Source organism: Suricata suricatta, chromosome 9 (assembly GCF_006229205.1).
Source record: "Suricata suricatta isolate VVHF042 chromosome 9, meerkat_22Aug2017_6uvM2_HiC, whole genome shotgun sequence".
NCBI lineage: Eukaryota > Metazoa > Chordata > Mammalia > Carnivora > Herpestidae > Suricata > Suricata suricatta.
Genome location: NC_043708.1, coordinates 128352548 through 128424636, shown reverse-complemented (window position 1 = coordinate 128424636; position 72089 = coordinate 128352548). Strand labels below are relative to the sequence as shown.

At 40.3% G+C, this 72089-nt stretch overlaps 2 long non-coding RNA genes across 3 annotated transcripts in view; both read left to right on the top strand.

Annotated features, from left to right (window-relative positions):
- Positions 1-2560, top strand: part of LOC115300821 — a 6729-nt gene extending 4169 nt beyond the window's left edge. For both annotated transcript variants that reach the window (XR_003912869.1, XR_003912870.1), the window contains exons 2-3: positions 638-780; positions 2322-2560. This is a non-coding gene — a long non-coding RNA (uncharacterized LOC115300821). The remainder of the gene's footprint in view (positions 1-637; positions 781-2321) is intronic.
- A 33532-nt stretch (positions 2561-36092) lies between these two features.
- On the top strand, positions 36093-59007 carry LOC115302982. The gene is made up of 4 exons (XR_003913750.1): positions 36093-36164; positions 56343-56467; positions 58370-58445; positions 58801-59007. It is a non-coding gene; the product is annotated as an uncharacterized LOC115302982 (long non-coding RNA).
- Positions 59008-72089: the final 13082 nt, after the last annotated feature.

Genomic DNA, 72089 nt, shown 5'->3' with positions numbered 1-72089 from the left:
TTGAATGGAGTTCAGAAAACAGCATTCAGGATGCATCTTACATGTGCCCACAAGGTCCTGTCTTTTTTTTTTTAATGTTTATTTATTTTTGAGAGAGACAGAGTGCAAGTTGGGGAGGGGCAGAGAGAGAGGGAAACAGAATCTGAAGCAGGCTCCAGGCTCTGAACTGTCAGCAGAGCCCAACGTGGGGCTCAAACCCATGCACCGTGAGATCATGACCTGAGCCGAAGTTGGACACTCAACTGACTGAACCACCCAGGTGCCTCAGGTCCTGTCTTTTGTTTCCATCTCCTGCATGACCCAATTTGGTGATTAGACACTGGTTCCCAAAAATCCTATGGATTCACCTGCTGCGGGCCCTGTCCGCCTTTTGTTTTGCCCAGAAGCAGATGATCCTGTTTGTCATCTCAGGGTGTTTCTGGCCTTGGTCTCTCTGCATCTTGGCTTTGACATGTCATTGGACTCACAGGTGGTACCTAACAGGGCTATTTTTCTACAGCATTTCCTGTCCAAGTGGGTCTTGGTTGTTTCAAAGAAATGCTCCAAGTGTTTTGCTAAAGCTTAATTAACATTGTGCAGGGAAAATACATTATGGTTTAATAGAGAGCCTGTAACAAACTTAAGACTTTCCTTTCAGCTGTGAAGGCAAAAAAGAGAAAGGGAGTTGACAACAGCGTTCAGACTATTCTGCTTACCTACAGCTCCAACTATTCAAAAACAAAAGAACTATAAATTCGTCTTCTGCCCACACTCCTAACTGATATCTGTCTTCTCAATTGGGTAAGCCTTTTTCAACAAGAGGGCTCCTTTGCAATCAACTAATATTTGTTCTTCCTTTGTCTACTTGGAGGCACAAATGCCGTAGCGTAAACTAATTAGAAATTTGTTATTCGAGAAAAGTTTTAATAAGTTTGCCAACAAAGGCATTGCCCAGGCTCATTGCAGACATGTAAATGGCTATACATGTGTGAAATTAAGTCGATTGAACTGATTCCCGCCTGCTTACCTATTTTTATCTTACACAACATTCCTTATCATACAACCCATTAATAACTGCTATTAAGGGCTTACTGTAATATATAAGACCGTGGCAGTGTTCCTTTGATAGCTTTTCAAATGCTCTGTGATCCGGGATCAGAAAGTCAGATTTAATAGCCTGCAAAGTTTATCCGGAGCAAGTGAAAGCTGAGTGAAAAAAAATGTGTAATCTCATGGAGAATGGATGTGTTACTGATGGACTCAGATTTTGCTGGAAAAAGAGGCTTTACAGTATCACACTGGGAGCTGTTCCAGCATCCGCTACAGAAATACTTATCAATGTGCAGTATGTATGAGTGAAGAGTGATTCCAGATAGAAATAAAAGGTGAAAATGTGAAAACGTCAGTCCCTCAATCACCATCAAGAATCAGTTAATTGGAGAGCCCTTTCTAAGCTATCTTTTTCTGTTGTTCAAAAACAAGTAGATATTGCCTTGGTGGTGTTTGAATAGAGAAGAAAGGATTAAGTGGAGAAAAAAATACCTTAACGTCTCAGTTGCGGATGTGATGGACACCTATCTACATATTGAACTTGTCAGCACACAAATATTTATATTTATACTATCTTCCAGGTGCTGAAAATCCTATAGTTGAGATGGGTCTCAACTTTCAAGGAGTTTAGATTCTACCGAGACAGAAAAAAATAAAGAACTGAACGTAATAAATATGTAAGATAATTAATGCTAACTAAGTGATTGTTAACTAAAGAAACAAACACTATTTAACAGTAAGACCTTGGTCTGATAAAGAGTAAGTGAGGCCGGAGTAGGGAAAGAGTCACTAGAACACTAATAACGACATTGTATCTACAAAGTACACAGCTGCTCCCTAGGCTTCCTTTGTTCATTTCATGTGCATTATGGGAGCACCGAACATAACATGATAACAAATAAGGAGAAATTTTGTATTGATGCAGAGGCTTTGATCAGGGGCAGGAGCCTTCCTTTAACAAATATTTCCACTCTTTCATCGGGTAGGATTGAAAAATAGTTAGAAATTCCATTAACAAGAGGTCCACACAATAGGTTTTGCAGATCCAAGGGGCGCCTGGGTGGCTCAGTCCAGCTAATTAGCATCCATCTCCTGAATTCAGCTCAGGTCATGATCTCACAGGGTCATGAGTTCAAGCCCTGCATTGGGCTCTGTGCTGACAGCTCTGAGCTGGGAGCCTGGAACTTGCTTCAGATTCTCCGTCTCCCTCTCTCTCTCTTTGCCCATCCCCTACTTGTGCTCTCTCTCTCAAAATAAATAAAAAAGATTAAGCTTAAGAAATTCTTTTTCAGATCCAGGAAGAATATGATCTGGTCCCTGTCTCCTAGGAGTGGAGCCAGCTTTGCAAATGCATCAGTACAAAAATAACAAGTGAGCTGTACGCGGGAGATTCAGGAAGAATTGAACACTCTTAAAGATTACCACTCTGGAACCGGGTTTTATGTGAACATGTTGTCACAACCAAGGAAACAACCGTACCTTTTTGTATAATTATTATAAATGCTCATTGCACCCTGCTCATAATTAAATTGTGCACATTCATATGGAAAGCTCATTTGTCTTTCATAGCATATCAGAGATCTTTTATAGCTCACTATAATCAAGAGTTCTAAGAAGGGTTCATTCATTTCATCAGGACTGCGAAGATCGAATGGTCCATACTTGAGAACCCCGATCTTTCTCCACCAGAAGTTGGTGGAGCAGGATACCTGTGAATCAAGGTACTGTCTTCCCGAGGCATTTGGGGCAAGAGCATAAATGAAATCCCTCTATCCATATATCAAATTATTAAAAAGTTATATATTACACCAACAAATTTGACAAATATGCCTTCCCTGTGATAAAATATGCGTACAGGTATGTTTTCATTGGACTCAAACTCAACAAATGATCAAACAACTAGGTTCTTTTGAAGAGCCAGTGATGTTTATTGTTTTATTGTGCAAATGGTCCTCTGTTAACTTACACGGTTGTTGTGTGTATGGCATTAATTCATGAAAACCTCTGAAGTAAAGATTAAAACCAAAGAGAAGCAAGAAATGGGATGCTCAGTGTATGGGGAAAATATAATTTATTTCACAAGGGCCCCTTGTATTTCTGTCTGGGGAGACAGATGAGACAAATTATTTTGTCTTTTCTCTTACCCAAGGTTCTTGCTTGTCAAATCTTCTCTACACTTCAAAGTGTTCCATTTCTGACTTGAGAAGTGAGAGAATCCAAAAAGGCTACAGAATTTGAATGCAGTTCTTGTCTGGGCACAGGGCAGAGAGATGTGGCAAAGCATTTTCCTGGCCTCAAATGGTGCTAGGCATGTGAGCAAGTTAATTAGGGTTATGGGTCTCTCTTTGTAAATACTATGTACCAGATACAGAATGACAGAAGTGTCTGTGTATTTTTTTGATACATGTATGCCCGGTGTGTTTGTAACATGTGAATCCCTCTAAAGAAAGACCACCACAGGGGCACTTGGGTGGCTCGATCAGTTAAGCATCTGACTTCAGCTCAGGTCACAATCTTGCAATTTGTAAGTTCAAGCCCCACATTGGGCTCTGTGCTGACAGCTCAGAGCCTGGAGCCTGCTTCTAATTCTGTGTCTCCCCCTCTCTCTGCCCTTCCTATGCTCATGCTCTGTCTCTCAATAATAAATCAAAATGTTAAAAAAATAACTAAAAGAAAGACCACCACAGAACAAGGGACTCTCTTGCCTGATCTAAGGGGCTACTATCTGGTCTAGCCCTATTTTAGAATGCTATCATCATTAAGGAAATTGAAAAATATCAGGGTAACCAAAATTTGGTGTAAATTGTATATACATATACATAACCTGGTTATTAGGTAATGTATTTTTAGGAGTGTCCAATCCGTTCTTAATCATTCTGTATAAAGAATAGTCCAGTTTAGAAGAGGCAGTGATAGGGGAAGGTAGAATGGTTTCTTAGGGGACATGACCCTTGGACTGTGTTGTTGTTGTTGTTTTACATTTATTTATTATTGAGAGACAGAGAGAGACAGAGCATGAATGGGGGAAGGGCAGAGAGAGAGGGAGACACAGAATCTGAAGCAGGCTCCAGGCTCTGAGCTGTCAGCACAGAACCTGATGTGGGGCCCGAACCTGCAAACCACGAGATCATGACCTGAGCTGAAGTTAGTCGTTCAACTGACTAAGCCACCCAGGCGCCCCTGGACTGTGTTTTAAAGGAAGTGGAGAGGTTAGCCAGGTGGAGAGAATACAGGAAGACATTCCTGGCTGAGGGAAAACAATACACAAAGCCCCACAGAAGTATGTCCTGGCAAGTACAGGTCTTTCTGGGGGTGGTCGAATAGATAAGCGGGAAGAGGAAGATGAGGGCTAGTGTTATCATTCAGGTGAAAGATGATAAATCCTGAATTGAGGCAGACATGGGGCAAATGCCACAATAGTGGCAGATTGACAGATATCAGATACTTGGGCCGCCCAGAGAGGTGCCTGGGTGGCTCAGGTGATTAAGCATCCAACTTTGGCTCAGGTCATGATCTCATGGTTCCTGACTTAGAGCCCCGTGTTGGGCTTTGTGTGGACCACTAAGAGCCTGGAGCCTGCCTTGGATTCTGTGTCTCCCTCTCTCTCTGCCTCTCCCCTGCTCACACTCTGTCTCTCAAAAATAAATAAACATTGAAAAAACACAAGGGACACCCAGGTTCTGGCAGGGCAGGTCCAATAGTGCCCCAGGCACTGGCCCCTGGTGGAAGCCTGTATAGTTTTGGCAATACTGCAATTCGCAGATTTAGGTTCATACTAGTGTGACCTCACCTTAAGCCTTTGTCAGTAAAATTTGATGTGATTCCATGTGTTAATCTGGAGAATGGACAGTCCATTCACAGCATGGACCCAAGGCATGAAAGGAATTTTTCAAAGGGGTTTGAACTCCATACGAGGTAGCCTTCATGTGCTCATTATGGAATGAAAAATTAATAACCTCCTGGAACTGTTGATTAGAAGAGTTGAGAACAGAAATGATGATTAAATCTCCAAGTGATGGACTTGCTGATTTCTCTGATTCAGAATGATTAAGATCAGCTGGTCAAGGGCATGAGAAGGACTCCTCCCCTCCCAGAGGGGAAGTGCCTGCCGGTCTGCTTGGCTGAGGATGTCCTTAGGGAGATTTGGAGCCAGAGATCAAAGTGTAGGCAGGATTAGTTTCTCCTGAGGCCTTGCTGCTGGCTTCTAGGTGGCCATCTTATCTCTACGTCCTCACACGGTCTTGCCTCCATATCTATCTGTATCTAAATACCCTCTTCCTATAAAGACACTAGTGCTATTGGATGAGGGCACACCCTAATGGCTTCCTTTTAATTTAATCACCTCTTTAAAGGACTTACCTCCAAATACAGTCACATTCTGAGGAACTGGGACTTAGGACTTCAGCATATGAATTTTGAGGGGACTTTTATTTCCTCCATTTTTCCCAAGCATCTGTTGACAGAAACATTGAAGTTGGTCCCTTGGGAGAATTTCTCAGACTTCACTTTATCAATGAATATCAGCAAATCACTTCATTCTAGGTCAGCAGGCTCCCTGCAACTGAGTTTTTACCTTGTGGATATTGTCTGGGATGGAAGTTTCTCCTCTGACATGCTAACCCTTTGGACAGGTCTCTGGTGCCCAATTAAGGTTCACCATTACTTTTTCTGGGTTTTCCCTATATTCCTAGCCTCTTGGGGTCCCAGACTTCCCATGGCCAAGTCTTCCCAAATAGCAGATACTATCTAATACCCCCACACTGGTGGTCTTGGTTTCCTGGGACTTCTATTAAGATCACTCATCTAACTGAACCCCCACGGCCAAGTCATTGTGTAAAGGGCGGATGCTCTAGATCTACAGATGTCTTCTTTAGAGATTAGCATCTGTGGAAGGGCAAATTCCCCCTACTCTCCAGCTTCTTCCCATGTGCCACAGAGCAGATACTGACACATTATTTGGCTGCCCGGAGCCTAGGTCTAACGCATAGGCTAAGAGCTCAGAAAACGTGTGTGTGAGTGTGTATACACGTGTGCACATGTGTGTATGTGTGAGAAGATGGACACATTTCAATAGGCACTTGTCCTTTGTTTTCCTGCTGTCCTTTGTGACTCTCCCATGCATTACCCAGTCAGTGAAGAAGGAGACATGCATGGCTTCCCACCAGTGATGGTCCCACATCCTAGAGCACTCTGGCAATTTGAAGGATAGAAAATAACACAGAAAAGGTTACATGGAGTAGTCCAGTTCACTTCATCTTGGAGGTCTTCAGTCTCCTCATCTGTAGCTAGAATCAGTAATGCTCGCCTTCCCCAAGTGTTCTAAACACTGTGAGTGAAAATCTCTGCAAGCCATAAAGGACTGTAATAGTTCAGAGTTTTAAAAAATGTATATTTGTGGTTAAAACAACCATCACCATATGGTGTGGGAGGAAAGAAAGGGCTAAAAGGGAAACACTGAATTATGATCCCCAGAAATTTTCAGCTCTGCAAGAAACACGCGTTAGGAATTACAAAAGCAGACAGATTTAATCAGGAGTCCCTACAAAAGCAATCAAGATCAAATGAACTGTAATTACAGTAATCAGTTCGTGAACTTTAATGCCACGTTCCTAATTTCAAATATTATGAAGTCCTGTATAGTGAATCAATCTGTCATTGCAAAGATAATAAAATTTTCATGTCTGATGGGATATATTCTGTTTGACTGAAAATTTGTCATTCTTTTCATCAGAAGCCTCATTAGGGTCACTATTTAATAATTTTAATTAAAGTGAATGAATCCTATGAATATATCTATCATCTCTCTCTCTGCCTCCCTCTCTCCCTCCATCTCTTTATTTATTCATATATGCTTAAAATAATAGATTTAATATAAATGGTTATACAACTCCCCTTAGAATTTCTCCTTATTGGTTATTTTCTCCAAGAAGCCTTCCCTGGACCCCAATTAAATCAGGTTTTCTGGCTATAAAACCCACAGTGAGCCAAAGTCTTTCTTGGCAGCTTGTCCCAATCTGTAGTTCTATTTTTACTTTTGTGACTATGTGTTTAGTGTTTGCACCTCACAGTTCAGACTGGAAGACTCAGGAGGGCAGAGAGAGTGGCTGTGTCATCCGTATGGCCCAGGACACGACCTTTAGAGTTCAATCAACCTCTCTCCCCGTGGACATGAGGTGCTTTGTGTGTTGCTATCTGATTTCGATGCCATCCTTGTCTTGTTTTTCAAAATCTCCAGCATGTTTCTACTTCTGGCCTGTTACACTTGATGTTTTCTCTGCCTGGAACTCTCTTCCTCCAGATTTTGCCTGGCTGTCTTCCATGCAAAATGTCATCCAAATGTCACTGCCTTCGCAAGGCTTTCTCCGATCTAACATATCAAAACTGGAGATGTGCTCCTCCACATGCACCCCTAATCTTATTTCCTCCTTTTCTTTTCTTTCATACACTTGTTGCTGTATGAATTATCTTTCCTGTGTACATATCTATGTTCATACGTGTATTTTAGTGAATTTATTACCTGTGTTCCTTCCAAGATCTCTGAATGCAAAGCTTGATCTATTTGATTTGTTTACATCTGAATCACCAGGGACTAAAATGATGCTTGATCCTAGTAAGCATACAAATATCTGTTGTATGAGTGAATAAATACACTATCAGCAGGCATTTGAAGGAATAGTCTGGATGGCTGAAATTGATCAATCGACAAATGAATTTTACAATAGCAAGTTTGTTCAGATAAGATTTTCTTGGTTTTAATTTACAACTCATGTTTTGGCATGACATTAAAAGTAGGGTTCTGTTAGAAACTGATTTTCCTCTGGACATTAACTCATAAAAGCAAATGAGACTTCTCAAATAGACATGAAATCCATTCAAAAGTAGGTTAAAGGTGTTGATGCCACTGGGCCCAGGTGTTCTTCAACTCTTTTTGGTTCCTGGCCATGCATGAGGCTGATGAGGCTCCTAACTTCCTAACTGGAATCTGTCTTCAGAGTTCTGTCCTTGAGAAGCATCATTGCTGAACCTCGAGCCATAGGATTCTCCTCACATAGCTTATTTGTGAGGATAAATGAGGATTAAAACCAATGAAAACCAGTGTCTTTGGGGCCAGATAATTGTTCCAAATGGATTCGTGGTGAATGTAGGTTTCATGTTGACTCTGAACAATGTCCTTTGCATTGTTTTTTCTCGGAGTATCTGGGGGTGACTTCCTCAGGTGAAGAGATGGTCCTGTCTGGACCCTGGAACAAATCCTCTGTCACGAGTGGAGATGTCAACTGCTTTAGCTCATCAGCCTGGACCCCAGAACTAAGTTATATTTTCCACTCTATTTCTTGACTTTGAGGTCTAGTCTAGTTATAGCATTTTCGAGGATGCCATTACTTTGCTGTGTTTATTTTTGACAATTCACCACTTGACCCCATGGAAACTTCCTGAAGCCAGTGTTTTGCTAGTAGCCTCTCTTGATATTCTTCCTGAAGTGCAGACATCTCTTGATCCACAGTTGTCTTTGTTTATTTCCACAACGGCACTTCCACAGTAATTTTTTTATTGTCAGTGGTTTAAAAGTTCTTTTATTTGGGAATTATTTTAATAGCAGTAATATATATTACCCTTCTAAAGAATCCTTCTAAAATTATTTAATGTGACTTAAATTTCTGTATCTATTTTATAGGCTGTATTTGTCATGGATTGGAGTTCAATGTTTTCTTTATTTTATTTATTTTCTTAAAAATTTTAATGTTTATTTATTTTTGAGAGAAAGACAGACAGAGAGAGAGAGAGAGAGAGAGAGAGAGAGCAAGGAAGGGGCAGAAAGAGAGGGAGACAGAGTCCAAATCAGGCTCCAGGCTCTGAGCTGTCAGCACAGAACCCAATGTGGGGCTGGAACTCACAAACCTTGAGATCATGACCTGAGTCAGACACTTAACTGGTTGAGCCACCCAGGAACCCCCAATGTTCTCTTTCTCTCTCTTTTTAAAATTTTTTAAACTATTTTTTTAACATTTATTCACTTTTGAGAGACAGAGAGAGACAGAGTGCAAGCAGGTGACGAGCAGTGAAAGAGGGAAACACAGAATTGGAAGCAGGCACCAGTTTGAGCCATTCACACAGAGCCTGATGCAGATCGAATGCACAAACCATGAGATCGTGACCTGAGTCGAAGTTGGACGCTTAACTGGCTGAGCCACCCAGGAGCCTTGTCTCTCTGTTTTTAAATAATATCAAGATACAATTCTGTGTAGTAAGAAATTTGGCCTTTCCTAAAGAGTATTCTGAGTTTTATCCTGGGAGGCCTGGCAGGTAATTTCTAATCCCTTTTAATTTCCTAAGGGACAAGAATATCTGTTATTCAATGTGGGTCATTTGGATTTGTGCTAAGGGGTGGAGAAGTTATGCCAAGGAGATGACACTGGGTCATGCCAGAACGACCAACCAAGTGATGAGAGGTGGGGCTTTGCACTCCTGGATGTCATCAGCCCCCCTTTGGCAAGGAAGAAGGCCTAGAAATGGACTTCAACCACGTGGGCCATGATTCTGTCAATCATACCGACAAAGGCTCAACAAAGGTCTAGACACTAAAGCAAGGGTGAGTTTCTCTGACTGGTGGTACTCCGGCACCACATCCCCAAGGACCCCAGAAATTTCACCTTTAGAAATCTTGCAGACTTCCTTTCTTTTTCTTTTTTCTTTCTTTCTCCCTTCTTTCTTTCTCTCTCTCTCTCTCTTTCTTTCATTCTTCCTTTTCTTTCTTTCTTCCTTCCTCCCTTCCTTCCTTCCTTCCTTCCTTCCTTCCTCTCTCTCTCTCTCTCTCTCTCTCTCTCTCTCTCTCTCTCTTTCTTTTCCAGATTGCTTCTTATATGGCTCTGCCTTTGGCTGGTTTTCATTTGTATCCTTTCATTACAATAAAACTGTACCTGAACGTCCAGTGCTTTCCTGAGTTCTATGAGTCATTCTTATGAATTCTCAACCTGAGAAGGGTCATAGGACATCCTGTCCTTTGTTGCCAGTTGGCCTGAGTGAAGGTGGCCCTGGGGACCTCCAAATTTGCATCTGGTGTCTGAAATAAGGGCAGACTTCTGGGGACTATTTCCTTGGAATGTGTAGGTTGTCTAAATTACTTAGCAAAGTCATGTAAGTTCACCCTTTTAAAGTGTATTAGTCAGTGGTTTTTAGTATATGCACAAAATTGTGGACAAATCACTGCTAATCCCAGACCATGTTAATCACCCCCAAAAGCTTTGTACTCTTATCCAGTCATTCTTCATTCCCTCTTTCCTCCCATGATCAGCCTCTGGTGACCATTAATGTATTTTTTAGCTGCATTGAACTGCCCATTGTAGACATTCCATTTAAATGGAATGATACTGAGGTGCCTGGGTGTTTCAGTTAGTTAAATATCCTACTTAGGCTCAGGTCATGATCTTGTAGTTCATGAGTCTGAACCCCACATCGGGCTCTGTGCTGACAACTTGGAGCCTGGAGCCTGCTTTGGATTCTGTGTCTCCCTCTCTCTCTGCCCTTCCCTTGCTCACACTCTGTCTGTCTGTCTCTGTCTCAAAAATAAATAAACATTAAAAAAAATTTAAATGCTTTGCCTCACTCCCTCTCCCTAACCCCCTGTGCTAAGTCATGAGAGACTCTTGAATACTGAAAACAAACTGAGGACTGAAGAAGGAAGGGGGAAAGGCAAAGGGTGATGGTCATGGAGGGAGGCACTTGTGGGGAAGAACAATGGGTGATATATAGAAACCAACTTGGCAATAAACTATTAAAAATTTTAAATGCAATGATACAATATGCAGTTCTTGTGACTGGCTTCTTCCACTTACCATAATACTTCAAAAATTCATCTGTGGGGTAGCACATATCAGAGCTTCATTCCTTTTTTGTGGCTAAATAATAGTCTGTCATGTGGATATACAACATTTTGTTAATCCATTGATCCGCTGATGAATGTTTAAACTGTTTCTACTTTTTATCTACTATGAATAGTTGCATCTGTGAACATTCATGTATAAGGCTTTGAGTAGACATACATTTTCCATTCTCTCGAGAATATACCAGTAGTGGGTCATACAGCAATTTTTATGTTTAACTTTCTGAGTTGGAAAATGGTTTTTTAAAAGGTGGTTGTTGGGTGGCTCATTCAATTAAGTGTCTGACTCTTGGTTTCAGCTCAGGTCATGATCCTGGGGTTGTGGGATTGAGTCCCACGTCGAGCTCTTCATTAAGCCTGGAGCCTGCTTAAGATTTGCTCACTCCCTCACCCTCCGCCCCTCTTCTGCTCATACTCTGTCTCACTGTCTCTTTATCTCAAAGAAAAATATGGTTGCCTTATTTTACATTTTTACAAGCAATGTATGAGAGTTCAAATTTCTCCTTAGTATGGTCAATCCTTATTATCTTTTTGATTTAGCCATCCTAATGAGTATGAAATGGTGTCTTATTGCAGTTTGTATTTGTTTTTCTATGGGGTGTGAGTTAGGTGTTCAACACCATTCTTTTGCATGTAGATATCTAACTGTCTTAGCACCATTTGTGAAAAGACTGTTCTTGACCTCATTACATTGCTGAACTGGCCAAAAAGAAATGGACTTTTTATTTCTGGACTCTCAATTCGGTTGCTTTGATCTCTCTGTCTACCTTTTGCCAGGACCAGACTTGCTTGATTCCTGTGGCTTTGTAGCAACTTCTGAAATCAGGAAGTGTGAGTTTTCCAATGTTGTTTGTCTTTTTTAAGATTGTTTTGGCCATTTTGTATACTTTACACATCCAGGTGAGTTTTAGGATGATTTTTCAATTTTTGCAAAGAAGCCATTTGTGATATGGATTAGGGCAACTCTGAAGATACATCTGAGTAGTATTGCCATCTTGATAATATTAAGTCATTTGATTCATGAGCAAGGGGCATCTTTCCATTTATTTGGATCTTTAACTTCTTCCAACAACATTTTACAATTTTCGGAGTATGGATCTTACACTGCTTTGGATAAATTTACTCCCAAGTATTTTATCATTTTTTATAATATTGTAAATAGAATTTTTCTTTATTTTATTTTTAGATTATTTATTGGTAGCATTTGGAAATATAGCTGATTTTTGCATTTTGCTCTTGTAATTATACTGAATTCTAATGCCATATTTTATAGTTTGGAAACCCCATATAGACCATAAACTCTTTGAAAGCAGAAAATCTTCCTTGTTTGAGATATACATTTTTGCCAGGTATAGCAATTGGCAGATAGCTAGCACTATAAAAAAGTGGTAAGAAAAAAAAGTGGTAATTATTGAATGAATAAAACTTTATTGAATCGCTCTGATCTTTATAGCATACTATGAGAGACTGAGGGAAACATCAAGAAGTATAAAAGTATAACTTCTCTCTTAAAGGTCTTAAAACTTATTTGTAGTTATGTTTTGCATGGGACAAACAGTGACTAAAATTATAAAGCCTATCCAACTCCTTTTTATGAATCATTGCTGTTCTAATTTCCCCTTCTGGATTGCATCTGCTGTCTCTTTCCTGAGGCAATACTCACTTCATGTCACTTAGATTTTCTGGATCTGGGTATTCATTGATTGATATGATGTACTTTTCTTGATTTGCTACCAGTCTTGATATCATCTGCATTTTTAAAAAAAGTTTTTTTAATGTTTATTTATTTTTGAGAGACAGAGAGACAGAACATGAGCAGGAGAAGGGCAGAGAGAGAAGGAGACACAATCAGAAGCAGGCTCCAGGCTCCAAGCTGTGAGCACAGAGCCCAATGCGGGGTTCAAACTCATGAACCATGAGATCATGACCTGAGTTGAAGTCAGCTGCTCAACTGACTAAGCCACCCAGGCACCCCTCATCTGCACTTTGGAACTGGAAAGCCTATAACAGGCAATGCTTAACTCAAAAAAGTTGAATGTGGAGTAGACCCCTAAGATACCTTCAACTGTAATCTTTCACAAACATTAAAAGAATGGAATCACAGGTACGGTTGTACTTCAGCCAAGGGTATATGGGGTTTCAGGGAGGCTATCTGTCAATTTTGGAACCACGCAGTGTAATTAACCATCTGTTTTACTTATGAATATAAATTGTGTTGACCCTACTTGTCCTTGGTGTAACTGTCTTTCCAAACATACCCAGAGCCCATGCAGTGGAGGATTATATTGACCTACTCTCAGTATCACATTGAAAGCTTCTCCCTAGAAGCAGATTTTTCTCTCTACATATGTGTTTTAATTTAAATTTTTTATTTTAATTTTTTTGTTCTTTTTTCTTGTTCTTTGCTTTAAAATTTTTTTAATGTTTTATTTATTTTTGATAAAGAGAGAGACAGAGCATGAGAGGGGGAGGGGCATAGAGAGAGGGAGACACAGAATTGGAAATAGGCTCCAGGCTCTGTCTGAGCTGTCATCACAGAGCGCGGCGTGGGGGTCGAACTCACGGACTATGAGATCATGACCTGAGCTGAAGTCAGAGGCTTAACTGACTGAGGCACCCAGGCACCCTTGCTTTTTTGTTTTTATTTTATTTTTAGTTTGAGAGAGAGAGAGAGAGAGAGAGAGAGAGAGAGAGAGAGAGAGAGAAAGAGCAAGCAAGCATGAGTGGGGCAGTGGAGCAAAGAGAAAGAGAGAGAGGGGGAGAGAGAGAGAGAATCTTAAGCAGTCTCCATGCTCAGCACAGAGTCTGACATGGGGCTTGATCTCAAGACCCTGGGATCATGACCTGAACTGAAATCAAGAGCTAGATGTTCAACCAACTGAGCCCCCAAGTTCCCCTGGTTTTTTAAAAGTGCTTATAGATGTATGAATGACAAATATATCTGCTGAAACATTTGATAAATTTGTTCTATACTCCATGAAAATGAATTAGCATTTGAATAAAAGACTTGAAAAGTAAAGCCATCTTTAATTATTATTATTATTATTGTTGTTAAGTAAAAGGCTGGTGATTGGTTTGATTAGATCTTTCATACTGCCTAGAATTAATGAGACTAACTTACAATTTTCCTTTTCCAGTTTGAGTACCAAAACTTTACACCAATGCAACATGATTTGCCATAGAAAATAAAGTCACTGCATACTGAAGGAGACAGTGTTTTATTTCCCGGGGGTCACAAAGAGGTATTCCCGGGACTGAATAACTGTGAGAATGCAAGAGGGTCTGAAAATTACACTTGCACAAGTCTGCATGTGCTAAGTGAGATGCCATCTAGTCCTGTGAGTGCATATGTGCTGTAAAGATGCAGGAACATCTAAAACTGTAATCAAGGCTCTCAGAAAGTCATGGAGTGTGGAATGGAGGCAAATGCAGCTTCACCGTCTGAAATCTCATGACTTGTGCTTCCTCTGCTTGGAGAAAGCTCATGGGAAACAGACGGTGCAGTCACAAAAGCAGACTATAAGAAGAGTACCAGGTGGTGGGCAGCGTTGTGTGTCGGCAGCGACAAATAGCCAGTCTTGGCCAAGTAGATATCTGCATTATGCTCCTTTCAGCCACATTATTCCTACGAAATGTGGAGATTCCTCTGACTTGAGAGGCAGTTGTTGAGATAAGCTGATATTCCTTCCTTGAGTTTCCTGTTTACCAAGTAACAATGATTTTCCATTTCATGGTTTCTCCTTGTAATAAGGGAATGGGGGTGTGAGTCTTATCTGAGAATGGCAGTTTTTCCATCTTAAATTAAGATGTTGGAATTCTGTTTCCATATGACGTTGTTCCTGAGAGACAGACTCACTCTTGGGGTTCCAACAAAGTCTCCGTGATAATGAGATTTTAGAGTGTGGTGAGTCTACTCTTCATGTTCTTTCAGAGCTGCTCTCTGGCCTTCAGTAGGTGACCCGTGATCTCACTTAATTCACCTGAGATCCACATCAAAGCACGGGACGCTGCTAGATGGAATTGCGCAGTGAGGCAGGTTTGTTTTCTGTACTTCCAATGTATCAGCTCTGTGCCCAAGTCCTCAGTCTCAGGTTCTTTTGCTCCCCTGGGAGTGCAGCCCCCCTGGCGATATAGCAAGTCATGCTTTTCAAAATGTAAACTACGGATAACATGGCCCATCTTGCCGTCTCCGTGCTGTACTCTAGACCGGAGTGAACGATGTTGGAAATGTAGACGTCACCAGGCTACAGTGAATTGTGGGAGACATTCCGGGCGCTCGTGCGTATCCACTGGGACCCATCCTCTGGTGCGTTGGAGAGTGACATTTCTCTGATCTTTGCAGTTGGAGTCTTGTACAAGTTCTGACAGTGGGCTATGAATACAGTGAGGTGTATCCCTTCTGCTCCAAAACATTTTGTGCTGGGGCAAAATCCCGCCCCCCCCAGCATGCTCTCTTCCCTCTGGACAAAAGAGAATATTTCATTTTTATGTCTGTGATCAAAATCACAGTCCTTCTGACAGCCTGGGTTGTGCTTGGGACTCTCTCTCTCTCTCTCTTTCTCTCTCTCTCTCCCCCTCCCCAGCTCTCTTGGGCACACCCACACTCTTTCTCTCTCTCTGAAAAATAATAAACACTAAAAAAGTGACCATTCTATATAATCCACTACCAAGAATTCAGAGTTTATCCATGATCAGTGACCATTCTATATTTTTGGCTACCAAGAATTCAGAGTTTTTCTGTTATCACAGCATAATTTAGACCATTATCATCATATAATGGAAATAGAATGTGAGTCACATAGGTAAATCTAAGTCATTTAGTTACCACATTAAAAAGTAAAAGTAAATAGGTGAAATCAATTATAATAATATGTTTTATTTACCCCAACATTTCCAAAATACTATCTTTGAAATGTAACCAATGTAAAAATCACCCTTGAGATCTCTTACCTTTTTAAAATTATTATTATACGAAATCTTTAAAACCAGATGAGTATTTTTTAAAAAAGTTGCTGTTTTATTTATTTTTGAGAGAAAGAGACAGAGTGTGAGTGGGAGAAGGACAGAGAGAGAGGGAGACACAGAATTAGAAACAGGCTCCAGGGTCTGAGCTGTCAGCTCAGAGCCCGGCGCGGGGCTCGAACCCACAAACCATGAGATCATGACCTGAGCTTAAGTGGGACACTTACCCGACTGAGCCACCCAGGCGCCCCTAAAACCAGATGCGTATTTAGCTGTAGCTCATCTCTTTTCAAGCCAGTTACAAGTGCTCAAACTTTACAGGTGGCTAGTATTTGGATGGTACTATATTGGACAATGAAGATCTTACCATTTTGACTAAATGTATCAATTATATAGGCATACATTAGAAATCAATGATGCTTACGGTCCTGGGATTATTACTTTCACAAAATTAAAGGAAGCTTTCTTTCATGATCTTTAACTTCTGGAAAGTTCCCTTGTCTTTGTCTTTTTTCCCACCTAGTTGGGAACTCAGGACTACCTCTGCTGTGTTAATCCCTAGCCATGACTTTTCTGAGGGTTTCTTGAATTGTGCGGCACACCGTGAAGTGACTACACACAGAGCACTTATGCTAGGTGCGTGAGATGGCCACAGGGTTGTAAAGTTTTATGCACCCGGCATGTTGAGCTGTTTACTCTGCATGGAAAGTAGCCAAGTAATAACATCCAGTTTGTGCAGACACCTGCCAGGATGTTGATATTTCATCCATCCATTCTCTGGATGTTAAAAGAAGAGAGAAAACATAAGAAACAACTCAGATACCCAAAACAGTGCTTTAAATTTAGTTTGATATCTATGTGTATCTTAGTTCAGATTTCCCCACAAGCCCTAAGACAGAATTTCAGTACAAGCAGTCCATCTGGACTGACCAGCAAGTGGGGTAGTGACCCAGGAAAGGGAGTGTGCCTTGCTCTGGTAAGCCAGCGGCCACCAGGGGCAATCAGTATTTGACTCCTAAAGCAAAGTCTAGAAGATGGTGCAGAATACAAGGGGTAGAGTTAGCCCAGTCTAAGGACAAGCAGGCTGGGGGATTTATAGACTAACTCTTGAACCATAAGTTGTGGAGGTCTCCATGGGATGTCAGTTCCCGTCTGTAGCATCTGCAGCCCCTGAGATTTCAAATCTCATTCAGAACTCACCTGGACAAATGAAATGGTGGTTTTGACAGACACAGGTGACACATTGGCAGAGGCAGTTCTGATAGGATGCTCATTTCAATATTGGAAGAAATCATAGATTACAGAGCCAGATGTCACTGATTAGGTGAAGGAAGAGACTTTCCAAGGACAGATTTAATGCAGTGTCACAAATTTAGATCACCAGGGGGAGAATTTGAGCACAAGTACTATTCTTTCATGGGGAAATGGAGGCATCAGAGAAGAACGTGGTGTCCGGTTTTACATTTGAGGTACAGAAAGGCACGAGGCATTGCTAGACATGGACAATAGTTTTGAAGGTGCAAAAATATGAGGAGTGGTTGACCACTGCTCCTGGGCATCATGGTGAGTGACACCTGAATTGATGGCCTATGTATTCTGCACAGGCTACTCAGAGGAACTGGACCCCAGAGACTGACTCACATGGTGGATGAGACATTTCCTCCTTGATGAACTTTATAGTTTTATCCTAATCAGTCATTTTTCTCTGAAAACACCCCAATGATTAGATGAGTGTATCATTTTGAGTTTGGAGATGGAAGGGTTGAATAACATCCTGGTCTTAGCTTAACACACCTAGAAACTATCAATCTTCGGGGCACCTGGGTGGCTCAGTAGTTACTTAAGTGTCCGAATTTGGCTCAGGTCATGATCCCACAGCTTGTGGGTTCAAGCACATGTGGGGCTCTGTGCTGACAGCTTGGAGCCTGGAGCCTGCTTCCAAATCTGGGTCTCCTTCTCTCTGTGCCCCTCTCCTGCTCATGCTCTCTCTCTCTTTATCTCTCTCTCTCACTCTCTCAAAAATAAATAAAACATTAAAAACAAGAAACTATCAATCTTTTTGATCAAGGCAAAACTTATCTCTTTTATATTTCAAAAAATTTTTTAATGTTTTCTTTTGTTTTTGAGAGAGAGAGAGACAGGACAGCATGAGCAGGGGAGAGTCAGAGAGAGAGGGAGACAGAATCCAAAGACAGGCTCCAGGCTCTGAGCTGTCAGCACAGAGCCTGATGAGGGGCTCGAACCCACAAACCGTGAGCTCATGACCTGAGCTGAAGTTGGATGCTTAACCAACTGAGCCACCCAGGCGCCCCTCTGTTTTATATTTCATAGTTAATATAAATATTGAAGCCATGGTAATTAAGCTTCTTGTTCCCAGATTCTGGAAGTGTATCTTGTTGAGGAATTGCAGCTCCCTATGGAAATCATATGAGTATCTTCATATTGTCAATCCAGTGGAAAAGTGAGCCACTCTTTTCTTCTTAACTGTGTCCTATCCAGAGAAATCAGACAAAATTCAATGATCAGTTATTTATTCACCACCCACTTTTTCTAAGTTTCAGCCAGATGCAAGAGGGTAGAGAGAAAACAAAAATGAAACAAAAATAGGTAAGGATTTTATAGCTCAAACCTCAGAAGATATTAAAATCATTTATTCAAAAATATTTACTGTGAATAGCCTATGCGTCAGGCTTGGCTAGGTGCTGAGGACACTGTACGAACAAGACAGACGTGAGTGTTGAGCTGGTGGGAAACTGAGATGGGTCAGAAAGAAATTCTGATATAATGTGATGAGTGTGGTGATAGAGTAACAACAATATGTCTGGACATTCAGAGTTTTTCTCTCCTTGCTGTCAGCCATTCCATGCCCAAACTGGATGAGGATTTTAGTGTTTCCACCCTGCAGAAAAAAAGAGAAATATCCTTCAATCTTAATAAGGTAATGATTTAACAACGGACTCTAAGCTGCATTTTGAAAGCCCAAGATTACTGATTAGTTCTTGCTTTGGTGCTCAATTTTATTTGCTCAGGTGTTCAGAGACATTCTAAGAGGTTAGGTCTCTTAAAAGAAGAATGTTCCAGTGATTACAGCTCTGTGCCATTTTTCAATGCAACAGGATTAAGAGAAAATAAAGTGAACATATTCTTTTAAAGGTAAACATGCTAAATGGATGTGGGGAGATTTTCCTAGTATTTGTAGTAGGATCTCTGGGTCTACGTTGCCTCTGCATCTGAGTCAGGCTGTGCAGGTTGGCTGGGCTTGTGAGGCAGGTGCATCAGGTATCTGTTTGCATGAGAGTCTTTGCGTAAAGAATTTATTTCAAGGAAAGAGGGGGTCAGGCACAACTGTATAGCTGGAAGGGGTGGACTGGAGTGCTTTAATGCTGAGTGATGAATAACGTGTTAGTTAGAGTCCAGCCTAGCCATGGAGAAGGACTCTTGTTTTCATCCTAAGAACAAAAAAGTTCAAAATAAAAACTGTCAATGCTATTTCACCAAAAATATGGAAGTCAGAGTAAGCCAATATGGTTATATCAGAATGTAAAGGGGAATGATCAAGATTTTCCTCTAGGCCGATACCCAGCTTTGGCACCATAGGGGTCTGATGCAGTGGAGTGGTATCCAAAAGGAGGTGATTGGAAGTCACACCTACCTCCAGTGGAATTCTGAAACACGTGAAGGAAGATGGTAGAAATTTCTTAGGGCCCATGGCAGCATGTGTTGTGTGTAGCAGACTCAACCGTTGGTGGTGTTCAATGGAAAGCAGTAGCCTGGCACCCAGCAGAGATGTGAGTTCTGTTGGGATGTTCCATGGATGCTGATGAGCACATACATGAGCACATGGGAGACATTCCCTCAGAACTGCTTGGAACCCTTGGTGACAGACAGGAGGCTTCACAGGGAATAGAGTTCTTTGTAGGAGCCAGAAGCAGTGAGAGCCAGTAACATAAGGATTAGAAACCAGATCCCATTTGTGCCTTCAGGTGGATTGGACTTACAGGAAACTCAAAATGTGTTTCCTTGTCTTTCCTCATCTCTTATCTTAAAATTATTGCATTTTAGTATTGCTATTTTCATCATACAATGAGCTCTTTGCTTGTTGCTATAGTCCTGTAGATGTAGGACAAACCTTTTATTTATATTTCTTGGAAATGCCAAGATGGAGGTTTGGGAAACATTAAAAATGAGTGGTGTTTGCTTTGAAAGAAACCTTTGTCACCTATATTCTGGCTTTTCTTGTCTGTATTCACATGCCAGGGTAGTGTCACAACTTTGATCTAGGAGACAATGATGATAGTCATCAAGCCCCATCAGAGAATCTTGAGTGAATTACCAACAAATTGGTTTGATTTTTGTGCAATTAGGGCACCATCATATTCTTGGAAAGACAGTCTCCTGACATTGCAGGAGGGATGTTATGGGATCTTCACATAGTTGTGGCTTCCTTCCATGGCCCTCTGACTCCAGAACACTCCATCTCCCTTTCCCCCTCTCCACCAGAGGTCATGATTAGATTTTCTGTTTTCTGGCTGATCTCTTTCCCCATCTTTTATTGTTTGATTCCCTGCTCCCACCATCCAGAGTCCCAGATAGACTCTGCTCTTCCATCTTTGAATTGAGAAATTTCTCTTCATCCCTTGGTGTGTAACTCCTTCTTTATTTTGTCTTTATCTTAAAATAAAAGTTGGTAAAAGAGTCACATAAATGGCTGTGTACTCCATCATCTCCACTAGAAAGTGAAAGTAACCACATCTGGTTATTGATTTCAAGAGGGATGGAAGATTGTGGGTCCCAGTAGGAGACTGTAGGGAGGCACAAAAATAGGACCACATCTGAGTCCCCCCGGGCTGGAGACCGCTCTGAATCCTTGTCCTTGAAAGAGCTACAGAATATGAATTCTTGTGACAGCTTGGGAAATCTAGAAATTTTCTAGAGCAAGAAAAAATCTTGAGTTGATTCAGGTTGACAATTATTAGCAATTTATTTCAGGAGGTCTGATTATAATAGCAAGTGAGGGAAATTTTACAAAATAAACAGCTCTTTCAAAGCCCTGGGAATGAGCATGAGACTTTTTCTCTTTCTGCTGAGTGGCTGATATTAGACATTCAAATCACTCTTCACATTCATTATGTGGGGTTTGAATGGATTCCTACAATCCTAACCTGCTGTGTTGTTCACTTGCTAATCTATGCCAACCCCAGTGGAATATTAATGACTGTGAAGCCATAACACTTTCCATAACCTCTGCTATTTGTTCTGTGACAAAATTAAGTACAGTCTGTATTTAATTACTCAGCACTGGACTTCAGCAGGAAAGAATTCAGTTTTGTAAAATCACAAACTTTTGAGTAATTGCATGCATAATCAATGCATATTTTGTCCATTCAGTGGCTATCTTGAAGACAGTCATTATTTCTTTCCCTTTTTAAAGGAATGTTACACTTTTAAGGTCACCGTCCTCATAGTCTTAATTAACAGCAGGAAAAAAATGAATTGAGCTGTAGACATTTCTTTTTCGGCTTTAAAATCACCTTTTTGCACTTAGCATTAAGGTCACAGATTTTTGAGGCCAAAGCAGGGTTTTCCCTGGATATTTTCCTGGGACCATTTCTCTATAAGAAGTTTGCATTCTGGTAAAAGGTGGCATATTTTCTTTTTGTCAGGAAAAAAAAATATATATAGCTTTCTTATTGTCCAGGCCTGAGAAAAAAATAAAGGCACAGATGACAAAGGACAACTCCTCCATGACGCGAGAATACATTTCTACAATAATAAGGTGACTATTAGCTATAGGGGGACCAGCTGGTTCCTTACAAACATTTCTTCAGTAAGGAAAATAAAGGTGCTGGAACTTTGCTTCAGGCCCTCAGATGTAGGTGTAATCCTATGTGTCTGTTTTTCTCTCCAAATTAAGGCATAAGGTTTAGCTGTAGCCCTCCAGGTCTAACACAATAGCATTGATCCAAGAATCTTTTCTCCACTTCATTTTTTTACCATTATTCATTCTCCCCTTCTCTAACTTCCCTCAAACATAGTATACATGCCCAGGATTCCCTGAAGTCAGGAGGTAGTCCCTGAAAATAGAGGCTTTTTGGTATGATTGACTCTGGGTCTCCTTTGAAGACAAGACTGCTCCCAGATTTTTAGCTGAGGAATTTTATTAAGACCTAGAGTTTGTGAACCACGGAAGAAAGGATGAGCAGGATGGCTGATGGGGGGAATTGGAGGAAGAGTCGGCTCTGCCTTTCCCCTGACTTCCCATCCTTGATATTTGGGGGAATGGGATCAGGGGAAATAACCTAGACCAATCCTAGCAAGTTGGGAGAGTTAAAGGTTCACACATCTTCTTTCCTGTGCACCCCTCCCCACCAATCCTAGGTATTTTCGGTATTTCCTGTATGATTTGCCGGGAATGCTTTGTTTGAAGAAAAGTGCCCTGTATCTCCCCAAACTTGAAAACCATTGAAAAGACCTGAAGAGTTTCATTGTTTAGAATCAGAGTCAGAATTTAGCAGCTCAGAAATAATACATGACATACATAGAGCTACAGACCTAAGCGGGAGAGAAGCTAGAGGTGGAACGTAGCTCTTTTGAGTCTTAAATTCACAAGACAGTTGCACATTGCCCCATCAACAGAAGTCAGCCCATCGCGAAGTCATTATAAGAGGCAGCCCCAAATAGCTATATGTACAGTCAGAAGATAGGCAGTTGGTTTTATGGCCTTTTATTTTTTCCTTTTATTATTTATTTATTTTTTTTGTCTTTGCTTAAAGAGTACACAGCTTGTCAGAAATGAACCGTAGGTAACATAAAACTTGGATATCCTCAGCTGTTGGCCAGTTGCTTAGTTTCAAGGTTTATTGGTTCAGATTCCTGTAAAATTAGATCCAGGCTCCACCCTTGTCCACCCCCAGCCTTCTCTCACTGCTAACCTCATTCTAGAAGGAATCTATGTTTGCAGCTGGCTACATTCTCCTCCTGCCCCCACCTTCCACAGTGTTAAGCAAGAAACACAAAACACATGGATGCTCATGAATAATTCAAGCCCCCAAGAGAAGGCCATTCCATACTGACCCAACACAAACCTTTCCCATCAATCTGTATTTTTTTAAGCTAACCCTGGGAAAGTCGACCTCCTTCGGACGTGAGAACACAAGGCAATTCTGATTTGCAAGCCTAAAAGGTGCTCGAGTAAGAAAATCGATTCAAACCCAAAGTGACATTTCAGTTTTATTAAGGCTGTGTTGTCTGGCCTGCATTAGTTAATAGGGCATATCTATTATGACGTCTGAAGAGTCAAGTCTCATGGACCGTAGGGCAGAATGCTATCTGTTATAATTTCAACCTCAGTGATTGGAAACACAGAATTCATTATTCTGCTGAAAGTAGGCTCTGAAATGGCTTTCATTTCAGTTCATCCATCAATAGGGAACGTGCCTCAAAAGATTTTATTGACCTCATTTTAGTCGGGTGACTCATTTGTTTAAACGGTTTAGAGTTGTTACCCAAAGGGAACAGCACTCAGGGGTATTGGGACCAGCCCTGCTTTCCAGGTAGAAGGTGGCATCCTCAGATTTGCAGGGGGAAGCTCTCCTCAAGGACAATAGAGGAAACTGTCTGTGAAAACACAGAGACTTCCTGCCAAGCTGAGTTCTGGAAGAGTCTAACCAGAAATACAGGTAGGAGGAGTTGCTTGCCTGAGGACTGTGGGTGAACACTCACAGTTCTTTGGGATTACATTGAAGGCTACTCTAATTACAAGAAAAGTTCAACAGCAGTTTTGGGGTTCCATTACGTCTGCCAATCCGATGGGTTCGTTTTTCTCCCCCAAATTTTATTAGTTGATTGATTAGATTATCCAAACATGTAGCTTATCCTGAGGTAAGAGAAACAATGACATTTCCCTCACTTGTGAAGTGGATATAGTAGAAAATGGAAATAAATAGAGATTAATGAGACTTGAATTAAAACATATAAGAACAAATGAGATTAGGGTTTGACAACTATGGCCCAAAAAACCAACTGCAGCTCACCTCCAGTTTTTGTAAATAAAATTTTATTGGAACACACCTGCCTCATTCATTTTCAAATTTTCTACATCTTCTGTCCCATTACGGTGACAAGGTTCAGTGGTTTTGACAGAGTTGAGTGGTTTCAAAAGATATCATCTGGCCTGAAAAACTCCAAAATATTTACTATTTAGCTCCTTACACAAAATGTTCAACCAATCCCTAAGTTAGACTATAGTATTCATGGTCTGTTATAGGCAGTATTTACAGAAGCCCTCTGAGAGATAAGAATACTTAGTTCAAAGATAGAGTTGGCCTGGAAATCTAATGAAATCTAAACTGCCCAAGAAAAATGACAATTAATTACATTCTATAGCTGAAGAATAACTTAGTGACTAATGAAGAACAAAAATTTGTTTTGGTACACTCATGAAGGAAATCACCAAATCCGGAATTTGTTGACACCATTCATACAATCCTGTCCAAATTCAGGAGACTGAAATCAAGAGATATGGTACCTATATATTTCATCAGGTTTTGCTATGGTGTAGAGCAGGGTAAGTAAAATTATTCTATAAAATCCAGATAGTAAACATTTTAGGCTTCTTTGGCCATACAAAGACAAATTGGGGTGTAGCTTGCTGACATCTGGATTAGAGGAAGGACTCTAAAGGACGTTCACTCTTTTTTGTTCAGCTTCTAGGTTCATTAACCTTTCTTCTAATTACTAAATGCTAACTTGCTATAGTCTATGAAGAGACAGAAAAAAGGACTGGAAATATTGGCTTCCAGCAAAGCTAAAAAATATCCCCAGCACCACTAGAGTATCAACACACTTGGATCCCCAATACCTAACCCAGTGCCAGGAATGTGATGGGTGTTTAATAAATATTGCTGAAAGAACGTGATCTTGCCCTGTGGGGGGCCATCTGGGCACACAACTTGTTTCTGTAGATAGAACTTCTACTTAAATATATGACGCTAACAGACATTTGAAAATCTAATTCAACAAATATGTGCAATGACATCACATCTGTTCTCTTGTGTTATTGCTGATGTAAGAGGTAACCTTATGTTATCCAATTGACCTGCCTGCTGTTGGTATTGAGACAGCTTTTGTGGCTTTCTTTAAAGTCAGTAGATTGTTGGAGCGCCTGCGTGGCTCAGTCAGTTGAGTGTCCGACTTTGGCCCAGATCGTAATCTCACAGTTCATGGGTTTGAGTCCTACATCAGGCTCTGGGCTGACAGCTCAGACCCTGGAGCCTGCTTCTGATTCTGTGTGTGTGTCTCTCTCTGCCCCTCCCCTGCTCACGATCTGTCTCTCTCTGCCTTTCAAAAATAAATAAATGTTAAAAAAAAACTTTTAATAAAGTCAGTAGGTTGTTAAAGTAGAGATCTTTTCTACCATCTTATTGTTGAAGAAACTGTTTTGGACAGGATAGCGCTTCCCCAAGTAGTATTCACTTTGGGATGTTTTGCCTAAACTTTGGATACTTTTTATTTTATTAGAAACATATCTTTCTGCTCTAGACCATCACTCTTCACCTTTGTGGAAAAATAGAAATGATACCTTAACTCCTTAATTCCTACTGAATTATCTACCCTCTTCCTAGCTTTACTGTTTTTGTTTGTTTATTTGTTTTCCAACTTTCTCATTATCTTCTCTTGTTGATCAAAGATGTTGATCTTTCACTGACTCAACATATTTCCTTCTCCCCATATTCCTGCCCTGATCCCAGGTTATTTCAGTTTCCGAGTGGATAAATCACACCATGACATTTCATTTTTTTGATCTCCTCACCTCCAGAGTTATGTCTTCCCCCCACTCATCCTCCACCCCTCCTCATATCTTGGCCCAGGTCAGTCCCCACAACTGCTTCACCTCTGTGAGCTCTGAGTCAATGATCCCATTATCTGCCAGTAACTTCCTCTAGTTGGGAATCTTGTTTAACTTTCCCTCCTCCAGCCATTTTTTTTTAGGCACATCAGCCATTTACCAGCCTCTTGCTCACAGTTATTGATCCTTCTCATTTCTTTACAGCTTACATTTATTTCCTCAGCTCCTTTCACCTAAAGCAATTTATCAAAATTTCTTTGACTTTAAAGGAAAGGCCGACTAGACTCCTATTTGTTAATAAATGTTTATATCATGATTCTTTTGAAAATTAATTTCAGAGCTTTGGCACATCCTATAATAGTAGGGCATGGCAAAAAAATGACTTTTGAAAATTTCTTATTTTCTTTATAATGAAATGTCCCTTAAAACTATCTATTTACTCTTCTGGCTTTATCTAAAGAGTCCAGCTGTGTTTTGAGCATTTCAAGATGTATCAAGATAAAGCTAGTAATATTGAATTTTCTACATATTTTCTCAGGTAAAATCTGGCTATGTAATTACTGTCTTTCTCAGAAATATTCACATAAATTGAATCGCCCTTCTGGCATTGAAAATATGAATTAAGTGACCCAAGCCATGAAGGAAAATAAATGTAGTAGGATTCCTCCTAATCTCTTGAGTGTGTTTATGCATATTATTGGACTATTCTGCTGTTAATGTAATAGCAATGTGTGTTTTGGTAGAACTACAAGCAATAAAAATGAATATTTTTAAGAAATAAAAATCAGACCAAATTCCATGCCTAAGGTGGTAAAGAGACAAACAAACCAAAATCAAACCCAAAACCAAACACATAGCTGTGTAATCATTGGCGGCGACACCCATATCTAAGAATGGCAGCTTTAAATCAGAACAAATACGCCCGCATTGGTTGACATTTACTGTTTTCATTAACACAGTTGTTTTGTTTTTGTTAATTACAATAATGCCTATGTCACGAAAGAGGAAGCATAGTTTTCTTTTATATAATGATTTTTTTCCTTTTAATCAGTTACAAATATTATAGAAACTATCTTTAAAATAATATTTTGACAGTATTCTTCTGTAAAGATGCAGGTCTGAATCAAACTAACTCCATGACAGGCTTCCAGTTTCCCCTCTGTCCTTGGAGACCTAGGTGTCGGTTTCTCAGAATCATTAGACAATAAAAGGGCACACATTGCCCAAGGCAGGAGGGACCACTCTTGTAACACCCTTAATATTTCTAAGGGCAGGCCTAGAGATAGAAGCTATAGATAATCACTTATTGCTTAAGGCTAGTTACACCCTATGTGAGGGTCCTGAGTCCACTCTGTAATCGGTTAACACTCTAAGTGTTGTGATTGGGTCCCGCCAAAAGTCACGAACACTCTGGACAATGTGTATGGTAAAGTTACTGCCAATGATGTGATGCGATAATGATTGGACCCCTGTACCTGTGTCACAATGTCCTGTAACTCCCCCTTCCCAAACCCATAAAGGCCCTGCCCCGCTTTTGTTCAGGGCTCTCAGCAGGGATCCACTGCGCTGGTGAAATCTGTGAGCCTGAGCCTGTAATAATAATAAAGCCCTTTGCTTTTGCATGCGTGATTCGGTCTCCTGGGCAGTCCCTGGTTTTGGGGGACGATATTGAAATATTGGGCATAACACTTCCTTCTCCCCCCACCCCATCTCCTAATTCTGATTTAATAAACTTTTCAGATCGAAGGGAGAGTTTCAGAGTAGTTTAATGGGAAGAATCTTTCCGCATTTACATTCGAATTATGTTTTGTCAAATGAAGAAACTTGGAGGTTAATGGCGGATTAAGTAATTCAAACCAACCATTTTACCGAGGGCAAGAAAAAAAGTTGCATATTTTTTAAAAAAATATTTGCTTGAAGGATTTGACAGGACAGTGAGGGCCAGAACTGTAGGGACTGAAGCCCAGACAGCTGAGGCCATCATTCGGGACCCCGTTCCCGACTTCTTCTTTCTGCAAGCAAGAAGGCCCGTAGCGTTTTTTTTTTTTTTTTTTTTTTAATTTTTAGTTTTTATTTAAAATGTTTTTTAATGTTTATTTATTTTTGAGAAACAGAGTGAGACAGAGTACAAGCAAGGGAAGAACAGAGAGAAAGGGAGACACAGAATCAGAAGCAGGCTCCGGACTCTGAGCTGTCAGCACAGAGCCCAACGCAGGGCTCGAACTCACAGACCGTGAGATCATGACCTGAGCCGAGTCGGACACTCAACCAACTGAGCCACCCAGGTGCCCCCACTTAGCATTTTGACAGCTTTGCTGGGATAAGTGATAGGATTTAATAAGATGAATGAGTTGAGCACATTTGCTAAATGGAAGGTCAATACGAAAATTGCATTTCTATATTATAACAATAAACTGAAAATGAAAAATAATTATTACAAGATATAATCTATATGTATTAAAAGATGAAATAAGTTGGAATAAATCCAATGCATGATGTTTAGGATTTCTACACAATTATGAGACACTTTCAAGAGGATTTAAAGAGTGATGAGCTGGAGGGGCACCTGGATGGCTCAGTTGGTTAAGTGTCTGGCTTGGTTTCAGCTCAGCTCATGATTTCACAGTTTGTGAGTTCAAGCCCTCAGTCGCACTCTGTGCTGATAGTGTGGAGCCAGCCTGGGATTTTCTCTCTCTCTCTCTCTCTCCCCATCTCTCTCTCTCTCTTTGTCTCTATCTTACTCACACACTCTGTCTCTCAAAATAAAGAAACACTAAAAAAAAAAAAAAAGTGTGAACTGGAAGTAGCCAGCTCTTCACTATAGCTCAGCTTCGAATGGTCCTTACACTGCCCGGATCACTGACGCAAAATCAATACAATCCCACTCAAAATCTTACCAGGTTGTATTTTGTTTTGTTTTTCATGGAACTCGACAAGCCAGTACTTCCAAAGGACCAAAACACACTTAAAGCAAAACAACAAATGAGAGGATTTCTGCAATATATGGCAATTAAGACATTAACATATAGTTGCAAAGGTCGGTGGTTAGACCCCACCACCACCAGTATACGAAGGAGACCCATATGTATATGGCAGATGATTCATGATAAGAATGGCACTTCGGAACAGTGGCGAAAGGGTGGTTTTGTCCATAAGTGCTGTCAAAGTAATCGGATGTCCATATGGAAAGAAATGCAATGTGATCCCAAGATCTTAGGGCATATATAAAAATTACTTCTGGGAGGATTGGAGACTCCCAAATGTCCAGTCATGCGGGATAAGCTTCCCAATCTCATTAGTTATCAGGAGAATACTCGTTAAAGCACAGGATCCCCTTACACAGCCACTAGAATGGTAAACATGTAAAAGGCAGATAACGCCAAGTGTTAGAAAGGACCAGGGCCAGTAGAACGCCCATGCATTGTTGGTAGGAGTTAGATTGGAATAACCATTTGGAAAACCTTTCCCCACTATTTATTAAAATGGGGATAGGCAAATCCTATGATTTGACAATTCTGCTCTGAGACATATCCTAAGATATAACTGCATACCTCGGTACACAAATGACACATAAAAATGTTTATGCAATATAATTGTAAAAGCCCAAGTGTGCAAATGACTCCGATCAGTGTTCATCAGCAGTAGAGTGGTAATTCGTGGTATAATTACACGCCTACTATATATGCATACAGTGTAATATTACAGAGTAATTAAAATGGACAAGATACTTTACAAAATGAAGACATTACACAAATATGTTTTTATTAAAGAAGGTAGGCACAAAATAATACATACTACATGATCCCATTAAAATGAGGCTCATAAAACAAACAACAGTATACTTTGAGTAATAAACTCTAAAGAAACACAAATGTTACTTAAAAATAAATATATTAGTTATCTTTGGGGAACGTACAGTGGGCATTTACTGGACTTTGATAGATGGAGGTTTCTGAGGTGTTGGTAACATTCTATTTCTTGATAAGGGTGGTGGTTTTGTGAATCATTGATCTGAATTTTTTTCTGTACTTTTTTTTTTTTTACCATGGGAAAGAACTAAAGAAATTTTGATGTTTTTATTTTTATTCATTTATTTTTTTACATAAGGAGATACATGCTCTACCAAGAATAGGTTTCTTGTTTTCTCCAAGTAATGATAACTTACTGTTTGAATTAGATTTTTGGGCAAATTATTACAAAATATTCAGTTTTTATGTCTCTGAAAATGGAAGAATTGATTTCTACACTAACAAAGATTTTCATAATTTTATTAGATACTGAGTTGAATTTTGATTTGCTATTGGGAACCTGCCAGGAAAATGTACTTTTCATTAAGAATATAAGCTAAGTTCTCTATGTGCTCTTTCTTTTTTCTTCCTTCCTCCTTCCCACCTTCCTTCCTTCCCTCCTTTTCTTCCTTTCTTCCTCATAAGAACATTTGACTTATTTTAAGGAAATCTAGAAAATGAACATTCATGCCTAAAATCTAAATATTAATGATGAGGGGTGCCTGAATGGCTCAGTTGGTTAAACATCTGACTCTTGATTTTGGCTCTGGTCACAATCTCACAGTTTGAGGGATTGAGCCCCGTGTGGATTCTGTGCTGGAGCCTGCTTAGGATTCTCTCTCCCTCTCTCTCTCTGTCTTTCCCCTGCTCATGCACACTCTATCTCTCTGAAAATAACCATGAAAAAATTTTAAAAAATATTAATAATGAATGTCACTTTATTAATATATTAAGAAATATATTGTTCAACATCAGAAAGTATGTTTACCTTGGCAGAAAAATTCAACACAAATAGTCTGAAACAGCACAGTCTAATAATTTCAATTAGTACATTTTTCATTGTCAAATTAGTTTTGCAAAATACAGTCTACCTCTTATCATTCCACATCACTATTTTGGATGACCCAGAAGGTTCTCTCTGTAAATCATTGAGTAATCAGAATTATAGGATATTTAAATATAATACAGTTTTAATACTTCACAAAACTACAGTAATGATAATCCTCAATTCTAACAATGCATCCTTGATTTAATGAATAAAGAAGTTTTTAAATCAGAATTTAATTATTTTTATGCAAATGAAAGCTATTATAATACTTGAAAATAATTATTGTAAGTTGCTTAAATATTTCCCTCTGAAATTTTGTTTATATTATCCCTTTACTTGGCAAACTACAAAACAAAGCTAACTGTCTTTTCATTTGTGTTTAATCTGCACACTGACTGAAGTAGCATTTCCTAATTTAGTAAGGTTTTATTATATACACTGCAAGCCTGTGGTGACATTTTATTGGTATTTCAGCTTATTAATTCAGATATGCAGACTTTATCCAAGATATTGATTATCTAAAGTCCAACAGGAAAATTGTCTTTATCAGATTTATTCATCCACATTTTAAAAAAGAAAATGATCATCATTCATAGCTTTTGAAAAGAAATACGTGTATGGCACTATTGGTAGTCTATAGAATTTATATTTTATATATATTAGGAAGGAATAATTTCCTAGATAACTGGAAATATTTAAATATCATGCCTGTCTTTTGCTCAGAGTATATACCCTCTTGATTCATCAACAATTTTTTTGTAGTTTTATTGAGAAATAATTGGCATACATCACTAAGTTTAAACATTTTTTTTATAGTTTACTTATTTTTGAGACAGAGAGAGACAGAGCACGAGTGAGGAAGGGGCAGAGAGAGAGGGAGACACAGAATCTGAAGCAGGCTCCAGGCTCTGAGCTGTCAGCACAGAGCCTGACATGGGGCTCTACCCCATGAACCATGGGATCATGACCTGAGCTGAAGTCAGATGCTTAACCAACTGAGCCACCCAGGCAACCCTATCACTGAGTAAGTTGAAAGGGTACAGCATGGTGGCTTGCTTTACGTGTATCTTGTGAAATGATTATCATGACAGGTTCAGCCAACATCAATCTTCTCATGTTGATGCCATAAAAAGAAAAGAGGGGTGCCTGGGTGGCTCAGTCGGTTAAGCGTCTGACTTTGGTTCAGGTCATGATCTCACGGTGCATGGGTTTGACCCCTGCATCAGGCTCTGTGCTGACAGCTCAGAGCCTGGAGCCTGTCTTCGGATTCTGTGTCTCCCTCTCTCTCTGACCCTCCCCTGCTCATGCTGTCTCTCTCTCTCTCAAAAATAAATAAAACATTAAAAAAATTTTTTAAAGAAAAGAATAAAGGAAAAAAACTCTCATGATGAGAACTGTTAGTAAGATTAGTCTCTCAACAACTTCCTTGTACATCACAGGCAGTGTTTACTACAGTCACTAGGTTGTATGTTACAGCCCTAGTACTGATTTATTTTACAACTGGAAATTGTTCTTTTGACTCCCTCTTTCTAATTCCACACTCCCCTATCCCCCTCTGCATCTGATAACCACAAGTCTGACCTCTTTTTTGGTGGGTTTGGTTGTTTGTTTCCACATATAAGTGGAATCACATATTATTTGTCTTTCTCTACCTGGCTTATTTCACTTAGCATAATGCCTTCAGGGTCAATCCATGTTGTCAAAAATGGTAGGATTTCCTAAATTTTTATGGCTGAATAATATTCCACTGTGTGTGTGTTTGTGTGTGTATGTGTGTGTGTGTATAATATAGACACACACATATATATATATGCAAATTTTGTTATCCATTTATCCATCAGTGGGTACTTAGTTTATTTCCATGTCTTGGCTCTTATAAATAACGCTATTATGAAAATCAGGGTACAGATATCTTTTCAAGTTGGTTTTTTTGTTACCTTTGGGTATATTCCCAGAAGTAGGGTTGCTGGGTCATATGGTAGTTCTATGTTTAGTCTTTTTTTAAAAATTTTTTTTCAATGTTTTTAATTTATTTTTGAGAGACAGAGAGAGACAGTGTGAGCAGGGGAGGGTCAGAGAGAGAGGGAGATACAAAATCTGAAGCAGGTTCCAGGCTCTGAGCTAGCTGTCAGCACAGAGCCCCATGTGGGGCTTGAACCCATGCACCATGAGATCATGACCTGAGCCAAAGTTGGACTCTTAACTGAATGAGCCACCCAGGTGTCCCTATATTTTATCTTTTGGGAATCTTCCATACTGCTTTCCACAGTGGCTGGACTCATTCACATTCCTCCCTCGATTTACTTCTAATCACATTTGTCATTGAACAAATTGCTTCGCACATACGAGTGAAACCGAGTGCTTGGTGGACGCTGTAAAACAGTAGTGTGAAGTTCGCATTTGGGACCAGTGTTTACCTACTGCATCCAGAGAAATGAATGATTTCTCACCTCTACTTTTAGATAAAAGGATAACAAAATTTGCTCTGTTTTAGTTTTTCTGGCGTCTGTGTTTTAGAAGAGTTAACCTGAATTCTCTGAGAACTGAGTAAGAACAGAAGATCTGCTGGGAAGGTGGTTGGCTGAGATCAAACAGGCATCTAAAACCTAACAGAGCTACCGATAGAATTCAGTCTTGTGAGCTGATATTAACTCAGCTACCTCCAAATGTTCCCCTACTTCTCAGTGTGTACATTATTGATTTAGGAAGGATATAGATGGATTTTGGAGCCATATGCCCATCTTCACTGTCTGGCATTGGGTAAATCACTGAAGTCTAGAGATTGTATTTGCACAATTGACAACCTTGCATCCGCCCTGCAGACTTTTTATGCAGATGCCTGGAATGTAATCAGGTAACTCAATAAACAAAAGGTATGATCCCAATGAAATTGTCCAAACTGTTAATTTTATTATCAAAGGACCAACACCCACAAGAAGGGACATGCTCAAGATCACATAGCAGAACCGGAATAAAACCTAGGTCTTCTGACATCTAACTAGCTGTTCTTTCCATCACCTTCTTTGCTTCCCAAATCATAATGAGTCTTGGCGCAGCAACTTACAATAGAAACGAAGAAAGGAAAGAAAGAAAAAAAGAAAGAAAGAAAGAAAGAAAGAAAGAAAGAAAGAAAGAAAGAAAGAAAGAAAGAAAAGAAAAGAAAAACAACTACATCACAGCTTACGTCTCTAAAATTTCCAGGCTAATTTTATAGATTTAATTGGATTGGCATGGACAAGATTTGTCTTAATAAGAGAACGGATTCATTAGGCTGTAAAGTACAACCCCAAGCAGGAGAGAGCATGTGACAAATTACAGAAATAACAAGGCTCCGAATGGTCGCGCAAGTGCACCTGCAGCAGGCCCACCTGGGGCTGTGATTTCATTACCCTCGTAAACCAAGGCAAGGTCAGGCTTAGTCAGACTTCGATTAAGAGGCCCCCAAGGAGATCCCAGGTGCAAAAGGAACCAGCATAGATGCAACAAGAGATACGTGAGAATTTCTCTTTCCTGTCCTGAAGCAGGCTCTGTTGAGACAGCTAAATGATGAGGGTTAGTAAACTAGGTGCAAAGAGCTGTCACAAGGGGCAGCGGACCAGAGGCCAGAAAACTTGGGTTAGATTTGTCTTTGGCCTTTGTTAGGAGCAGGGGGCCGGGGAAGGTTTTCATAAACTGCATAGTGAGCCCAACCTTGCAAGTTTGTTCAGGTGCAGCCGTCCCTCTTGGGGGGCAGGAAGAGTAAATCTGTTCCTTGATTTGCTGGTAAGTGGCCCGTGTTCTGTGAGCTGGTGCCAGTTGGATGAGGGTGAAGCCAAAATCCTTGAATTTGGGAATGGCATGTGAAGCTTGGTGACCTGGCCACATTTCAGGTCTCCCAATTAGGTCTGCTTTTCTAAGTGGCTCCTCCGGTTTCCAATTTTCCTTCTCAGGGTTGACCATGCAAAACGATCCTGTGGAAGGAATGCCTCTTCCAACACCACTTGGCAAAATGCCTTGGGTCAGAATAGAGGCAGAGGTGGCACAGAATAGTTGGTGCCAGGCTTTCAAGTATGTTCTGTGTAAGGCTGTCTTGGGGCTTTCTGGAGAGACAATGTGGTTAAGTCAGCCATGGTGAACTTGGGGCACAATGTTTTTTGGCCTTTAGGTGATGCATATATCCTAGCAAAGTCTGTGATGTCCAGAAATTACAACGGGCATTTAGTGAGAACGAATAGAGGTACTTCTTGGCTGAGAATCAAGATGCAAATACTAGATTTGAATATGCCATGATATTACCATGCCCTGTAGGTAATTCACCTAGCTTCTGGAACCTAAGGTCTATAATATTTTAAGCAGCTTTATTCATTCCACGTCAGGGGTAAGTGGTAAACTTATAGTCCGGACTGTGGCTTCACAGTGACTCGATCAGGGCACACTGATGGGGGAGGTGAGCGCCAGAGCTTGAAGAGAGCTAGTGTAGATGGGGTAGTTATTGGAAATAACAAAAGATTAGAAAACCAGAGAATGTGTAAACATTCTATCTAAGGAGCATGAGCGCCACTAGTCAGGACAGTAAATTTTGTCTTCTAGAAGGAAGACCAAATTTATGGCAAGGAATGGGAGGCCAAGTCCAATAGGGTCTGAAACAATGCAGATCCTGCAGTGATGTGGGAAAGATAGGGGGATCAAGAGGAGAATCCTGAGTATTTTTGTTTTGTTTTGTTTTTTACTGAGGCTGGGTTTCTTGTGCCTTTATTTCATTTCATTTTCTGTTTTGGTTGGCTCTGTGGTACCTGAATATACCCACTCTGAGTTCTTTATTAACTTTCTTGAAATATGTTGGGATTTTGTTGTTTTTCCTAGAATTAACCTAGACAAATGATTCCAAAGTACACCTCGAAGCTTGGTCATTGATTGCTTTGGCAAGATCCAAAGCCTGTTTTGTTAAAACTCAATTATCTAGCTGATTTAGGTCCACGTGTGCAACAGCGGATTTTCACCAGGGGAGAATATTGTGAAAGCAAAATAAAATGTGATTTTAAAACAAAGGAAAAGAAGGCAGGGTGACTGCCAGAAACCTTTTGTGACCATAGCTTGATAACACAGAACTCTCATGAGCCTTAATAACAAGGATTATTTCTCTGCCAGTGTTGACATAAAGGGGGAAGCCATCGGCTCAGCTCCCTGTAGATGAGTGAATGCCTTCCAAATATCTAGCAAGTGAATATCACCTCTGCTTATTCAGCATTTGCCCCACTTCAGTCCAGTGAAGGGACCTCGTGAACAGTGGTCTCCTTCCTTCCTATCCTCTCTCTCTCTCTGTCTCTCTCTGGGCAGGAGAATGTTCTAACTTGGCCTGGAGTCTGAAGTGAAGAAAACTTCTCAATTTCAAGAGTGATCTATTTCTCTAAAAGCCTGCAGCACCCGGGTGACACGTGGTGTGACACCTAGGGGTGTGGCATAAGGGCAGTTGGGAATCTGTCACAGAGAAACTCCACCCCCCATTGTGTTCTTGAGCCCATATCAAAAGTTCACCCCTGGGAGGCATCTAGGAGGGCTCCTGGAGGAGGAGCTGAAACTTCTGGGAAGGCATTTGAGAAAGCCCTCGATGGGTGGAGGCAGATGGCCGCGGTTAGTGTGATACCGGTGGGAAAGTGGGGCCCTGACGACTTGGGTCTGGGTCATCTGAGATGCTGCAGGCTGGAGAGGGATCACGGCCCTCTGAGCACTCAGGCGGCAAGAGTGAGATTGGAGTTGGTTGAGACCAGGAGGTGGATGGCATAAAATTGCCGGCAGAGCGTGCGGTGTCTGGTGGCCTAGGGCTCAGAGGAACATGCATGTGTCTGTGAGGTAACAGACGCTCTAGTACCAGCTAAGTGATATTGAGCCAGACTTCTAACATCTGTGTCTGCTTTCTCATTCCTAAAAGTAAGGAAACGAATACCTAGCCCATAGGACTGTATGAAAAAGATCGGATGAGTGAATCAAAATCATGGAGCTCCCCATCTGGCACTGTCCGCTAATCAGAATAATTGATTATAAGAAAGGGGGATATATCCTGTTCCTTCATTTACCTGTTTATTGAAATACAAGTACACATAAGCGGAATATGTATCCCGAGATAGGCTACGTATTATAGTCTTGCAGGTAGATCTAGAAATAGTTTTCGTTTCTTCAACCTTTAAGATTTCATAAGTGTATGTATTTTTTTTTCATTTCATAATTTAAGCTTAAGATCATGCTGTGCGAAATACTTTTTGTGGCCTGCTCTCTCGCATCTTTTCTAAGTATATTGGGAGAATTTTCTAATACGAGCAAAGAGTCTTCAAAGGTGTAACTTTTAAGGGCAGCATAGTATTTCTTGAATCAATGTTTCACAATTGATTTGAAAACTATGTCGCTTTTGATTATAGAGGATAAGGATGGCTCTAGTTATTCTTATGGAATTATTTATTTCTCAAGTATTGGAACCCCTTGTAAGCACAAAGGAAAAAAAAAAAAACAAAAGTTCTATGTATGGCGTTTGTCATTGAGAAAAGTAAAAGCCAGAAGAAAGGAATAGCATGGGCTTAGCAAAGGCACGTTGGTTGTGTAAGTGTCTGATGTGTGTATGTGTGTGTGTGCACACGCACATGCATGCACACATACATGCATGCGCAAAAGTGTGTGTAAACAGAATGGAAGAAAGAAAACCCCTGTGATTTGGGTGTCCTAATATTGGCAAGAGGCCAGACCTGCCCACTCTAATTTCCAGAACAGCTTTACTCTCTTAATGGGATGTCAGGGGCCCTGGAAAAGACCTGGGAAAGCCAAGTCATTAAAAACAGCCTGGGAGTGGGGGGTCCTACCCCGTACCTGCAGGTCCCATCTACTGCCTGAGTTTCTATCCAGGATTCAGGTCTCAGGCTTTGGTTTTTGTGTGTTTTTAGTGAGGAACTAACTCATTAGTTAGTGCTTTAGTTTCCTTCTCTGTAAAATGGGGATAATAAGAATGCTTCCTCTACAGTCACAGGAATTAAATGCGTTAATATGTGTAAAGTTCCTAGAACAGTGCCTGGCACAGAGTAATTTTATAGTAAATGTTAGCAATCACCAGTACTCAAGACTCTGATATAAGCAATGGAAACTCAGTCCGCAGAAGCACAAGTGTCTGTGCACTGAATTCCGCATACATGTACTCACACAGCACACGAGGATGCTGGTGATAGAAATGCCTCCTGGTGAGAGAGAGGCTGGGGTGGAGGAAAGCCTCAGTGTCCCGGATACAGAGGAGGCATGCCAGGGAGTGGAGAGGCAGGGGCTGACCCTCAGCTTCATGGTGGAGTTGGACTGTGTTGGCCTTTGTTCTGAGGACCGATGAGCTTCAAGGAAAAAAAGTGTCTTCTACCTCTTCCTGCTGTATCAGGAAGCACCAAACATAATGAGTTTTATGTGAATGACAGGTGTCTGAAAACTCCAAAAGAAGGCCATTGTGAAACTTTATATTCAATTATCAGAGAATGCCCAAAGATCATCCCATTTAAAAATACTTACCAGTTTGGGGTGCCAGGTGGCTGAGTTGGTTAAGTGTCCAACCTTGGTTCAGGTCATGATCGCACAACTCTGACTTTGAGCCCCACATCAAGCTCTCTGCTCACAGTGCAGAACTTGCTTCAGATTCTCTGCCCCCCTTCCCCTAGCCTCTCTCTGTCCCTCTCTCTCTCTCTCTCTCAAAAATAAATAAACATTAAAAATGCTTACTAGTTTAATTGTAATCTTGTTTCAGTGGCACTTAAAGTATTTTTCCTTTATTTTTCATATTATCCCATTGACTACTTCTCTCGTTACTAATATATAACCAAATTCTCAAGAAGATATATGTTGGCATAAAAATTATAAGAATAACTGCTGTTATTTAAGCGAACTGAGGTGTTTACTTGACTCCAACTGTTTCCCGGAGAGATATTTACTTCTCTTAATTATATCGAAATATAAATTACCCAACTAGTTTCTGTCCTCTTGCTAAAGCATGGAGAAAACAACCTTGATTCCCAGTGTCATTTAAACCAAATGACGTGTGTGCCACGAGACCCACATTTTCCTCTTGTGGCCCTAAGAGTGTATAACCCCATCACTGCAATGGAATAAAACCTCATATACATTACTGAGCAGTGTGAAAAGGACTTTGTTACTGTGTTCTGGTGGCTACAGTCTGGCTGAAAACCATGGAGTAAGGTATTTACCTATAGCAGGTGTTAAAATCTCTACTTTATAGAAATAATAAGCTGATGTATGCATGGCATTTTGTGGTGGTAAAAAAAAGGGCTCCATATGTCTCAAATATCACAAAAATCCTATCATATTTATTATTTAAGCACATGGACCAGGTGCTCTGCTGTATGTTGCAATAATGTGGAGAAGCACATATTTGAGAGAAAAATCATATAACTTGTAAGAGTCTGTGTGTATGTATGTAGATACAATTACTATTATAATAGTGATTAGCACTATGAGTCTAATAAATAGAGGGTTTAAAACTCAGCAGAGCTAGTTTGAGGAGATCCTTTATATCAAGGAGCCAAGGGGGACACTCTGAGGAAGTAACACTGAAACAGTGACCTGAAGTCTAAGAAAGAACTGGCAAGATGAAGAACAGTCTAGGCCCAGACACTACTATGCATGATGGAATCAAAGCAGGATAAAATGTAATATGTTCAAGGAAAGTGACAAAGAGCAGTCTTCCTTGACCATGATGATCAAGGGGTGAGAAATTCAAGAGGAGACCAGAGAGGTGGGCGGGGCCAGCTCCTGCCTTGAAGATCATGGTTAAGACCTTACTTTGGTCAAAGTCATGGCTAGAGATGTTATGAGCAATATGAAGTTGTTGGCATGTTTGGGGCTGAGGAATAGAATTAGATTTGTGTTTCTAACTGATTGCCATGGAGCAAGCAGGGAGGACAGTCTTGTCTAGTTGGACCAGAGCTCTCCCTCTCTCCAGGACAAGGGCCTGCAAGCGATTCCAATGACTAGGTTCCTGGCATTTCCTAGCACTCTGCTAAACATCTGATGCAAAAGCCCAAACTGCTGAATGCATTAACCACAATGTTTATTCCCCTCATGCTAGACTGCTCTCACACTTGCTCCATAAAAAGGGAGGCCAGTGTGTCCAGCCACACAAGTTCCATTGGCTTCTCCATAGGTCAAGAGAAGGGGAGACCTGTGGGCTCTTCTGACCCGACTGGCAGTGAGTGCCAGCTGGGACCAAGTGGTGTGCTCTCAAACACTGTGCTACAACAATCTCACGACTACAGTGCATAAAATGGATGTGAGAAGGAGAAAGCAGATTCCCACCTGGGTAGAATGAATAATGATGGTAATGAGGGACTATTAAGGGCTGAATTGTGCCTCCTTCAAATTCATATGTTGAAGTTCTAACCCCCAGTACTTTGGGATGTAGCTGTATTTGGAAAATGAGGCTTTAAAGAACTGATTGAGGTAAAATGAGGTCATTAGGGTGAGCCCTCATCCAATATGACTGGTATCCTTGTAAGAAGAGGAGTCTGGACACACATAGAGACAACAAACACATGTGGACACAGAGGGGAGACCAGGTGAAGACACAGAGAGAAGGAGGCAATGTGCAAGCTAAAGAGAAGGACCTTGGAAGAAACCCAATCTTTGATCTCAGACTTCTAGACTCTCAAGTCCTGTGTGTGTGTTTGTGTGTGTGTGTGTGTGTGTGTGTGTGTGTGTGTGTGTAGGTACCAAGGAAAGGCCATATGAGCACACAAAGAAAAGGCAACCCAAGGAGAGCCATTTCTCCAGATGAAAATCCTTCCCACACCTTGATTTTGGACTTCCAGCCTCCAAAACTGTGAGAGAATAAATGGCTGTGGGTTAAGCCATTCAGTCTGTGATATTTAGTAGAGCAGCCTGAGCAAGCTAATGCAGGGCTCTAAGTCAAGAAATACAAAAGAAAAAAGCCAAGAGGCTGACATGAGCCAAGAAGGCTCAGGTAGTCATCAGTGAGGTCCACCACATTCTTCCAGTTCTTTCTAGGGGCACAAGGCTGGACTATGTTTCTTAAGCTCTTTGAAGATAGTGGTGGTCCTCTGACTTGCTCTGGCCAAAGGAATGTGAGTGAGGGTGACACACACTATATCCAGTATTTACCTCTTGTCTCTGTTACCCGGGGTTAAAGAGTAGCATGATGGGAAACAGAGCTCCCAGTGAACCCGTGGAGGATGTATAACATGGCAAAGAAATGAGCTTTTGTTGTTTGAGCCACTGAAAAGTTGTTGCCATGGTTCGACTTGACCTGTCTTGGGTGATTCACACCACTGAGCTCCTCCACTCAGGTTTGGGAAAAAGCAGGAAAAAAGCCCATGTGGAAGAGCTTCAAAACACGCTCCAGCTATGACACAGATGTCAGCAATGCACCCACCAGGCTTTGGCATGCCAATCCAAGAGCCCGGCTGAGAGAAGTGAGCGTGTGACAGCAGAACTCACACAGGGACTGTTAACATCTCCATGCCACTTGCAAACACAACATTGGCCCACGTGTGAGAGAATATTGTCCATTCCTTACATGTCTCATGATAAAACTGTGAGAGAGTGTCTGATAAAACTCAGAGAGTGTCTGATATTCCAATTATTGTAGGGAGTTCTTGAGCCAGAGCAGGAAGCTCAAACTTCCAGTGTCCTCGGAGCCTCATGACTGGTGAATGTGGAGGCAAAAATGTGCTCAAACAAGTAGTATAATAAGATTCATATGAAAGGAATAAGATAGAGAAGGATCATAAGAAAAAATAATATATATCAAACTTATGGGTCCCACTGGAGAATTCAGTTGAAGAAAACACTTGGTCCCAAGCATCCTGGCCTTTGCAGTGAGGAGGAAATGCTGGTTTATGGTTCTTAGAACAAAAACAACAAAAAAGCCTAGATTTGCATGCACACAGATTTGAATCCAAATATGAGCATTCTCACCACTAGTTTGGTGATCCTAGACCAGTCTCGCATCTCCATGAGCCTCAGTTCTTCTGTGGGAGAAATGGGATAATAATGTTGATGTCCCAAGGCAACTGTGAAGGTCGTTGAAATGGTTTGTGTAAAACATCTGCATGCTGTCTGGTTCTGTCAGGGTTGGTTTCCTTCCTTCTTCCGTTCTCTTCCTCTGTGCCTCCCTTCTTTCCTTCATGAATGAAGAAAGGGATGTCCTGGGGGGACAAGATGGTTCTTGGGTCAGTGAACAACCGGCTCCTCCTGTGTTGTGACTCAGTTCTTTTCAGGAAATTCCGGGGGCGCCTGGGTGGCTCAGTTGGTTAAGAGTCTGACTTCGGCTCAGGTCGTGATCTCCCAGTTAGTGGGTTCGAGCCCCACATTGGACTCTGTGCTGACAGCTAGCTCAAAGCCTGGAGCCTGCTTTGGATTCTGGGTCTTCCTCTCTCTCTGACCCTCCCCTGCTTCCACTGTCTCTCTCTGTCTCTCAAAAATAAATTAAAAAAAAAACATAAATCAATTAAGAAACTCCATGTTCTGTTTCACCTTCATCTTTTGGTCTAACATGAGCAAGATTTACTCTGAGGGCCTCTTTGATATGTGGCTAACAGATTATATAAGACCAACTTCAGGATGCCAACATTCTGGATTATGTTCCTATTCTCTATTTTTAGAGGGACTAATTTATGAGAACCTCCAGTAATGTGTTGGCACACAATCCTCACCCCACGTGCATGGACTGACTACTCACTCCATGGAACAAGCATTATTATTCCATTTCCATGGTATTCCTTTACCCTCACTCAAGCACAATGCCATACCACTCAAGTCCCCAGTTCAGAGTGTCCCACCTAAGACAGAGATAGCCCTAGAACTCCGCACTATGTATGAGAGGGAGAAACCTTAACAGAGCAGTGACGTCAGCTCACACACACCCTTTCTATTTTTTTTAACGTATTCTTGGAAACATGGATTTACAATGAGCTATACATTTCTCTCAAATTTAGAATGTAAAGGTGATAAATGACATTAAAGAAATGAACAATTCCCTTCAAATGCCAATGAAGGCCAAATCAGAAACATTCACCTAGTCCATGCTCATCACAGCTCAATGCCTACAGCAGCAGGACGGTGAGTCAGAGACCTACCCACCTGCATGGTCCACCCCCCCACCCCACATGGTCCCCATGCAGCTAGCTCTTGCCATTCCATTTCCAGGGCTGGTGGGCTTCATAAGACACAAGGAGCCACCAGGATGACTTCAGATGCATGTGCCATTTTGATGTATTCTTTGAATTGTTAACTTTCCTGGATTACCGCTTTCTAATCTTACCAGAGGTATGGGGAGGGGCCCTGGGGGATAGAAAGAGAAGCCTTTAGAAAACTGGAACATGCAACAGGGAAAAAAAGGCTTTGTGAAAAAATAAAGAGCTAAGGGAAATGTGTTGAAACATTATTTAATGAGTATCATTCCAAACTGTGGTGTGGATTTTATTTTGCATCCGATTAACGTCTCTTAAACATCCCTAGGTCCCTGAGAATTATATTTGTGGCCTTGTGTTGCTGCAATTTGATTTGATTTGTCCAAACTGGGTTTTGGAGATCCTCTCTGGCAACGAACTATTAGAAATACTTTTTTTTCCCCTCCTTGCTCTAATGGTTTTAGAAGTAAAATCCTCCTTCATGGTTCCGTGACCATGCTTTTGTAGCTGGTCTGTGGGGCATGCTCACTCCCATAACAGACATTTTAAGATGAAAACTGTGGTGGACTTGGCCTGTTTGTGTTTCTTTAATTCATTCTCCCCTATGTTCTTTTTTCAATTTTTTTTACATTTACTTATTTTTGAGAGTCAGAGTGAAACAGAGCATGAGTGGAGGAGGGGCAGAGAGAGAGGGAGACACAGAATCTGAAGGAGGCTCCAGGCTCTGAGCTGTTAGCACAGAGCCCACCACAGGGTTTGAACCCACGGACTGTGAGATCATGACCTGAGCTGAAGTTGGACGCTCAACCAACGGAGCCACCCAGGTGGCCTTCCCTTATGTTCTTAATGCAATTCAGAATTCTTCATTCAGAAGGGTCATTATCCGTGCATTTATTTATGTATTCACTTAACATTTTTTAGAGGAGTGCCCATGTACCAGGCACTGTTCTAGGCACTTGGAAGACAGTGAATTAAACAGAGAGACAATCTCAGCTCTCAGGGACTTACTATCTCCAGGAGGAGAGAAGAAATAAAAAATAACTACAAAATGGTGAGTTATGTGAAATTTTAGAAGGTATAAATACTACAGGAAAGTGGAAAAACCAGAACAAGATCAAGGGATCAGGAAGAGTGCCTGGGGAGAGCAGGTTCAGTTAAAATTTTTTTTTCAAATGTTTATTTTATTTTTGAGAGAGATAGAGAGAGAAAGAGAGAGACAAAGCATGAGAGAGGAAGAGCATAGAGAGAGAGGGAGACACAGAAGTAGGCTCAAGGCTCTGAGCTGTCAGCACAGAGCCGGATGCAGGGGTTGAACTCACGGACTGTGAGATCATGACCTGACCGAAGTTGCATGCTTAACTGACTGAGCCCCCCAGGGGCCCTAAAAGCCGTTCAATTTTAAGTATGATGGTTGGGTAAGACACACTGTGAAGACTGTAGGTGAACAAATATTTTAAAGGTTTGATAATGTTAGCCACGTGACAATCAGGGAGAGGGGTGTGCCAGGCAGAAGAACCAGCCAGTGTAAAGGCCCCGCTGTAAAAGTGTGTTCACCATATTCTAGGCGCAACAAGGCTAGTGACCTTGGTGAAGGGTGAGTAAGTATGAAATAACAAGAAGGGGGTCAGGAAAAAGAACTGGCCCAAGTAGGTGAGGGCGAAGACCATATAGGTGGGTCCATAGACTTTAACTTGTACCCCATGTAAAATGGCAGGTAGCTGGACTTCTTTGAAAAGAAGGATTTTACAAAAATCATAATTAATTTCTGCTCTTGGGTTGGCATCACTTCTCAATTCTTACATACATCAAAGGTGTCAAATTCATCAGAGTTCAGCCGCAAACTCCAGAAGAATGTGCTAATGGCTAAAAGTGGTATTGAAGAAATATCATCCTTTTCTAAAGCAATGGATTTTCCCCATAGTACTGAGTGCACATTCATTCCTTCACAGGCAAAGAACACATACTATGAAGTGGTCACCTCTTTCATTTTGTACATCTTACACTTTGGCTTAAGGATTTTTGTCTGAATGCTATTCGGGCTTGGTCTTCCAAAAAAAAAAAAAAAAAAACCTACATCAAATTCATTATTTCCTTTATTCTGTGACTCCAAACTTTGGTTTTCTTTAATTGTGCTAAAGATTTTATTGTGAAGCATTAATTCTATGAGATGTGAGGAGATGTTAGGGACAATGGGTTTGTGGTTCAATGAATTTGGTAAACTTTGGTGTCTTAGGCTATGGATTCTCTCTCTGCTTATTTACCCCCTTGGCAGTGCTCCTTAGGTTTTTCTATATAGCAATTTTGTGATTGTCATTTGCAAACATTCTTTAATGACAGATTCTATCTTTTCTTTAAGAAAATACTGATGTTCAACTACTTGGGGTTTTTGTTTCCAATGTGGTTATTATTTTCCAACTTCATTTAAAAATTTGTTTTAATGTTTTTATTTTTGAGAGACAGAGAGAGACAGCACGAGCAGGGGAGGGTCAGAGAGAGAGAGGGAGACACAGAATCCGAAGCAGGCTCCAGGCTCTGAGCTAGCTGTCAGCACAAGCCCGACGTGGGGCTCGAACCCACGAACTGTGAGATCATGACCTGAGCTGAAGCTGGACGCTTAACCGACTAAGCCACCCAGGCACCCCAACTTCATTTTTAATACATTTATAAAATGTAGCCTATGTTATTTTATGATTTAGATTATTTTTTTTTGTTCTTCATGAAATAATGAATCCAATTTTTGTGGATGTTCTATTTCTAATAACATTTAAAAGGAGACATACGGGTACTTCTATATCATTGTGAATCAACTTTATCCTTTTGAATAACTAGTATGTGAAATGAGAGAATCAAGCATTTAACCTGTTTATACTATTTGAAATGTATGCATTTCAGGATTAAGGCTGCCAGATACAATTTGGAATGCCTAAATATGCAAGTAATAAATTATTATTTAAGTGTGTTCCAAATATTATACTAAAATTATTTGTTGTTTATTTGGAATTTAAATTTAAGTAGTCATTCTGTGTTTTTTTCTTCTTCAAAATCTGGCCCCACTATTCGGCATAACCCCAAAGGTTTGAAGACAGTGAATATTCTCTTTACAGAAATGTTACAGCTAAGCGATGAGAAAGGAGTGATAGCATAAGAATACCATGATCTTGCAAATCTTAATGAATTAACAGATATAAGGTGAAGATCATTGATGATTACTAACATGCTCAAGAAAAGACATAAGACTTAATGTGCCTTTTGATATCAGCAAAAAGATAATGACCTTGCCATGCATTTGGGAACTCTGGACTTTTATTTTTTGGGGTGAACAAAGTACATGGCTGAAATAAATCCCAGGGCTTACTCAATGTAGGGAATCTAGTAAAAATCATTACCACCAAATTGGACTCCCAAAGTGCTATGCCCTGGGTGGAAGGAAAATTAAGGAAAATAAATAAATAGAAAAATCTGTCATGAAAAAGAAGACAGTCATGAAACTTGACTGTCTTCACCTCATTGGCACGTGGATAGAAACAAATTTTTTTTCCCGAAGAGTCAAAACTAAAATTTAGCCCTGACATGAGATTGTGACTTGGACTCATATTGTCAGATACACGTGGCCAGAACACACGTGATCTTTCAAAGCAAACACAAAGGTTCTTGGACAGAAAGCAAATCCAAGCTATGCTTCAAGAATTTCTAGCAGGTAAGTTTCCGAAAAATATGAGGAGCTCAAAACAAAAATCAGAAGACACACATGTAAATACACCACCATGAGGAGGAACTAGCAAAAACCAACAGCCTCTAGAATTAATTATTAGTGTGATCTCACACACACACACATGCACACATACACACACACAGAAACCATCCATTTTTAATGAAGACATGAAAAAGGAACAAGGGAGTATAACATAGCAGTAAAGCAGATTTTAGAAATAATGAGATAGAATTTACAGGAATGACAATAAAGATAGCATTAAAAGCAGAACTGATAATATCAAACAGCAGATTTGAAACCACTGAAGAGGAAATTAGTAAACTAGAAGATAATTTAGTGAAGTCATCCAAAATGCAGTCCACAGAGATGTAGAGAATAAAAATATGAGAGAGGGGCACCTGGGTGGCTCAGTTAGTTAAGCGTTCAGCTTCTGGCATTGGTTCAGGTCATGATCTCACAGTTTGTGGGTTCGAGCCCTGCATTGGGCTCTGTGCTGACAGCTAGCTCAGAGCCTGGAGCCTGCTTCCAATTCTGTGTCTCCTTCTCTCTCTGACCCACCTCTGCTTGTGCTGTCTCTCTCTGTCTCTCAAAAATAAATAAAAAGAAAACATTAAAAAAATTTTTTTTAAATATGAGAGATATTAAGATATAGAGAAGGTGGTTTAAGAAGACGTATAGTATTTTTGAATTCTAGAAGGAAATAATAAACAGAATGTGGGAAAGGACAACATTCAATGACATAATGGCTAAATGTTTTTTGAAATCATGGGAAAAAAAAGAACTCCAGATTTAGGTAGCCCACTGAAATCTGTGTATGGACCTAAATATATTATAATAAAACCACAAAACATAACAGTCAAGGAGACCCACCTATATGCTTGTTATAAGAAACATACTTGAAATATAAGAGCATGGAAGGCTGAAATTAAAATAAATGACAAGATAGGCCATGCGAATACTAATGACAAGAAAACTGGTCTGTTTATGTAAAAATGAACCAAAGTAAAGTTTAAGTCAAGAAATACTGCTAGAGACTTGTCATAAAGCTAAAATGATCAATTTAACAGGAAGATACGGAAATGTAATAGCCTGTATTTAATATCATTGCTTCAAATTACATAAAGAAAACGTTGACAGGAGTTGATGAAAAGCAGCCCCCAAAGTCATTACCCAAAGCCTTTCTTCATATACGTTAAGTAAGCTCCCCTGACTTTAGAAAAAGCACTGAGGCTGGAAGAGAATAGTCGGCACTTGATAAGAGATGTTGTCTGTGTGCATGAAAAATTTCCAGCACAAATAAGACTAAAACCAGAGATGAAATGAAGGGATGTAGAATGGGACACAAAAAGTTTGCTCAGCTCATTAAAGAAAATACTAACAGATATTTTTTAGGCAAGAGGAAAAGGGTACCATATGGAAATGTGAAGATGCAGGAAAGAATGAAGAACAAAAGAAAGGATTAATCTGCAATTCAATCTTAATGAAATATTGGCTTTACAAGTCAATAATTCTGATGATGATAATGAAGTTTTGTGAGGGCTAAACTATATACAAACAGACAATATAGTACATAAATTGGAATGAGGTAAAGGGGGTTAAAGTGTTCTAAGTCTCTTGAATGGTTAGGATTAGATAAAAATATTAACTTATATTAAACTGTAATAAGCCAGGAACTTTTGTTTAAATCTTCAAGACAACTATTGAAACAGTAGTAAAATCGGAGTGCCTTGATGGCTTAATTGGTGAAGCATCCAACTTCAACTCAGGTCATGATCTCATGGTTCATGGGTTTGAGCCCCACATTGGGCTCTGTGCTGACAGCTCGGAGTCTGGGGCCTCCTTCAGATTCTGTCTCCCTCACTCTCTGCCCCTCCTCCACTCACGTTCTGTCTCTGTCTCTCAAAAATGAATAAATGTTAAAAAAGTAAAATGAAATAAAACAGTAGTAAAACCATGTGAAACTAGAAAGATGTTAGAGGGGGTAACGGGATAATAAAAAGCATTTAATCCAGAGGAGAAAGAAAAAAGAAATATAGAATGTATGAGACAAATTGCAACAAAGATAAGATGATAAATATAAAATCAAACGTATAAACTTTCCTTAACTGAAGATTAAGTATTTCAGCTGAAAAAAAAGTTTCAGACTACATTGAAACACAATCACATGCTACCTATAAGAAGTACATTAAATTTGGAATTCAGGAAGAAAGAGATGGGAAAATATTTTATCTAAATTTTAATTGAAAGCAAGCTAGTGGGGCCCCTGGTTGGCTCAGTCGGTTAATGATCTGACTCTTAATTTTGGTTTAGGTCATCTTATGGTTTGCGAGTTCCAGCCCCACATCAGGCTCTGTGCTGACTATTGCAGAGCCTGCTCAGGATTCTCTTTCTCTCCCTCCCTGTGTCCTTCCTCCAATCTCTCTCTGTCCCTCAAAATAAATAAATAAACTTAAAAACAAAAGCAAGCTGGTGCAACAATGTTAATGTCAGACAATAGAGATCTTAGGGAACAAATATTTTGGTTGTTTATTTTTGAGAGAGAAGAGAGAGAGAGAGAGAGACAGAATCTGGTGCAGGAGCCAGGCTCCGAGCTGTCAGCACAGAGCCTGATGCAGGGCTCAAACCCACAAACCACAAGATCATGACCTGAGCTAAAGTCAGACACTTAAGCCAGTAACCCAGGCACCGCAGGAACAAATATTTTTAAAGATCAAGAATTATGATATTTCATAATAGTAAAAGTTTCTGTTTACCACGAAGGCCTACACATTCTAAATTTATATGCTTGTGATGACAGAGCTTCAAAATACAGTAAGCATGTTTGTTAAATACACTAAGATGATAAACATAATAATTTATAATCATTTTTGGAGATTTTAACACAGTTCTCTCAGTAATTGGTGAAAGAAACCAACAACCAATGCCCATTACCATAAGTAAAGGATATATAAACAATGTGACTATCATATAAAATCTAATTTATGTACATAATAGACTGCAAGTAATAACTGCAAAATGCATTGTATTTTCAAGAGCAGAGAGAATATTTACCAATAAACAATGTCGAGCCTTAAAAACATGCTTCAAGAATAAAGGGCTGAATTTCTTCAGAGTATTTTACCTTATTACACTGGAAATAAGCTACAAATCAGTAATCAAAAGAATATATCAAATTTTGCAAATTAACAAATATGCCTAAAATAACCCATGGGTTAAGATTGAAATCACATCAGGGTTAGAAAACATTTTGAACAAAATAATAGAAAAAGAATGGTGGGATATTGATAGATTCTCACATAACGGGAAGTTTGTGGCCTTATTTGCACGTATATTTTTTAAAAAGACTGAAAATCAATTATCTAAATAGCTAATTAAAGAATGTAGAAAAATATTTTCAAATCAAATCTAGTAAAAAGCAAAAAGAAGAAAGTTATAAAATAACAGAATAGAAAAATAACAATAATACAATAAGACAAATCTACAAAGACAAACAGTGGTGCTTTGAAAAAGCTAACATAATCATAACTCCTGTCAAGAAAAACAAAGAAAAACAGACAAGGTGCAAATAATCAGCTATCAGGAATAAAAATGAGAACATCACTATTGCAGATGCTATAGACATTAAAAAGTTCATCGAGGAAAATGTAAACTACATTAGAGAATACAATAAATTATATTCCAATATATTTGAGCATTTTGATTAAATGGATACACTCCTAATGTGAACATCTACATGATCTGTTATCTGTTGAACATTGAATCAATCATTTCAAATCCTCCCACAAAGAAAATTACAAGACCTGATGGCCTCAGTGGACTATTTCACCAAAAATTTACCTGAGAAATGACACCAATACTATATAAATTATTTCAGAAAATAAGAAAAAAAGGGGAAACTTCCTAATCATTTAATAAGGTCAACTGAAGCATGATACCAAATCCTAACAAGAACACTATATTAAAAAAAAGAAAAGATATTTCAGTCTCTCGTGAAAACCAGTACCTAAGTAAACTTGAAAGTATTGACAAAACCAGAAAATATATTAAAAATACATAAAAACCAAGTTTAGTTAATTCTATGAGTGTAAAATTGGTTTGATATTTGAAATGAATGCAACATATGTGAATATGTTAAAAAAAAAAAAAGGGGAAATCATGTGATCATTAACTGATCCAGAAATCAACTGATAAAATTCAACAGATAATTCATAATAAAAATCAATAAAGTACATAAAAAAGGGAACTTTTTTAACATATTAAAAGTCACCTAGAAAGAGCAAGAATTATCATTATGTGAAACAGGGAAACGTCAAGAGCTTTCTTCCTGAAATTAAGAAGGGAGCAGGGGATCCCTTATTAACATTGCTGACTCCCCACTGGACCTGAGGATCTAGCCAGTTCCATAATGGTAGAAAATAAAACAGAAATTATAACGTTTGAAAAGAAAAACTAAACCCATCATTCACTGATGATATGGTTGGAATGTGTGGAAACTGTAAGAGAACCTAAACATGAATAATTTGAATTGCTAAGCAAAATTTTCAAGGTTGCTAGATTCAGATTTGACATCAAAAACCAATTCTGTTTCAAAGTCGTTGACAAAACGTTATAAAGCATACCTTTTCAATGTAGAGTACAGTTGATCGTGACATCAAAAATATCAGATAAATGCAAACAGAGCTATTGGGATATATGCCTAACTATATAGAAAACACAAAACATTATTAAGATAATCTAATAAGCAAAGAAATATGCTATACTCATGAAATTAAAGATTCAGTATTGTAAAGAAGTTATTTCTCCCTAACCTGATGTAAAGATTCAATGTGATCTTTATCAGAACCCCAGCGGAGTTGCTTTTCATGTGGAAATTGGCAAGCTGATTCTAAGAGTTATATGAAAATAAAAGTGCCAAGAATAGCAAAGAATACGAACGAAATATGAATGCTTACCCTGCTGGCTATCAAGAATTATTAGAAGCTACAGTGATTAAGACAAATGGAACATTTAAGAGTAGCCTGAATTTTTGGATGATAATAGGAAATTGTTGTTAATTTTTCAAGTGTTTTTATAGCCATTAGTACTGTTCATCAAATATTTCTGATATCCAATGCTTTTCTTGGGCACATGGTGAGTAATGTTTTACTTTCCAGTCTTTTTGGGTTTAAGTACAGCTATATGACTTTGTTTGACCACTGAAATGAAAACATGTGTCATTTCCGGGCTAGATTTTAAGAATTAGGGCCTGAATTTTCAATTTTTACTGAGACAATAATTAGTACTTTGACATGGGACAACGCCATGACAAAAACCCATACTTTTGGTGGCTATTTGGCTGTTGGCAAAAACTCTCTTCTGGGGTGCCTGGATGGTTCAGTTGGTTAAATGGCCGGCTTTGGCTCAGGTCATGATCTCATGGTTTGTAAGTTCTAGTCCCGCATCAAACTCTGTGCTGACAGCTAGCTCAGAGCCTGGAGCCTGCTTCAGATTCTGTACCTCCCTCTGTCTCTGACCCTCCCCTGCTCGTGCTGTCTTTCTCTGTCTCTCAAAAGTAAATAAAAAAAAAAAAAACATTAAAAAAAAACTTTCTTGAGAGGTGAAAGATGGTGACATGTGTAATGCAATGGTGGAATGTTTACTGAAACTGTTGCTCTTGATAACTTGGGGGGAGATCACATAATGACATTACAGTTCTAAGGTTCTAAGGGAGGGGTTTGGAAATAGTACTAAGTGATGGTGATGCTTCCTGTTGCCTGTATGTGGCAAGTTATTATAAGAAAAGTATAAACTCAGAAAAGACGCAGCCAGTTGACAAGCAGGAATAGAATGGAATAAAGGTATTTCAGAGACTGTAGGGTAGAAAGAAGCAAGATTTTTTTCACCTTGAACCGTAGAAGATAAAACGCACAGAGTGGAAAGTGGTCAATGAAACCTCATTCTTTTAACAACAGACAAATCAATGGGTTCAGGTGTATAAGAGTAAAAATCCAATGAGGAGGTGGCATCCACTTAACCTTGTATCTGGACAAAATGTCTCAGATTAATGAGTCTAAATTTGTGCCTCTCCCATTAAGTCTTGTTAGTTCATGTTCATGGTAACTGGCATTAAAAGAGAACAAGATCCAGTGGTGATAAAAAATATATATATAATGAATCTCTCTCTCTCTCTCTCTCTCTCTCTCTCTCTCTCCATCTATCCATCTATCCATCTACCTATCTATTCCAGGGGTGTGGCTATTGGCACATGGAATTGCTTGGAATCAATACAGTGAAAACTCCACTAAGTTGTGAGTTACACTGTTATGACAATGGATGCAAATGGGTTATTTGATACTCAAGACAACACTTGAGTACCCAAATACCCTGACAGAGAGGCTGACTGAGAAAGATGTTTAACACTCCAGAGTCTCCAATGCCTACTTCAGATGTAGTCAGGGAAGATAATGAAAAAGAAAGAACTTTGTAGAATGAAGAGTGAAAGGCCAAAAGGAGACATACATTATGTATCTCATTTATTTTTAAGTTCAGCAAAGTAAAAGAGCTAGGCTTCTTGTTGGTATTTGGTACAAAGGACCAGTCTCCCTTTACCCTTTACCAATGGGTGGAACCATTACCAAAAACATCCCGAGAGATAGTAGCATTTAACCCCCTGGAGGAGGAGTCCATCAGAAGTAGGTTTTCTTGTTCCAAACTCTGGCTATTATTTCTCCCACACTTTCTCAACCTCCGTAGGAGAAGGGTTGCAAACATTTCCAAGGATGCCACACTTTGCTATTTTCATAAGTACAAGTAAATGTGAGTAAAGTTGCCCATGGCTTTGGTCATTCCTTTAATCCTCCTGTTAGGGTCTTTTCCCTTTTTTATTCATGTCTCTTCAGGATGAAACAGATAAGCTAACTTAGCATAATATGCCATCTAAGTGGTATGAAGAACCAGGAGTGTCAGCAAGTAAGCTCATTCTGTTCCTCATTAACTGGCTTAAGGAAAAGTCAGTTCCTTTTTTTTTTTTTTGAGAGGCCGGTTTTTAAGGGTTATGAAAAGGATTAACACAGACAAAGAAGGTAAAACATCTAAATGAGAGCTTGGAACCTTGGAAGCCATTGCCATCTCTCTATGATTTTGATTGTTTTTAATGTTTGTTTATCTAGAGAGAAAGAGACAGAGCAGAAGTAGGGGAAGGGCAGAGAGAGGGGGAGACACAGAATTGGAAACAGGCTCCAGGCTCTGAGCTGTTAGCACAGAGCCCGACATAGGGCTCAAACCCACGAAATATGACCTGGGCAAAAGTCAGCCGCCCAACTGACTGAGCCACCCAAGCTCCCCTCTCTATGATTTTGAAGTGAGATGAGAATGAAAAAGATGCAGGTCAGAATCCAGCATGCCAGCAGACTTAGATTTTTGTATTTTCTGCAGCACAACTTGCCAGCTTGCTCTACTCTAGAAGCAAAGGCAGGAAAATGAGGATGCTGATTCCATATGCTAAAAAGTCAAGGACTGAGAAAAACTAGCAGCAAACATCTGTCTCAAACATTGTCAGTTTCTTTGGCCCCGTAAATCGGATGTGGTTGCAGAGACCTGTTTTGCCTCCAAGCTATTAACTTTCTACAGGTGAAAGGAGATTCGTGCAATTAGTATGCTCACTGGTATAGCAGCTAACTCTGAAAGAAACAAAACAAAACAAAACAAAACATGGTTTGGAAATTATGTCTTTGAGGCTCTGGCTTGGGCTTTCCATAATTGGATACAAATATGAAGCCCTGGAAGGGAATTACTGTGAGATTTAGCATGGGATTATTTAATCATGGATTTAAAAAGGGAGAATTCTGTGGGTGCCAAGAAACCACAGGATTGTAAAGCATAGTTGTGGTTGAGGAAGAATGAGCTACCACCTGTGTGTCTGCACCTGGTTATCACAAGGGTAGAGTTTATTTGTTTAGCCATTGATCCATCCATTCCCTCCCCGGGACATTGTAGAACACTACTGCATGTTAGGCAGTGTTGCGGGTTGAATTGTGTCCCCTAAATAAATGTGTGGAAGTCCTAACCCCCTGGTTTCTGTGAGTGTTACCTTATTTGGAAACAGAGTCTGTAGATACCAGTAAGATGGAGGTCATAGCGACATAGAATGGACAGTTAATCCAAGCTGACTGGTGACCTTATAAGAAAAGGAAAAGAGAGACAGACACAGACCCACAAGGAGAAGGAAATGGCAAATGGAGACACAGACACACGGTGGGAAGGGCGCCTTGTGAGGATGGGAGTGAGGCAGCTCTAAGCCAGTGAGTGCCAAGGAGAGCCATCAACATCGGACGTCTGTAAAGTTGGAAATACAATTTTCTATTTTTTTTAAATTAAAAAAATTTTTTAACGTTTTATTTATTTTTGAGAGACAGAGAGAGAGACAGAGTGCAAGCTGGGGAGGAGCAGAGAGACAGGGAGACACAGAATCTGAAGCAGGTTCCAGGCTCTGAGCTGTCAGCACGGAGCCTGAGCAGGGCTTGAACCCATGAACCATGAGATCATAACCTGAGCGGAAGTCAGATGCTTAACTGACTAAGCCACCTAGGTGTCCCAGAAATATTGTTTTCTAGAGACTTTAGGGGAACCATGATCCTGCTGACACCATGATTTTAAACTTTTAGCTTCTAGAACTGTGATAAATTTTCGTTCTTTCAAGCCATCAAGGGTGTGGTCCTTTCTTACAGCCCTAGAAAACTGATATACATGTGGTATGCTGGATGGTGGGTGTACTGAACCCACGAACACATTTCCAATCCTGTGTTTCAGGAACTCTCAGCCAAGTGCCTGGGCTAGGAACCAAGATTTCCATATCTGAGATGAGAGCTGTAGCAAGATATTAATTGGCACTAGTGAGGTGCAAAGGAGGGGCATGAGAAAACTTTTCAGGAAGACTCTCTTTGAGATTCATCTCAAAAGATGGTTGGGAATTTGCCACATAAATGACAGGATATAGTGTCTCTACTTCAGAAAATATCATGCTGGAGAGAGCTGGTAGGGGGAGCAGGTTAATTTGAAAAGGAGTCATCACCTTGCACGGGGTACCCTTGGGTAGCAATGAAAGTGAGCATGTTTCTCATCTTTGATGGTGATGTCCATAAAGATGATGATGTCTTATCACCCTCTGCTGAGTTTCTCATAGACCAACTGCCCTTACATCAGACATCGTCTTACTTAACTCTCAGCAGATCTACAGAGGAACGATTACCATCTGCATTATACCCGTCAAGGAACTAACTCTCCAAGAGTTTACATAACTATAAAGTCCCCACAGCTAGTAATTAGAAGCAACTCTTGGGATGCCCTTCATACTCTATGGTGTATGTCTTTCTAAAATCATAAGCTGGACTCAAAAATTCACAGTGCTCCGAGTTTGGTTTATGTTCTAGAGTTGATGGTAGATTTCACTTTGCACATGAATTGTCTCACCCTCTGAAATTAAATTCTGCTCTGTGGGGACCCTATCCACAGTCACCTTTAACTCTCAGTTCCTTCATTTATATTCATCCATTCAACACACGTGTAGGCACTGAGGTAGAAGCTGTGTGTCTGATGACACAACGTATGCAGTTTCTTTTACCACATTAACCATTCAACTAATTTCTATTTTTTCCTGTGGGGTGGACCCTGTCTTTGAATTCTACTTGCTAAACCATCCTGGATGTCAACCAAATGCGTTCCTCCCACTAAAATTGATCAGCCAGCTGCATGAAATAAAGGACATTCATTCTGCTGCAAATGCCTTTTATTTTTTATTTTGCTTAGCACTTAGCACTTTGAATGAATACTGGTAGTTTATATATGTCTTCAAGATTCAGATCCCTTCCTGGGACCATCTAGTTATTCATAAATATGTAAGGTGTCAGAACAACGACAATATCTCTTCATCTCTTCCAGGTTTCAAAGCATTAGAAGGTAATTGACAAACTGTCACAGCCAAGCCTAAAGAGACATGATGACTAATGTAATGTGGACCCTGGATGAAGAGGACATTAAGTAAAAACTGAGGAAATCTGAATCAAGTATGGACTTTAGTTAATAATAATGCATCTATATTGATTCATTTATTATGACAAATGTACCACACTGATGTGAGATGTTAAAAACATGGGAAACTGGATGTCAGCTCTGTGGGAATTCTCTGTCCTCTCTTTTCAATGTTTCTATAAATCGAAAGCTATTCTAGAATTAAGAAGAATTTAAACACGATTTCCGTAACAGCTGTTTAAATTTCTATCTGGATAATTCCCTCTCTGCTCCTTAATTTGAATTCTTCTGGACTTCCTTCAGACGCATTTTGGTGTTGTAGAAAGAGCTCCCTTAGATGGCTTACAAGAGCTTGGGTTAGAAGCAGCTGGATTATTGTCTGTGAGGCATCTCTGTCAAAGACGAGAAAGTGGTAGACAGAAACAAGTGAGGAAGAGTCCTGTCCAGGACTTCTGGGAAAGGTGAAAAGTATGCAACATTCCTGCCAAGTTGCCTTGAGCGAAATTCCTCCCAGAACTGAAGTTCATTGGCTAAAGTAACTCAATCTATGTCAGAGATGATATTAAAAGCACTATCATAGGGAGCGTCTATCACAAAATCCCCAATGACCATTTTCGGGTGAAGCCTGTCAGAGGAAAATCTTCTTTCCTATTGCTCTTTTTTTTTTTTTTTTTAATTTTTTAATGTTTATTTATTTTGAGAAAGAGAGACAGACAGAGTGCCATCAAGGGAGGGGCATAGAGAGAGAGACACAGAATCTGAAGCAGGCTCCAGGCTCTGAGCTGTCAGCACAGAACCTGATGCGGGGATTGAACCCACAAGCTGTGAGATCATGACCTGAGCTGAAGTCAGACGCTCAACCGACTGAGCCACCCAGGCGCCCCTTTTCTACTGCTTTTTAAACCGAAGTTTATTTTTATTTTTCCATGTAAGAGTAACGCAGACTTATTTTAGAAAATGTAACATTAAAAACATTTGAAAAAATCCATCTTTTCTTTGCATGGCGGGGTGGGGGAACGACTAATGTTTTGGTGTATATATTCTGCTTTAAATAAGTGTTACTTTCCAGAATTCTTTGCTAATATATCAGAAATTGCAAATGATGAAAGATTTTTTAAGGGTTTTTTAAAGCTTTTTTTTTTTAAATAGGTTATCGTATTTTATTAAAAAATCAGAGATGGAGAAAGAGGGACTCTTTTTCTTCAAGTTTTCTTTCTTTTGTTTTTTAAAGTTTTTATTTAAATTCCAGTTGGTTAACATACAGTGTAATATTAGTTTAAGGTGTACAATACAGCGATTCAACACTTCCGTACATCAGCCGGTGCTCATCACAGTGTCCATCTACTATTTTACCTACTTAGTGTCCATCCCCTATTTTACCTGCCCCTCCCCTCCCCTCTGGTAACCAGGAGTTTTACTCTCTAGTTAAGAAGAGTCTGTTTCTTTGTTTCCTTCTCTCTCTCTCTCTCTCTCTCTCTCTCTCTTCCCTTTGCTCATTTGTTTTGTTTCTTAAATTCCACATATGAGTGAAATCATATGGTATTTGTCTTTCTCTGACTTACTTCACTTAGCATAATGCTCTCGAGCTCCACCCCCGTCATTGCAAATGGCAAATTCTTACCAAACTTGAAAAATTTGGGGCTGCTTTTCTTTTTTTGGGGGGAAGCCAGAAAATATGTCTTCAGTTATTGGCCATTTGGTGTGTGTTAAATGCCAGCAAATTCCTTCTGTGCTCTCTCAGTTCATCTGAGACTCCTCTCAGACTGTGATCTGAAGATGCATCACAGAAGAACAGGGGCTTCTGGGAGAAGTTCAGAGAATTTGAGGCAAAGTGCAGTGTGCACGCGACACCTGCTAAATACAATCTCACAGGTGAGAAGTGGAGGTTGCATTTGGTGGATCTTCTCCATGCCCTTCCCATGGATCCCTACCTCCAGGTGGAATGAACCGAGGTGGCCCAATGATGGGGGAGCAGCATAACACACTGAGAAAGAATAAGGATTTTCCTATCAGGTACACCTGCATGTGAACCCTGACTTCAACGTGTATAACCTGTGAGTTGTATAAATTACATCACTCTGCTATACCCCAATTTTTTATTTGTAATACAAAGATTAATACATTGACACATACTCACGAGCAGTAATTGCCATCTCTTCTATATTCCCTTCTCTTTGCTGTGTTTCTTTCTGTCTTGTGCTAAGCTTTACTTACCTTGCTAGCCTTCCTGATAGGTTCTGGTGTCCAAATTATAAAAGTAAGGTGGAAGATGCAATTTTAAATATCATATCGGTGGGGGGGGCATCATTTGGTTTTGGTTTTTGGTCTTTGATTAATTCATTTTCATTATGATCCCTTTCCCTTGTAGAGATTTAAAGTCATTGTCATCGCCAGTACTGTGCCACTGTGAGGTCCATGCTGGACAGTCTGTGGAGGACAAGTCCAACTGCTTTGCAGGTTGACCTTGTGTAGATGTAGTAGATCAACTGATTTATTGAGGTTTTTTCCCCCCTTTTTAAGCTGCTTATCTTGATGCAGTGCTGCATTGTTTTGTTTTCATCCTGTTCCAAGATCTGTTTTCAGAATCAAACAAATTAAACAAACAAACATCATGGAATAAAAGAGAGAAGGATTGTTTCTTTCTAAACACCAAGTTTTTATAACTTTTTAATGTTTATTTCTTTGAGAGAGAGAAAGAGAGAGATGGAGAACACAAGTGGGGGAGGAGCAGAGAAAAAGGAAGACACAGAATCTGAAGCAGGCTCCAGGCTCTGAGCTGTCAGCACAGAGCTCAACATGGGGCTCAAACTCATGAACCGCAAGATCATTACTTGAGCCAAAGTCAGATGTTTAACCAACTAAGCCACCTAAGCGCCCCAGTATCTCTAAATTTAAAACAACCCTTAGATGCTGTTGCTCAGGGCCAGGTATTTTTCTTCCCCAAAGGCCAAGTCACACTGGCCATACCATCAAGCCTGAATCAAGCTTTGACAGTGTGATATGTCCCATATGATCTCTTGGACCTCTATACAGTCTGCTTGGAGTGTGATCTACAACACATTAAAAACCAGTTTGTGCCCAGGATTATGTCATCCCATTAGGGGTCTGCTGGCCAAGGGCAAGAAGCCATGAAACTTCCTTTCTTCGAGGCTATGGGCTTTGCCACCTCATAGTGTTTACTTTTTTAATAAGCGATGAGAGAATTTGCAATAGTCTGTGGACATCTTGACCCAAGGATGGAATGACTTGAGTAGAGCCTGGCCCTAAATGAATAGTTACTGTTCATGCTCCTATAACCTATTCATCACTAGCAAAGTCTGAGCTCATGTCTGCTTCTTAATACACAAAGAGTCTATAAATTCAATGATGGTCAAACTATTCTTCTAGATCATTAAATTATATAGTGGGATTTTATCATATGAGTCTTGGCCTTTGAAATTCATCATTTTGAAGAAAGATTATGGTTACATGTCACCGTAAAATGATTCCCAAATAAATATTCTACTTGGAAAGAAATATGATATTTGCTCTACTCAAAAGTAGTGACAAACAATTAATTTTCTATTGTTTGATATATGACAAGGATCTTATCTTTCATAATGAGAATAATGGCAAAGGGCTTATATTCATTAAAGTTTAGCAAGTATATTATAGAAAATTGAGGATGTGTTGTTGGATGGCTGATAAAAATTAGTGGGCAACCACAAAAGATATCTTGAAGAACAAGGTTCTTCAAGGTTTTTAAAAGAACTGTAATTGTGGACATATTATGAAATTAAAGCCTTTTATTATCTTGGTTTTACCTCAGCAATCCATTTTTAGTTTGTTATTTAAATGTGTTGCAAGGTCTCACACTCATAAAAATCCTGAGTCCTTCAAAGACTGAAGTGGTCATTCAGGTTGGCTTAAAGGTATAGATAAGACCAGCCTGTCTCCAGGACTTAGAACTCCGGTATGAAGAATCTATTTCATCCCTTGATATAAGTGATCATGAACCAGAAGTTTGTAGGTAAAGAATAAATCACATTCCATAGCATAAACCAATGTTATTTATTTAGTTTTTAAAAAATGTTTATTTTTGAGAGAGAGAGAGAGAGAGAGAGAGAGAGAGAGAGAGAGAGAGAGAGAGGCAAAGAGAGAGAGGGAGATGTAGAATCCAAAGAAGGCTCCAGGCTCTGAGCTGTTAACACAGAGCCTGATATGAGACTCAAACCTATGATCTGTGAGATTGTGACTTGAACTGAAGTCAGACGTTTAATCAACTGAGTCACCCAGGTACCACTTTTTAAAATTTTTTTAATGTTATTTATTTTAATTGCTTATTACTGAGATAGGGCATGGGTTAAACTGGTTAATGAAGTAATCCATAATATGCTGAATATTTTGTTTTCTATGACTATTTATAGAGTCGAGAAAAATGTTGTTCCTGGTTGGTTAGAAATATTTGGAGTCAGGGCATCTGGATGGCTCAGTTGGTTAAGGATCCAACTTCGGGTCAGGTCATGATTTCTCCCAGTTTGTGCGTTCTAGCCCTGCATTGGGCTCTGTGCTGACAGCTTGGAGTCTGGCACCTGCTTCAGAGTCTGTGTCTTCCTCTCTCTCCACTCCTCTCCAACTTGTGCTCTGTCTCTCTCTGTCTCTCAAAAATAAGTAAACAAATCCCTCTGAGAGGTGCTTAGTATTATTCAGAACCTGGCCTCCATCTCCAGTGCCTTAGCTGGGTCAGGTGATCCCCCATTCTCTAAAGATGTTAGATACTTGCTCATCTCTCTGCATTGTTGTTTTGTTCTGTGTCCTGGTGTCCCTGCCCTGCCTTCCTATTGCCTGGTGAATTCCTCTATGTTTGTCAAACTTACAAGCACATGTTGCTTTGTCTAACTAGCCTTCTCCAATTTCTACCCTGGCCCAATAGAAGATGTTTTACCTTTCTTTCCTTTCTTTCTTTCTTTTTATTAAGATTTCATTTTTTAAAGCAATCTCTACAGTCAATGTGGGGCTTGAACTTACAACCCTGAGTTCAAGAATTGCACATTCTACCAACTAAGCCTTCCCGGAGCTCTTCCCTTTACCTTTCAGTGCAAATGATCTAATATCTACTCTCTTCTCTCTGCTCCCAAAGCACTGCATTTAGAAGGTAAACCTGCTGAGTCCAGAATCTTTGTCTATCTTGTTCACTGCTATAATACGAAGGTCAAACAAAATATTTCACTCAACAAATATTAGCCACATCGCTTAACATGGGTACTTTTGCTCCAATGTGCAATATCTAGCATATTTATGTTTAATACTGAAGGCAGTTACAATTTCTGTTCATATTTTCATTTTTGCAATGCCTACCATCTCATCATCGAATGAGAGAATGGGTGAAAAATTCATTTGTGAAGCACTGTGTAAACATATTCTTTAAGAAAAATACTTTTCCTTCAGACCAATGGGTCCATTTAAATAAAGAAATAAAAGAAGTGGAACATTTGACTTTATCTATAGAACACTCAATTTTCTATATTTGTTTGGGTCAATTTTCTATATTTTAGAGGTGAAATCATTTTTTTCTTATAACCTGAGATATCCTGGAGGTACATTAAATAACCCAGGTTTCTATTTGGGATGCTATATTACAAAATTATCGTAGGAGTATCAAGCTAAATTGCTATGAGTTACAGTGTTTATCTAATAAGCTATCATTGTATTTATTACCTTCATGTGTTATCTCCCTCTGCTTCCCTTCCTCCCCTTCACCCTTCTTCTTATTCTCTGTACTTGAACCTACAAACATTTAGGTCTCACTTTAATAACAGATATTATCCAAGCAGGATGTCACTGTATTCTTTGATGGCTCAAAAAAGAGTCTGTAGGAACGTGCTCATGTAAAAAGGCAGTGAACTTTCAAAGCAAACAATTGAAGGCTAAAAGTTAGAAAAAATCAGCCCAACAAGAGGAAGTTTTGAGTAAGAGACAGGTTGTGTGGTGGGTAGTACCCATCATTATGCTGATGCTTTTCAGGCACTGGCTCTTATGGTGGCCATTGCTGAGTGTTCCTCTCCTTTCTCCCTGGGTTCTTTCCTCTTTCCCCACTCTTTCCCCTCTCTCTAGAAAGTGAATCCCATGTCTGCCTTTATATGTCCCATGGGCACTCTGAGTTTCATATCTGTATTTCCAGTTGCAAAATCAGTATTTCCATTGATATTTTCCACCAGCATGTCACACTCAACACATCCAAACCCAATCTCTCACCCCTCCTGAAATGTCAGCACTCCATGTTTCAACAGATGTCTCTTCATCTTCTTGCTTTCTCCAGACAACTGTAGAGTTCTATTCCACCTACCAAGTCAATGTCTCTTACAAGTGTTCACCACTCCTGTCAAGCCTCCCTGCCCTTGTCCTTGGTCTTGATGCAAGTTACAATCATCTCTTGCTTGGATCAAAGCCCAGGCCATCCTCAACAGGTCTTGATTCAGCCCAGTTCTCTTTTTTCTTTATTGTGACACCAAAATTATCCATTTAAAATGAAATCTAATACACTGTCCTCTGTCTTGAAAGCTTCAGTGGCTTCCCACTGCTCTTAAAATAATCTTTGTACTTCTCACCATGGTCGCAAGTCTTTGTATAATGTGTTTTCTCCAGCCTATCCACTTCACCTCCTACCACTCAATGTGCTCCATACTCTGGCCCACTGGACTGTTTTGAGGGCTTGAATATAAAACTGTCTCCATGGCCTCTTGCCTCTTGAACAGTGTAGAAGAAACTTCTATTATTGCTTTGTACCTTGTCATATAACTGCTGCTCATTTTAGATCCTTAGATATCATTAAATTTTTTTTAACATTTATTTATTTTTGAGAGAGAGAGAGACAGAGAGACAGAGAGACAGAGTGTGAGTTGGAAGGGGAAAAGCAAGAGGGAGACACAGAATCCAAACTGGTTCCAGGCTTGGATCCTGATGTGGGGCTTGATCTGACCTACACTGAAGACATTTAACCAACTGAGCTACCCAGGTGCTCCTTTAGATCTCATTTTAAACACTCTCAGAGTGGCCCCTGCCTTACCTCCAATGAGAGATGTGGCCCCCCTGGTAACGTGTTCTTAAAACATCCTACCCTTCCCTATCCTATCCCCCATCCTATGTGACCATCAGTTTTACTTGTTTAATTCTCTGTCTTCCCCCTGGAAGGTAAGATCCGGGGAGAAGAGATTGCACTGTCGCTTTTATACTGCTTGTGTTCATTTCCTGTTGCTACTGGACCTATTGTCATGAACTTGGTGGCTTAAATAACAGAAACCTATTTTGCCAACTTGTGGAGTTCAGAAGGAAATCAGTATCTCTAGGCCTAAATCAAGGCTATACTTGGTATCACAGGCCTGTACTCCTTCCAGAAGGTCAAGGAGAGACTCCCTGTCTTGCCCCTTCCAGCTGTTTCTGGTGGCCGCCAGTGTTCTTTGATTCATGGCTGGACCATCCCAATCCTCAAGGCCAGCATCTCCAAATCTCTTTGTTCCTTTTCACATTGCCACCTCCTCTGTGCATGTCAGATTGCTCTTTGCTTCTGTCTCGTAAGGACACATGTGATTGCAGTCAGGACCCATCCAAATAATCCAGGCTGATCCCCCCATCTCAGTATCCTGGACTCAATCACATGTGCAAAACCTCTTTTTCCAAACAAAGTACCATAGGCAGAGATTAGTACCTAATATCTTTGGGGGCTATTATCCAGCCTGTCACATTGCTGAATTCCTTATCTTCTGTTCTCAATTGGATATGTATGTATGTTTGTATATATATGTTGTGATTTCATGGGTCAATTCATTTTAGACTTTTAAATATAGGCACAAGTAAATATTTTGCTTCATTGAAATCAAATCAACCCCTGTTGTAGATAGGTTTCCACAAGTAGGCAAGTTGTAAACTCAAGTATCTTGCTTTTCCGCTGTCATGGGGAGCAGGTCCAAAACTTTTCTTTAACTCCATGAGTTACGAGTCATACCCTGCTGGCTATCCAACTCAGTCTAGTTTCTTAGAGATCAAGGCCTCTCAGAAATGGCAGATGAAACTTGGAACTCAGTAATAAAGGTATGCTAGCAAAAGAGAAAGTTTATTGTATTGTCTGGAAGGCAAGAATAAGGTGTATTTTTCAGAGTTATAGTAAAACAAATAGCAGTCCATTGGTAAGGAAAGAGTTAGAGACATAGGGGCAAGACCCCTTCCCAGTTGTGTGAAAAAAATAATATTGGTGTAGATGACCTTTAGCTTTTATTCCAACAATAAAATAAAAAGATTCTATCAGACATGTGTTTCGGATCAAAGGTATTTTTATTGCAGGAAATACAGGGCTTTTTATGAACCCAGGCTCCCTCTCTTTTTAAGCTACAAAAGGTGCATCATCATTTCTTCTCTCTTGTCTTGGGGGTGCTAACAACTGTATCACCTTCATCATATGGATTGCAGATCATCTGATGCCTTTCTGGAATCTCTCTGATTGAGATTAGACCAACCGTTATTGAATTTTATAGATAGAGCTCTCATATTTAATGTCATTTTATTACCACTATAAACCTTTGAGAAAGATATTCTTATTCATTCCTGTGTTAAAGAGAGTCAATTTTAGTGTATATCTGATAGGCCTAGAAGTGGTGTTTTAATGTGAAGTCTAGATGTCCAGATTTGTCTCAAATTCCTTAGGCTTAGGAGCTGGAAGAAGAAATAATATCTACCGGGTATTTGCTCTTTGTCCTATATTACGCTATGGACACACTAGTCTTTTTGATAGTGACACAACCCAGCATCGTGAGTGCCATCATTTGGGGCTGGTCAAGACACAGGTTTAGAGGCATTTCTCTGAAAAATACAGAGGAATAAAGTGGCAAAGGAAAGATTTACACCCAGGACTAAAATTTTTAAAAATATCAACTGCCTCCTATCTTGTGCTACCCTCAGTTTAAAAATTATATTTTGGGTGCCTGGGTGGCTCCGTCGGTTGAGGGTCTGACTCTTGGTTTTAGCTCAGGTCCTGATCTCAAAGTGGGAGATCAAGCCACACATCGGGCTCTGCGCAGACAGTGCAGAGCCTGCTTGAGATTCTCTCTCTCCCTCTATCTGCCCCTCCTTTGCTCTTGCTATCTTTCTCTCTCAAATTAAACAAATAAACATTAAAAAATTGTGATAGTTTAAATAAGTCAGACACAAAAAGACAAATACTATATTATTCCGAACCTGTATGAGGGACCCGGAGAAGTCAAATTCAGAGAGACAGAACATAGATCGGTGGCTGCTTGGGGCTGGAGAAAGAGGAGAATGAGGGGTTGGGATTTGATGGGTAGAGTTTCAGTTGAGGAAGTTGAAAGTGTTCTGCAGGTGGGTGCGGATTGTGTGACAACATGAAAGAATTTAATGTCACGGACCTCTATGCATAAAACTGGTTAAAAGGTAGATTTTATGTTACATATATTTTACAACAAAAAATGTGATTTTATGTATAAATTCACTAGTTAACTGAGAAATTGTTCATGAAGGCCAAGGACACAGGCACCAACATTTGAAAGTCAGAAGGAATTAAGTAGCATTTTGCCTCCGAGAGGGTCAAATATGCACATTTATCTTCCTCATCTCAGATCTCTGTTATTCTATTCTTTTTATTGTAAAAGTTTTGCGGAGGGAATTTTTCCCCTCTGAAAGGTTGATTAAGAGTCTCCTTTTTAAAAAATGAAATATTAATTCTCCAATGATCGAAACTGCAAGTGTCATCCAGAGCAACATGTAAATTGTTTGGAGAAGAATAAATGTGCCGAACGCAGGCCGTAGCTTCCTTTCAGAGTGTTCATCATTTAAATGATCTGAAACAATTTTGAAAGGGGACGCCTGGGACAAGACCTTCTCACTGTGCAAGTACTCCAAGGAAAGAAGAAATGGTGAGCCGAAGTATACTGAGGTGAAGGATGAGATAAAGCCATGAATATAGAGACATGAACACGATGTCTTGTCTATCTGTTACTTTCATGCACCAAAAGGCAGAGTGGTGATTAAGCAAATGGACATAAATCCTGTAATTTCTGCTTTCTGACTTTCCCTTGGTTTCATCTCGATAGGGGGCCACTCAGCTCCAATTAACTTTGGTTGCCAGGTCCATGATACAGAAGTCTTTTGAGTCAAATTGGCACCAAACTTGCTTTTGCTTGGTTTTGCTGGGGAAGAAAATAGGTTTGAAGGAGCATATTTGCTGTCCACGAGGCAGATCTGGACTGTCCCCCATGAGACATAATAAGACAACTTCCTGAAGTCGAGTCACTGAGTGGAGTAGCTTTAAGGCGTATGTATAGGGCATCTCTAGCCTGCATAAAGTAAGGAGGGCTAAACAGCTATTGCTTTGAAACTAAATTACATATAGGACTAATTCTGTTTTATTTAAAGCCTCCCAAACTTTATTGCATGGGAGGAGAGAGTTCATTGGAATTACCTTTTCAGATTAAAGAAGGTGAAAATGAGTAGCCGAGGAAGAATCTGCCTGCATGAATGTGAATCGGTTTTCATCTTGCAGGTTTAAATCAAGGGTGTGGGTGTGTGTGTGTGTGTGTGTGTTGGGGTTGCATCGGAATTGTGTTCAGATATTTGTGAGCTGGTGGTGCTGTTAATCTGTAGGCACTATTTGCATGGACTTGTTTGCATAGTGTGGAAGGAAGAGGTGCATGGAACTTTCTTCATGGGTAGCTGATGACAAAGACAGGAGAGTGGAGTGAGGCAGTGCTGGTGAGAGGAGAGCCCTGCACACTCTCTGTTTTCAGGAAGATTTTGGCTGAGGGTTAGGCAGCCTGGAGACAAATGTCAAACGCTTTTCCTAGAGACTCTGTGAGGCTTGGGACACGATCAGTTCTGCTCTGGGCCCAGGAAACCAAATGTGACATGGAGTCGAGGAGGAGCCATATCTCCCTTCTTCTTGGGAGCATCTTGTCTCCACGTTGGCAAAAATCAAAGGGAAGAAATCACTCTTTGGGTTGGTGACTTTGGGAGGCCTGAGGGGATGGAACATTTAACAGGAAAGTCAGTTTTCTCAAGAAGGACCCTGGCTTCGCAGGAAGAGACTTCAGCAAAAGGCCTGGCACAGAAGAACATAGAAGAACGAGATGAGTACTTGTGAGACATCCAAGAACATCCAGGAAATGAAGAGGGGAGTTTTCAAGGAGCCAGAAGCCCCACAACCTGTAGGCAGGAACCATAGTCTGGGGAAGCGTGAGTGACTCCACTAAACCTGTCCGTGAAAAGGCCATCTCTGTGAATTGCTGGCTACTTCTCTGCTTTCCCCCAGGATTTTATGTACCACACATTAATTCCATATTTCCAGTCATGGGCCTTTTCCATTTTAAGAGAAATAAATACAGGAAACTTTATTTCTAACAAATGTCTAGACTTCTAAAAAATAACTTACTCCGTCAAGACAGAGCCCCGTGTTGCTCTCTCAAACATCATCATCATCTCTACTGACCTTCATTCACCACGTGCCTCTGAGACAGGCGTTGTCGTTTTTGGCTCATAGATGAAGGATAAGGGCCAGGGTAGTAACGTTTATTAAGAACCGAATGTGTCGTGGGTGCCATATCAGGAATTCTACCTGCTTTTTCCCTTTCATGTCTCATGACCATCTTGGGAGGTAGGTATTATTTTTTTCCCATGACCCAAAGTAGGAACTGAAAATCAGAAAGAGCTTCTGTCAGATGGGCTGACCAGCAAGGGCCCTAGAGCAAAGCCAGCTCTTTTCCTGTTTCCTGCTGAATGCAACAGGGTGTTGGAGGTTTGGGGGGTACTCAAAAGGAGAAGACAGTGGCTCTGGCAGAGCTCCAGAGAGCCAAGAGGTTAGGGTGTTCTGGGGGAGAGTGATATGGAGCCTGAAGTGTCTCTTCCCAGGGCCTTGTGGGAAGAGACACCTGTTGTCCCATGAGGCAACAGGTGTTTTCTCATTTCTCGTCTTCTACCGCATGGTCTGGTTAATAACTCTCTCTCCAGGTCTTGATGCCACCCATTTGCCTGATCTGCCATGAGCCACCATGGCAGAGAGGCTGCCCTCCCAGCACCAGCTGCCAGCCGCTGTAAAAAGTAGGCTCCCAACCACATCTCACCCCTGCAGTGTCAACTTCTGTGCCCTTCTCCCTCCTCAAATCCTCCTTCCTACCCAGTGTTAAATATTCTTGTCAAAAGCAACTATTTACAGACCATTAACAACAGAATGGATGATTAGGCTCTTTTCAGACCTGATGAATAATGCATGTTGCCAGTCAGTGCCTTTTGCCATCCACCACAGGACTTTTTGAGGAAAAGTGTCATCGAAGAGCATGCTGTTCAATTTCTGAGATCTGACTGATTTGAAGCAATAATTGCATTTTAGTGTGTGCAGAAAAAGTTATCCTTTGTGAGCTCTAGTCATCTGGGCAGAAGCAGAGGAAAGGTAAGCTTGTCCAGTTCTGTTTCTTCCAGATGTTTTCTTTCTCCTGCCATCCCATTATCTTCGCCACCCCCTTGCTCCCTTGTGGTACTGTAGCGGGCACATTAACCCATAAGGTCCATCTGAAGGTGTGTATCTCATTTCTGCTATTTAATCCATGCCTAGAGGCATCATTGTATTTCCATTTAAATTCTAACCACATTTCCTTTCCAGTTTCCCTTAAAATGTAAGGCTCATATCAAGTAAGTGTATTCATAGGACTAAGTACTATTTGTACAACACTGCTCCTGTGGGTGGTTCTCTACTGCGTGTCCTCTCGAAATGCATCTATTTTCAAGATTTGTCTGGGGGGCTGTTCAGTAAGATCTATCAGCTTGCAGAGACCCGTGGGGAAGAATTTACAGAGTGTGGAAAAAGTTGAGATGCATAATCCTAATCCAAAATAACACAGTTAATCATGGGGTAAGGCCAGTTTGGGGGGCCCCATTGTACACATCATTTAGATTGTCCTATGGAGTCCACTCCCTCCTGCCTGGGCCCTAGACAGAAGGGGTTATAATAAAAATGGGGGGGGGAGGAAGAAGGAAATATCTTTCTCAAAAGCAGGTCAATTGTCAGATGCTCTTGGTTTCTTAGAGATGTGAAACTGTTTGCTCTGTTTCGTCTTTCTCACGTAGAGTGTCTACAAACAAAGTGCAGCATTAAGGCGTCATTGGCAGTGGGGAGGGGCTGCACGCACCAGATGGCACTAGCCCTGGATGAACTGTGTGAAGGACTTCTCAGGAAACAGACTTCAATATCTGCCAGGAATCAGCAGGATCCAGCACTTGACTGGTTTTTGAGGCCCTCCCGCATTTCTTTGGCTGTCCCTTGGTAGCTAGATCATGGTCATGGACTCAAGTCTTGGCCAACAGGGTGCTTCCATCTGGGAAAGTTATTCTTAAGCAACTGACACAAGAACGCAGAAACGATTGCCCAACTACTCATAGTAGAAGTGTTGGAGTCAAGGGTATAGCCCTGATGGCACAGAACGACCAGGTCAGTAGGGCTGGGGGTGTCATTGTAGCCAGGGTGTTCCTGCCATGGGACCATGACGCTCCTTCTGATGTCCAGGCCCCATGCCCATCTTCCAAGCCTGGTGTTCCCTACTGTCTCTCATGAATTACTTTGCGGCTGAGTTACCAGAATCTTTCTCTGTTGCTTGAAATAAAAAACGCAAGGTCTTTATTTCCCTCAAAGAAGTTAAATTAAATTCAAGTTAAATTCATACCTTTACAGGTAGCCTTTTTCTCTCTCCATAAGGAAATTGCCAGTTAACTTCTGTTCTGGGCTTCTTCTAAAATGATCCTCCATCCTATTTCAGTATGTCCCGTTTCTCTCTGTATCCCTTTGAATGGTATCCTTCCTTTCGAAAGTTCCTTTATATTCTCCAAACATAACCCAAGGAGCGCCATGCCCAGTGGCAGGCTGCACCCTACCTTCCACGTTCACCCTTGGTCACATCTGTTCCTCCCCTGTAGAGGGTTTCTGGAATCCCAGATGGTTTGAACAAAGTCTGTTTTGTGGCAATCACTGGAAAACTTCTGTGGCAAACTAGTCAATTCTCTTTTTTTCAGTAACGGTGATTTAACAAGAGAAGTAATTGTTTCTGCCTTCTTCATAGGCATCCTGAAAGCAGCATGAGACAATGCTTTTGAAATATGTGCAGTCTTTGAAAAAATCCAAGGTATAAAAGATATACTTGCACTCAGTCATGCTGTGCCTCATTATTTCCATCTGATCCATGGAGAGAGTGTTCTGGTCCTCAGTCACCTGCTCTCACAGCTTTTGCCTTTGGAATAGCTTTATGCATTAGACTGTCAGGTCCCTTAATGCCATCCACAGATTACACAAGGAGACATCTATGCTGAGTTATTATAATCCTTTCCCTATTCTCAGGCATTGAACACAGGTTACAAGTCTGCCTTTCTCCACGTCTAGGGGGCGCTATTCATATATTCTGGTGTTTACAAAGCCTTATCCCCGGATTTTTTGCCAATGCATTACTGGGGCGCCAGGGGCAGCAGCCATTGGAGAGAGAAACATTAAAAAAAAAACACAAATTATTAGAAATGAAGGATGGATTCCTCGATCCCTTTGATGAAACCCCCAGCGGGTGTGCAATTAATTCCCAACAGAAGTACCGAAGCCCGGACTGGTTTATAAGCCGCCGAGAAATGTCTCATTTATATTCCACTTGCAGAGATAAGGAAAAAGTATTTAAAGGCTATTTAGTCCCTCCCTGGCACTTGAAACTTATGGATGGCTCTGTTAAAAGTGAGGACTTAAAAACTGCATAATAAAACCACTTTAGAAGATAGCTAACAGTATTTTTTTTTCTCTTCTTTTTCTAAGGTGAATGGAAATATGATTTGCCCAGTGGGGATAAAATTTCCCACCTCCCGTCTCCTGCAGAACACTCTGCGGACGGGGAAGGCCAGGTTCACCCACTGGCCTCCTCTGCTCCATTTGGAGCTTCTGCAAGAAGCGTCCACTGATTCTACAGAAGCTGATGCAGAATAGTGATTTTCTTTTTTTTATTTTACTAATCATTGGCAAACGTCATCCACAAAGGCAGTCGATTTTTATTCTACACTGGCAGTCTCACTGGGGTCCTCAAATCACACCTCAGCGAGCCTGCCCCAGGTGACTTGCTTTCCTGCATCCTGACAGAGCTTTCCTGGGCTGGATGGGCTACAGATTTCAAAGGTTAGAAGCAGCTAGAAGTATGGAGACAACTGAGGATTAATAATGAATAGCACAACTGTTACTGTGAACTAAGGACTTTAGTGGAAATGAACCGGGAGCTATTTCCTTATCAATTCACGAGACACTTCCCCCCAGGCAATCTGGCTGTGGGCATCAAAGTGTAAAAGAAACGTAGCACTTGGCCAACCAATTCAACACCTGGGGTAAAATTAATTACCTTCGTTTCAAAATTGTGAGTGTTTCCCCGTGATTCAAAATTGAAAATACTTTTTAAAGTAAGTAATTAAAAAAAAAATCTCTCAGACTTTTGTCTTCTAAAGACCCAGTTTCCTAGGGCACCTGGGTGACTTAGTGAGTTAAGTGACTGAATCTTGATTTTGACTCAGGTCATGATTTTATGGTGGTGAGTTCGAGCCCCAGGTTGGGGCTCTGAGCTGACAATGCAGAGCCTGCTTGGGATTTTCTGTTCCTCTGTCTCAAACCCT